General features: G+C 41.4%; 1 protein-coding gene across 1 annotated transcript; it reads left to right on the top strand.

Moving 5' to 3' along the window:
- The first annotated feature begins 33,566 nt into the window (after window positions 1-33,566).
- Window positions 33,567-57,710, top strand: PI15 (peptidase inhibitor 15). The gene is made up of 6 exons (XM_056113228.1): window positions 33,567-33,584; window positions 37,575-37,859; window positions 51,490-51,608; window positions 54,018-54,150; window positions 54,406-54,521; window positions 57,575-57,710. The coding sequence occupies exons 1-6, from the start codon at window positions 33,567-33,569 to the stop codon at window positions 57,708-57,710; spliced, it is 807 nt and encodes a 268-aa protein (XP_055969203.1).
- The last annotated feature ends 14,379 nt before the right edge of the window (window positions 57,711-72,089 follow it).

The raw sequence follows: 72,089 nt of genomic DNA, 5'->3' as shown, positions 1-72,089 counted from the left end.
AGCCCTCTGAGCTATCTTTCTGATTCCGTTCCCTCCTCACATTTTTTTTTGAAAAACAATTTAAATTGCTTTTGCTACATAAGACCCACCTTTTTTTTTGCTTTTTGTGGGGAGGGGGCCTCACACGCAGCGTTGCACAGAGGTTACTACTGGCTCATGCACTCAGAAACTATTCCTGGCAGTGCTTGGGGGACCATATGGGATTCTGGGAAAGGAACCCAGGTTGGCTACATGCAAAGCAAACACCCTACCAGCTGTGCTATCACTCCAGCCCCAAGACCCACTTTTTAAAAGTGCAATGTTTCTCTGTCTCCATAAAAACTTCTTTGACCAGAGTTCGATTCCTCCGCCCCTCTCGAAGAGCCCGGCAAGCTACCTAGAGTATCTCGCCTGCACGGCAGAGCCTGGCAAGCGCCCCATGACATATTTGATATGCCAAACACAGTAACAACAGTCTCACGATGGAGACATTACTGGGCCAGCTAGAGAAAATCAATGAAAAACGGGAGGACAGTGACAGTGACTACTTAGATTCTCAATCATTCTTGAACTTCATTGCATTTAAATGTCTCACATAGAAGTTGACGTATTGTTTATATAGTTCTCCCTTTGTTTGTTAGCATCAGTTCTCTTAAAGGTGTGTATTGTTCTTAATAATACATGTAAACCTCTTGTTGAAGTCTTGATTAGCTGCTAAATATATTCTCCCTAGTTTTAAATATAAAATATCATGGACTTTTCCAAGGATAATTTTTAGAGTTTTTGGACTGCAGTTCTCATGTTGTTTTAAGCTTTTTACTATTCTACTCCCCAAATATAATACTTTAGCAGGAAATGATCTGCAAATTCTATGTATATAGCTCATGAGCCAGGGGAGGTGTGAGGTAATTTCCCAGTGAAAGGAGAACAAGACTTAATATCCACACCTAGATTTCAGTAAGTAAATAAAAAAGAGGAGAAAATCAGTAAACAATTGCCCACTCTTAATTTGCTTTCCCTTGGTCATCCAAAAGAAATGGCGTGGTACGTGAGATACATTCTCTTAATCAGAGAGAAATACTAACCCCATATTTTTTCTAATAATTTCTAAATAAAGTTTTTGAGAGGTATCTGAAGTATAATTAATGCATATAAAGATGATCATGAAAGTCTGATATTGGTTAGGAATTTCCCAAGCATTTATACTAAGTAGCTTGGCTGAGGGTAAATCTATTTCAAAAAGATATTTGCACTTTTATGCTCATTGCAGCACTTTTCACAGGATCAAAGACCTGGGAGTAAAGTGTGTAAGAATAGATGACTGGATAAAGAAACTGTTGTATATATACAGTGGCTATAGGAAATACTACTTGGCTATAAGAAAACAGGGCTGGAGTGATAGCACAGCAAGTTAGGACGTTTGCTTTGCAAACCTGGGTTTTATCCCCAGCATCATTACTCCTGAGCACTACCAGGAGTAATCCCCAAGTTCAGAGCCAGGAGTAACTACTGTGCATTGCAGGATGTGACCAAAAAAGCTAAAAAGAAAAAAAAAGAAAAATAAAACACAAAATCTTGCAATTTCTACTGCACAGATGGAACTGAAGGGTAATGCGCTGAGTGAAATCAGGAGAGGGTCAGTTACAGTATAATTTCTCTCCTATGCGGGATATAAAGAAACACTGCGAGGGATGGGCAAATGCCAAAGAAAACAGAATATGAGAACTGATTTATTAAGGGAGGGGGCAAGAATGGTTGGGAGAGGCCCCTAGACAGTGGTGAAGGGAAGCAGATACTCTGATGGAAGGTGTGAAGTTGTAACAATGCATGCACAAGCCCTGTACTGTAAATCATGGTGCTTCAAATTAAAAAACAACAACATTATTTTAAAAAATTTATTAAAGAAACTAGTGATATGTTAGTTACTCTGGCAAATGCTGCATTACAAAAACTGCCTGCCCTCATGAGCTTGCTAAATTCTTTTTTTTTAATATTTATTAATGAAACACCATGAGGTACAGTTGTACACTTACAAATTTTTGTGCTTGGGCTTCGATTATACAATGATCAAATGCCCATTCCTCCACCAGTGCCCATTTTCCACCACCATGGATCCCAGTATCCCTCCCACGCCCATCCTCCCCATCCCACCCTGCCTCTGTGGCAGGGCATTCCCTTTTGTGCTCTCTCTCTCTCTCCTTTTGGGTGTTGTGGTCTGCAAAAGAGGCATTGAGTGGCAAACATGTTAAGTCCATAGTCTACTTTCAACATGAGCTTGCTAAATTCTAATGTGAACTTTTGTCTTCCACTTCAACCCCAAGTGCTCCTGTGAATATTCTTTTGTTTAAATTTCACTCTTTCAGAATTTAGTTCTAAATTCAACCTTTCTGTTTGTGCATTTTTAGTTTGTCCCACTGAATTTCATACTGTCGCTTCCTGATGATTTGATGATTTATGATGTTACCAGGACTACTGTAATCATCCTTCCTAATGATTTCTTGCTTTTCTCTTTCTCTGGCCCTTTTGTTGTCAATGAGTTATCTTCTCTGTGTGTTTACTGGTATAAATCTTTTGATAATTCCATTTTAGTTTCTGTGGCTCTCGATAACACTGCTAATGATAGGATTTTGTGTGACCCACCTGCCCTGATAAGCTCATTAACCTGCCCTGACATTACACCAGCACATCCTCCCCCAGAATATCTGCTCCCCTCCACCATTGTCTCAGGACTCCCCTCTCCTCTGACACCTTTCCCTTCCCCTGCTCCACCCCTTTCCCACAGCCTATCTGTCTTGGTAAACTTGGTTCATGGACCAATTTTCAGATTATGTGGTCTTTGGACATTTGATATTCTCATATTGTGCTTCTTTATATCCCACATGTGAAAGAGACCATTTTGTATCTCTTTCTTTTTGGTTGACTTCACTCACAATGATAATCTCTAGTTCAATCCCCGTAGGAACAAATAGCATGATTTCATATTTCTTATAGCTGAGAAGTATGTCATTATGTATATGTACCATCGTTTCTTTATCTTGTCATCTGCTCTTGAACTCTTGGGTTGCTTCCAGATTTTGGCTATTGTGAATAGCGCTGCAACACAACATCAGAGTACAAAGACTGGTGTTTTTTTTTTTGTTTTTTTTTTTGTTTTTTTTTTTTTTGCTTTTTGGGTCACACCTGGTGATGCTCAGGGGTTACTCCTGGCTCGTGCACTCAGGAATTACTCCTGGTGGTGCTCAGTGGACCGTATGTGATACTGGGAATCGAACCTGTGTCAGTCATGTTGGCTGCATGCAAGGCAAACTCCTTACCCACTGTGCTATCACTCCAGCCCCACAAATACCTTTTTTGAGTAGTTTTCTGGCCCTTGGAATAGATTTCCAGAAATTAAATTGCTAGGTCATTTGGAGATACAATATAGTTTTTAAAGGAGAGTCCATGTTGTTTTTAAAAAGGGTTGAAACAGTTGACATTCCCACCGGCAGGGAATGTCTTTTACTCCACTTCCCTGACAATACTACTGTTTTTTTTTTTATCATTTTTTTTATTAGTGAAACACCATGAAGTACACTTATAGACTTATAAATTTTTGTGCTTGGGTTTCAGTTATACAATGATCAAGTACCCATCCCTCCACCAGTGCCCATCCTCCCCCACCACGGGTCCTAGCATCCCTCCCACCCCCCATTCCCCCCCCCCCCCCGTCCCACCCTGCCGCTGTGGCAGGGCATTCCTCCCTGTTCTCTCTCTCTTCTTTTGGGTACTGTGTTTTGCCAGAGACTGCTGGTTTTTTTCTTCTTTTTTTGATGTCAGTACCACTGGCATGAGGTGGTTTCTCATTTTTATTTTGACTTGCATTTCTCTCACGGTTAGTGATGCAGAGCATTTTTTCATATGCTTATTGACTATGTTATATCTTCTGTGAGGAAGTTTCTGTTTATTTCTTCTCATCTTTTGTAAGGGTTTTTGTTTATTCTTGTAAAGTCCTGTCACAAAGCTTTGTATTAATGCTTTGTTAGATGAGTGATGGGGAAATATTTTCTCCAAGTCTGTGATGTGTCTTTTTTATTCTGGTCATCATTTATTTTGTAGCACAGCAAGTTCGAAATTTGATGTAGCACCATACTTTATCTTTGCTTTCATTTGCTTGGCCTATAGCATTGAATTACTGAAAATATCTCTAGATCCAGTGTCATGAAGGGTTCTGCCTATGTTTTCCTTCATATAATTTATGCATTCAGATCTGTCATTAAGGATACTAATTCATTTTGAATTTTCTTTCTTTCTTTCTTTCTTTCTTTCTTTCTTTCTTTCTTTCTTTCTTTCTTTCTTCTTTTTCTTTGTTTCTGAGACCAGCCTTCTCAGTAACAATTGTTGAAGAAGGTTTTTTTTTCCAGTTCCTTTGTTTAAGATTTTTCCGACTATATGCCTGAGGGTCTATTTCTGGGCTCTTAATTTTATTCCATTATTCTGAGAGTATCTTCATTGCACTACCACACTGCCTTGGTACTCTAGTTCTACAATAAAACTTAAAGCTAGTAAAAAAATAAATAAATTCTCCCATATTCCTTTGCTCCTAGAATTTATTTGACTATTCAGGGAAACTTTATTATTCCCTTTAAGTTTCAACAAAATTTAGTCTATTTCCTTGAAAAATGTTACGAGCATTTTTATGGGAACTGCATTGAATCTGTATATTGCTTTGGGAAAGCTTTTCGTTTTGACAATATCATTCCTCCAAATCCATGAAGAGGGGGGTGATTTTCCATTTTCTTATGTCTTCTTTTATTTATTTTAGCAGTTAATTATAGTTTTCCTTATGGAAATGTTTGATCTCTCTTCTTAAGCTGATTCCTGGGTACTTGATCATTTGAGGCACAACTGTAAATGGCTTTTTCCCCCTTTTACTTCTCTTTCCTCTATATTATTGTGTGCATATAGGAATGCTGTGAATTTCTGCGTGTTGCTTATTGGGGTGGGGGTACATACCGACAATGCTAAGGACTTGCTCCTGGTTCTGTGCTCAGGAATCACTCCTACTAGGCGGTGGGGCACCATATGGTGTGTCAGAGAACAATTCGGGGTCAGTTGACTACAAGGCAGTTGCCCTAGCTGCATATTATCTCTCCATCTCCTTCTGTGTGTTGCTTTTGTGTCTGCCAATTACTGCCACTTAAGCCATCTTCTCTTAACAAGATGACCTTTATGCCATGTACTGACCCAATATCTTCAGATTCCCCATGTGGTAGAGAATAAAGGTCAAATTATTTTGCATAAATCTCTACAAAGAGATCTTATATAATTTTCCCATCTACACCCTCTCTTCTGTATTACTCTCATTTTATTTTTTAAATTTTTTTTAAATTTATTGAATCGCTGTGGGAAAAGTTACAAAGCTTTCAGGTTTAAGTCTCGGTTATGCAAATATAAAACACATTTCCCTTTACCAATACTTATTTTTCACCACGAAGAACCCCAATAACCCCCCTCCCCAACCCTCCCAATGCCTGTGAGGCAGATGAATTCTAGTTAACACTCTATCTACTTTGACTAGATTCATTGTTTCAACAAGAGATGCACCATTATTATTTAGAGTTTACACCCCCCAATCAGACATGCTGAAAAGTCATTGTGGAACAATTTGTTTTCTACAGCTGGTCACAAGAATCAAGAATCAAATGACATCAAAAGAATCAAACGATTTTGGTTTTCTGGTATTTTATTTATTAACCCTGGAAGTATTTCTGCTGAGAGTCAGATAGTTATCAGATTGGTTTCTGGAGCCATGGCCGTGCTGGAGAGCCGCTCGTGGGGGGCAACTCGTGACCTCGGTAGGGCGTGAAGGACGAGCCGGGAATGCCATCCTTCCCATGAGGTTTTAGTCGCCCCACCACGACCAGCTCATACCTGGCTTTCCACAAAGCTCCCAAGCGGCTGCCATCTTTCTTTCCAGAGGGAAAAAGGCAGAAGGGACTAACACCCTTTCCCCTCCGGGCAGTCATGGTGGCGTGGATTAACGTATAGTCCATTCACTTTTCTGCTGCAAGCTGCTGACCTCTGCATTAAGTCCTTGTGCTTTTGGAGCCATGGCTGTGTCAGAGAGACTTTTTAAAAAATTTTTATTAGTGAAACACCATGAGGTACAGTTAGTAGACTTACAAATTTTTGTGCTTGGATTTCAATTATACAACAAATAAATACTCATCCCTCCACCAGTGCCCATTTTCTACCACCACGGGTCCCAGTATCTCTTCCACCCCCATCCACCACAGCCCACCCTGCCTCTGTGGCAGAGCATTCCCTCTTGTTCTCTCTCTCCTTTTGGGTGTTGTGGTTTGCAAGAGAGGCATTGAGTGACAATCATGTTCAGTCCATAGTCTACTTTCAACATGCATCTCCCCTCCTGGGAGGATCCTCCAAACACCCTTTATTTGGTGCTCCCTTCTCTATCTGAGCTCCCTTTTCCCCTAGCATGTGTGGCTGGCTTTCAAGCCATGGAGCAATCCTCTTGGTACTAATCTCAGCCACTCTTGGGTGTTAGTCTCCTATTTTGTTTTTAGTCTCATCTTTCCACTTTCTTTGCCTGGAGCACTTCAGCTCTGTTAGGGTCTCTTGTCATTTTTTCTGCTATTGATCTGTACCTCATATATGGTAAAGTTGTACTTTCCCACCCAATATGTATAGGAAATTCTTAATTCTTATGAAACTGAGTCAAAAATTATATTTCAAATACTTAAATATGTTGTGCTTGTATTTTTATAATTTCAGTAATTGGCTTCAGCTTGATGTGTAAGTATGGCAATTACATATTTTTTGTTACTGGAGTATAAGTGATTTGAAAAAAGGACTTGAGTCTATCCATGCTATAGGGATTGCCAGTGGCCAGCACATCGAATTCACAGAAGAATATTTGTTAAAGGTTTCCAACGCCGGTTTAAATGATACTTCTCAATAGGTATTAAGACTGTTGGTTAGTGATATATTAAAGAATAGCTTATCCATTGAAAGATACTCACAATAATCTTGACCTACTTTCCATGGAAGAATCTATGAGTAGAAAACTATTCCAGTCTGTTGCATTACTCATAATGTTCACTTTACTGTATATAAGTCAGTGTCTGACCCTACAACAGATTTGAACTAATTCCAGAAGTATATATTAGTCTTGTGTAAATATGCATTTTATTTTATTTTTTATTTTATTTTATTTTTTTATTAGTGAAACACCATGAGGTACAGTTATAGACTTACAAATTTTTATGCTTGGGTTTCAGTTATACAATGATCAAGTCAAACTGTAGAATATACAATAAAAAATCTGACATCCTGAAAATAGACACAACCATTGGCAGTAAAACTTCTGCATTAGTGGAATGGTTAAAGACCTTTATTTTTCTGCATTGAAAAGAAAATCATCATATATCAAATGTATCAAAAGTTATCATATATCGAAAGGACATATCAAAAGAAAACTATATTAAAAAGAAATACATCAAATGAAAGTAAAATGACACTTTATATTCCCTTTCTCATTTTCTATTTTTGTTATCTCTTTGCTTAGAAAATGATCCTGGAGGCCACAGTGGGTGTGGCATTTGCCTTGTGCACAGCCTCCTATGTTCTATCTGTGGCACCTCCGTGGTCCTCAGAGCCTGCCAGGACTAATCCTTGAACGCAGAGCCAGGAAGAAGCCCTGAGCACTGCTGACTATGGCTTAAAAACAAAACAAAGCGGGGCTGGAGTGATAGCACAGCGGGTAGGGCATTTGTCTTGCATGCGGCCAACCTGGGTTCAATTTCCAGCATCTCATATGATCCACTGAGCACCACCAGAGATAATTCCTGAGTGCGGAGGCAGGAGTGACCCCTGTGCATTGCCAGGTGCGCCCCAAAAAGAAAAAAAATAAATAAATAAAAACAAAGCAAAACAGGGCTGGAGCAATAGCACAGCAGGTAGGGCATTTGCCTGGCATGTGGCTGACCTGGTTTCGATTCCCAACATCCCATATGGTTCCCTGAGCACCGCCAGGGGTGATTCCTGAGTGCAGAACCAGGAGTAACCCCTGTGCATTGCCAGGTGTGACCCAAAAAGAAAAAAAAGCAAAACAAACAATAAAGAAAAGGACCCTGATCAATTCCTTCTACCAATAGCATTATAGCAGAACAATACACATAACCAAAAAAGGAAAAGTTCACTATATTTTATAGTTATCACTGCTGACAAATTTCTTCTTGCTATGTTTCCAGATGTGCATAACTATCAACACAACTCCATTTGGCTCAAGTCTTATTAGAGATCACTCCTGACACGAGAGCTGAACATAGCCAGAAGGACTCATCTGGGACACTTCCAGGGATTATCTTGTCATTTGAATATTGAGGCATGAGAGTCTGGGAGACCCAAGACTCTGGAACTCTTTACCATCCTAGAGCTCACAATCTCACAGATTTTGGCTCAGAACCTTTGCCAGAGTGTAGCTGTGCTTCTCCAAGCGATGGGGTCATTGTTATTATTCTTGCAGTCTCCAAGGCAAAATTCGTCGTGTGACCAGCCATGTGGGGAGTGCCAAAAACCACCTGGAAAAGACCCATAGCTGTCACAGGGCCACAGTGAAATGTGAATCGTTGAAACTGCTGACCGCTACAAAACCATGACAATTGTGTTTTTCACCCTTTGCCAGACGATGGTTAAATAAAAGCACTAAAGTGTAGGCATTTAGAGGAAGAATTCAACTTGCTAAAAGTGACATTTATTTTCTTCAGACTTACTATGATCCACATAATGTTATTCTAACTGACCTATTTAGAAACATTTAAGAGTAATATAACAAGCAGTTGGTGGGGGGTTGGCAAATTTTTTAAGTTGGTTCATGCGTCACTCTGCTTTTGTTTGTCCAGCTGCCAGTATAAATTATGATCTGTTGAAGTAGATCTTGCTTGGCATCGTTTATACTTGGCCTGAATATTTGGACAGTCATATGTATCTCTTTCTGAACAAGTGCATCATTCAGCGGACTCATGTTGCTGAGATGATGCACAGATATCCTGCAACACCGAGGTAATTTGTAGGAAAATAGAACAAGGACAAAGACATTTGAGTCTGTCTAGCTCTAAATGTTACTCAGTGTGCTAGGACAGTGTGACATCAAGACATCGGTGGTATGCTCAGTCATCTGGGATTTCCCAGACCTTCCGACCTAGTTTCATACATTTCTGATTTGTTTTTTTTCCCTATTAACTCCTTTCTTCAGTTTTATTCTTTGAATGTTCTGGATTTGTTATCCACCATTGAGGTAGCTCATCTGGGAACTTTAAACTGAGACTGGGGTAGAACTAAGGGAATTCACCCTTTTAATTGCAACTACTTCTTTTTTAATCTATTTCTTCTTTCATTTAATCAAGTCAATACCTTGTTTTTATTACAGCTGGGAGGAGAGGTTGGATAACACCTGGCAGTGCTCAGAAGTCAATCTTGGCTCTGTACTCAGGGTCATGTCAGTCAGTGATCAGAGGACTAAATGTGGTGCCAGGGATTGAACTGGGGTGATAGGGTGATAGCATACAAGACAAGTACCTTAAACCTGTACTGTCTCTTAGGCCCCAAAGTACATAGACATTACATTAAAATTTAATTACACAATTTATTGCTAACAATATGTGCCATTAGGGTAATTTAAAAATTATCAGAATATGTTTAATTTTATAAATAATTCGTACTTTTTCCTTCCCTCTTACTTGTGCTCTCCACCACACCACTACTTCCTTCACCTTCTTCCTTCCATTCAGGATTTTGGCAGAATGTCCGAAATGTGCTATTCAACAGTGTTTCTTAATTTTTTTCCTACTCATCACCCCTTTTCACCTGAAAATGTTTTATGTGATCATGGACATAAAGGCACATTAAATGGGTGTACAAATAAGATATTATAACAAATTTTTTAAAACTTTTTGTGACACTCACACTCAGTTATATGACCATAGGGGGTACAACCCACAATTTTATAAAGCGAGGCTGTAGAATATATGTGTGTAGAAAATTGGTATTAAATGCTCCTCATATGTTAAGTCTTTTAATTCTCACAACAACCCTGTGAGATAGATTATTGGTTCTCACTTAAAGAAGAAAACATTTAGGCTTTAAGCAAGGTTAAGTAAATTGCTTAGAGTTGGGAAGTATTAGAGAGGCAGTTTTCAGAATCTGTGTTCTCCAGTGCTCTGCTAGATGGTCTTTCACCACTACCCATATACTGTGTGTGTGTGTTTGTGCGTGCACGTGCGTGTGTGTGTGTGTGTGTTTGTGTGTAGAAAATTTGTGGTAAATGTGAAATTGATACTTGTACAGGCTTGAGTTTTGGTTGATTGTTTTAGGACTAGACAAAGATAAGAAAGAAGACTTATCACACTTTTATGATTTAATTGCCATCACTTTCTGGAAAAGAAAACATAGCTTCCTATGATAAAGAGGTTTTCAGTATTTGGAATCTTTTGGTTATGTTTTAGATCGTTAACAATCTGGCTTCAAGTTGTGGCCCAGTGCCTAGAACAAACTCGGAGGAGTTAAGAAATTAAACTACTGATGTTGCACAGAAGCATGAGTATGTCCACGCACACAAATTTTCTTTTTCATAAACAACTGGAAATTGCGAGAAAAGTGGGTATTAAGGAGTGATTTTACCATCAGATTATCGGGAAATTGTTCTCTTTGCTTTATTTACTGTTACTCGGAGGTAGAATTTACATAGAATTTTGGGTAATATAATTTCACTGGGATATAAAAGGGTAGTAGGGTAGTGACTTAAAGAACGTACCTTTCACTTAAGTTTTAAAAGTTTCTATTACTTGAAAATGGAGACTTTTTTTTTTTCTTTTTGGGTCCCACCCGGCGATGCTCAGGGCTGACTCCTGCCTCTGCACTCAGGAATCATTTCTGGCGGTGCTCAGGGGACCATATGGGATGTTGGGATTCTAACCTGGGTTGGCTACATGCAAGGCAAACACCCTACCCACTGTGCTATCACTCCAGCCCCTACTTTTTTTCAATATAGCCTTTCCCAGTCATAATCTGTGTAGTTTTCTTTAAGCTAAAATAGGCTGTGATTATTTTCTTTTTAATATATAAGCAAATCGATAACCAAAAGTTATTGACCTTATTGCACAAACTGATTTTCTAGGTACTAAAAGGGAAACAAGGGTTATAGTTTTTAATCCACAAAGAATTTATAGTTGGTGCTGGAGCAGTAGTACAGTGAGTAAGGCATTTATCTTGTACAGGTTTAATCCCTGGCATTCCATATAGTCCCTCAAGCACTGCCAGGAATAATTCCTAAGTGTAAAGTCAGCAGTAACCTCTGAGCACCACCAGGGTCAACCCCCCCCCCCCGCAAAAAGAAAACCAAATAATTTATGGTTATATAGTAGTTAGGTCCATCTACATTAAGAAGAAACCACAAAACACATAATGAAATGCAGAATACAATGATATCAGCTATAGGTGAGTGAAATTTTGTTTGTACATAATTTTTCCCCCAAAATATTTGAAATTGAGAGAATTGGTGCGATGAAATAGTCTGAGAAGAAGCTAGTATAAAAGTTGGCAGAGGTGTGAGGCATAAGTTTATTTCTGGGTACACGTTCTGAGCAAAATCACAGATATGGATGAGTGTCATTTCTTAGGAGACAGCAACTGATTCTTCTGGTACTACTAGGAAATAGGAGTGGATGGTATGAGAGAGGAGGAAGGATGTATATTGGTGGAGCAAGAGTCTACTGGAACTTTTGAGAAAGAAAATGATAAATATATTTATGATATTCTTATTATGAAGTTACTAAAATAACTATATAATCAGGTTAGTAGTTTCTTAGAATACTTTCTATTAAGATTTTTTCATTAAAATGTAGCAATAGAAATATACATGAAGCCATTTCATGAGAAACTAAGTATGTAAAAATATTTTGTGAAACATATAATAACTAATCTAACTTGGAATTGTTGAGTTTGGTGTTATCGAACTGGTAGTAGTGTGGGGTGGGAGGTTGGAATGTACAAGATTTAGTTCAAGCATGAAGACTGTGGACATTTTTCTTATTGCTTGTAGTTGGTGCTTAATTTATTAGGATAGCTAATCCTGGTGGTATTCAGAGGCTTGCAAGTTCAGAGTCCCTTTTGATCCTCATCTGTTGGTACTCAGGTGAGGACTGTGCAGTGTCTGTGGCAGGGATGCCACTCAGAGCCTTGTATATTTATCAAATGCTCTACTACTCAAGGCATATCTCAGTCCCAAACCCACTCCTTCAAACATTGTCTTAAAGAGACAACAGGAAAAAATAAAGAGACAACAGGAAAAAATAAAGGACTCAGAACCAGGACTTCAGATATAAAAGATAAAGTCAGACCCTGGTGGTGCTCAGGAGGAAGGTTAAAGTGGTTGGAAGTATAATTAATAGCTACTATAAAATACAAAAGGTATTTAATCCTAAAGTAATATGTTATATTCATTGATACATAAATATAAGAAGTATTTTTCCAATTTACTCTTTGGTGGTGTTGTTTTGCAATAGTTAATATTATTTTTGCAGAGGAGTACTTATATAAAGTTTCCTGCTTATTTTTCTTAGTTACTGGTTCTTTACAAAATAAGAAAATAACTGAAAGGAAAACACTAGTTTGATATGTATTTATATTTATTTGTAGTTTTCTAGCATTTTGCATGCCACTTTAAAAATCAGACATAACTTTTAGATCTAATGATTCAGAAATATGTGCATAAACTCATGGTGATTGCTTGACATATTAAAATGGAAATCTTAAATGCAACGTAGACAACATCTATTGAAGATGGACAACATTCAACTCATCCCCTGATTGCTTTAGTCTAATTGCAAGTGTAGCTGTACCATATTATAGAAATTAAAACAATTCTTATTTTCATTGTTCCTAATGCAGTAAGTTTTAAAATAATGTTTCATAGATTCATTCTTCTTTTGACTGAATGAAAAGTGAGGCATATGAAACCAGTAAGAAATAGTAAGCAATTAGTCAGAGAGTGATTTCACAACAAAAGATTAAGACTAAGCAGCTTGGACTTTCTTCAAAGCACACATTATAGTTAGTCAGAGTACGTCATGGAATTCTGACTGTACACAGTATCACTATATTAGTAAAATCTTTTGTTTTATATCATGTTAAATTGTTAAAGTCCATATTATATTGTTAAAATCCATGTTATTATGGACTTTAATTGTTAAAGTATTATATTATTAAATTGTTAAAGTCAATATTATATTTACTTTTTATGTGTTCATATAGGTCAATGTGAAATATATTGTGCATGATTATAGTTAAAGGAATGTCCACAAAACTCCATTTCCTTCTTGCATGTATCATGTCATCTTTCCTTTTATTTTATTCCTTTTATTTCCTAAAATATCTCATTTTCCATGGGTCAGTCTCTCTGATACTTATTTTTCTCTTCTCACTTTCTTTAACAGTTATTTCACCTTGAGAGATTTAACTTCTATCTCCATTTCAAATACTATATTCATTTATAATCATTTAATAGCTTTAATTTTTTTAAAGGAGCCACAGTGATAGTATAGGAGGAAGGGTGTTTGTCATGTATGTGGCCAAGTGTGTTCATTTTCTGGCACCCCATATGGTCCTCCCAGGACCTCTTGGAATGATCCCCAAGAGCAAAATCACAAGTAAACCCTGAGCATCATTAGATTTGGCCCCAAAATAACAAAAACAAATTTTCAGGAGTCTAGTAAAGATTTGTGTGTCATCTTAACTTACCAAATCCCCAGGATTCCATGTATAGCTAGTTTGGTCTAACTAGAGTCTCAGTCAGAGTTTGACTTTGCTTTATCTCCCTTTAGTTAGATTTTCTGCTTCTTCCTCTCACCTATATAACTTCTTACATTTGATATCATTTCCTTGCCTAAGAAGTTGGAATAAGTTACTTACCTTCATACATTATTAGATATCATTTCAAATCTAGCACATACAACTGAGTCAAATAATTAGGGAATAGTTATTTTCTAAGCATTAAGGCACATATAGAATTTTGGAATGTTTAATAATTATTATCTATCTATGTATTATATCCTATTCTTTCATTACATCTACTCACTTTGTGCTATAAAACAAAATTTTTATTTCTATAACTCTACCTAATTGTAACTTGTACTATTTCACTTATGTGGAAAGCTTATTCTTTATCTATGTTTATTTTATTATTAGTCATTCATTAATTAGTCAGTCGATTAATTTTCCTTTCTTAATGAAAAATACCAATTCATTTAAAAGTTGCAGATTTCTCTCCATTTTATTCTCTTCTAGATTACTCTCTCTACTTAGTAAATATATTTAATTATATTTTTTACTACACCACATCTGATAGGGTTCAGACAGTAGGCAACACATCATAGAGAAAAATATATAAATATATATGGCTCTCGGAGAGCCTAGCATGCTACCGAGAGTATTCCACCCACACAGGCAGAACCTGACAAGCTCTCTGTGGTATATTTGATATGCCAAATACAATAATGACAAACAGGTATAATTTTCTTGACCCTGAAAGAGCCTCCTATTGTTAGGAAAAGACAAGTAAGAAGAGGCTGCTAAAATCTCAGAACTGGATGGGGGATGGGAGGAATACTGGGATAATTGGTGGTGGAGAATGGGCACTGGTGGAGGGATGGGTCATTGGATCACTGTGTCACTGTAATCATTGGATAACTGTAACCCAAGCACAAAAATCTGTAAGTCCACAACTGTACCTCGTGGTGTTTCACTAATAAAAATTAAAAACATAAAATAAAAAAAAATTTTAGAGCTGGGAGGAATAGAGACGTTACTGGCCCCCGATCGAGTAATTCGACCATCAACGAGATGACAATGATACAGTGAATTTTTTCTATAATTTTAAAACTTAGCATAAATAACTTATTTCCACAACTAATATATAACCTTTAAGAGCATAGACCTAAGCCGCTTGGAGCAGAAAAGCAAATGGACTTGTGTTGATCCGCGCCACCAAGCCTGCCCGGAGGGGGAAGGGCGTTGACCAGCCCGCCCGCTCCTCTCTGGAAAGAAAGATGGCGGCCGCACGGGAGCCTTGTGGAAAGCGGGTTTGAGCCGGGCTCGGGGGGGGAGCAGCGGGGACCTCATGGGAAGGGGGGCTTTGTGGGCCGTCCCCCACGCCCCACCGGGGTCGCCAGCTGCCCCCCACGAGCGGCTCTCCGGCACGGCCACGGCCCCGGAGGCACAAGGACTTAGCACAGAGAACCAGCCGCTTGGAGCAGAAAAGCAAATGGACTTGTGTTGATCCGCGCCACCAAGCCTGCCCGGAGGGGGAAGGGCGTTGACCAGCCCGCCCGTTCCTCTCTGGAAAGAAAGATGGCGGCCGCACGGGAGCCTTGTGGAAAGCGGGTTTGAGCCGGGCTCGGGGGGGGGAGCAGCGGGGACCTCATGGGAAGGGGGGCTTTGTGGGCCGTCCCCCACGCCCCACCGGGGTCGCCAGCTGCCCCCCACGAGCGGCTCTCCGGCACGGCCACGGCCCCGGAGGCACAAGGACTTAGCACAGAGAACCAGCCGCTTGGAGCAGAAAAGCAAATGGACTTGTGTTGATCCGCGCCACCAAGCCTGCCCGGAGGGGGAAGGGCGTTGACCAGCCCGCCCGCTCCTCTCTGGAAAGAAAGATGGCGGCCGCACGGGAGCCTTGTGGAAAGCGGGTTTGAGCCGGGCTCGGGGGGGGGAGCAGCGGGGACCTCATGGGAAGGGGGGCTTTGTGGGCCGTCCCCCACGCCCCACCGGGGTCGCCAGCTGCCCCCCACGAGCGGCTCTCCGGCACGGCCACGGCCCCGGAGGCACAAGGACTTAGCACAGAGAACCAGCCGCTTGGAGCAGAAAAGCAAATGGACTTGTGTTGATCCGCGCCACCAAGCCTGCCCGGAGGGGGAAGGGCGTTGACCAGCCCGCCCGCTCCTCTCTGGAAAGAAAGATGGCGGCCGCACGGGAGCCTTGTGGAAAGCGGGTTTGAGCCGGGCTCGGGGGGGGGAGCAGCGGGGACCTCATGGGAAGGGGGGCTTTGTGGGCCGTCCCCCACGCCCCACCGGGGTCGCCAGCTGCCCCCCACGAGCGGCTCTCCGGCACGGCCACGGCCCCGGAGGCACAAGGACTTAGCACAGAGAACCAGCCGCTTGGAGCAGAAAAGCAAATGGACTTGTGTTGATCCGCGCCACCAAGCCTGCCCGGAGGGGGAAGGGCGTTGACCGGCCCGCCCGCTCCTCTCTGGAAAGAAAGATGGCGGCCGCACGGGAGCCTTGTGGAAAGCGGGTTTGAGCCGGGCTCGGGGGGGGAGCAGCGGGGACCTCATGGGAAGGGGGGCTTTGTGGGCCGTCCCCCACGCCCCACCGGGGTCGCCAGCTGCCCCCCACGAGCGGCTCTCCGGCACGGCCACGGCCCCGGAGGCACAAGGACTTAGCACAGAGAACCAGCCGCTTGGAGCAGAAAAGCAAATGGACTTGTGTTGATCCGCGCCACCAAGCCTGCCCGGAGGGGGAAGGGCGTTGACCAGCCCGCCCGTTCCTCTCTGGAAAGAAAGATGGCGGCCGCACGGGAGCCTTGTGGAAAGCGGGTTTGAGCCGGGCTCGGGGGGGGGAGCAGCGGGGACCTCATGGGAAGGGGGGCTTTGTGGGCCGTCCCCCACGCCCCACCGGGGTCGCCAGCTGCCCCCCACGAGCGGCTCTCCGGCACGGCCACGGCCCCGGAGGCACAAGGACTTAGCACAGAGAACCAGCCGCTTGGAGCAGAAAAGCAAATGGACTTGTGTTGATCCGCGCCACCAAGCCTGCCCGGAGGGGGAAGGGCGTTGACCAGCCCGCCCGTTCCTCTCTGGAAAGAAAGATGGCGGCCGCACGGGAGCCTTGTGGAAAGCGGGTTTGAGCCGGGCTCGGGGGGGGGAGCAGCGGGGACCTCATGGGAAGGGGGGCTTTGTGGGCCGTCCCCCACGCCCCACCGGGGTCGCCAGCTGCCCCCCACGAGCGGCTCTCCGGCACGGCCACGGCCCCGGAGGCACAAGGACTTAGCACAGAGAACCAGCCGCTTGGAGCAGAAAAGCAAATGGACTCGTGTTGATCCGCGCCACCAAGCCTGCCCGGAGGGGGAAGGGCGTTGACCAGCCCGCCCGTTCCTCTCTGGAAAGAAAGATGGCGGCCGCACGGGAGCCTTGTGGAAAGCGGGTTTGAGCCGGGCTCGGGGGGGGGAGCAGCGGGGACCTCATGGGAAGGGGGGCTTTGTGGGCCGTCCCCCACGCCCCACCGGGGTCGCCAGCTGCCCCCCACGAGCGGCTCTCCGGCACGGCCACGGCCCCGGAGGCACAAGGACTTAGCACAGAGAACCAGCCGCTTGGAGCAGAAAAGCAAATGGACTTGTGTTGATCCGCGCCACCAAGCCTGCCCGGAGGGGGAAGGGCGTTGACCAGCCCGCCCGTTCCTCTCTGGAAAGAAAGATGGCGGCCGCACGGGAGCCTTGTGGAAAGCGGGTTTGAGCCGGGCTCGGGGGGGGGAGCAGCGGGGACCTCATGGGAAGGGGGGCTTTGTGGGCCGTCCCCCACGCCCCACCGGGGTCGCCAGCTGCCCCCCACGAGCGGCTCTCCGGCACGGCCACGGCCCCGGAGGCACAAGGACTTAGCACAGAGAACCAGCCGCTTGGAGCAGAAAAGCAAATGGACTCGTGTTGATCCGCGCCACCAAGCCTGCCCGGAGGGGGAAGGGCGTTGACCAGCCCGCCCGTTCCTCTCTGGAAAGAAAGATGGCGGCCGCACGGGAGCCTTGTGGAAAGCGGGTTTGAGCCGGGCTCGGGGGGGGGAGCAGCGGGGACCTCATGGGAAGGGGGGCTTTGTGGGCCGTCCCCCACGCCCCACCGGGGTCGCCAGCTGCCCCCCACGAGCGGCTCTCCGGCACGGCCACGGCCCCGGAGGCACAAGGACTTAGCACAGAGAACCAGCCGCTTGGAGCAGAAAAGCAAATGGACTTGTGTTGATCCGCGCCACCAAGCCTGCCCGGAGGGGGAAGGGCGTTGACCAGCCCGCCCGTTCCTCTCTGGAAAGAAAGATGGCGGCCGCACGGGAGCCTTGTGGAAAGCGGGTTTGAGCCGGGCTCGGGGGGGGGAGCAGCGGGGACCTCATGGGAAGGGGGGCTTTGTGGGCCGTCCCCCACGCCCCACCGGGGTCGCCAGCTGCCCCCCACGAGCGGCTCTCCGGCACGGCCACGGCCCCGGAGGCACAAGGACTTAGCACAGAGAACCAGCCGCTTGGAGCAGAAAAGCAAATGGACTTGTGTTGATCCGCGCCACCAAGCCTGCCCGGAGGGGGAAGGGCGTTGACCAGCCCGCCCGTTCCTCTCTGGAAAGAAAGATGGCGGCCGCACGGGAGCCTTGTGGAAAGCGGGTTTGAGCCGGGCTCGGGGGGGGGAGCAGCGGGGACCTCATGGGAAGGGGGGCTTTGTGGGCCGTCCCCCACGCCCCACCGGGGTCGCCAGCTGCCCCCCACGAGCGGCTCTCCGGCACGGCCACGGCCCCGGAGGCACAAGGACTTAGCACAGAGAACCAGCCGCTTGGAGCAGAAAAGCAAATGGACTCGTGTTGATCCGCGCCACCAAGCCTGCCCGGAGGGGGAAGGGCGTTGACCAGCCCGCCCGTTCCTCTCTGGAAAGAAAGATGGCGGCCGCACGGGAGCCTTGTGGAAAGCGGGTTTGAGCCGGGCTCGGGGGGGGGAGCAGCGGGGACCTCATGGGAAGGGGGGCTTTGTGGGCCGTCCCCCACGCCCCACCGGGGTCGCCAGCTGCCCCCCACGAGCGGCTCTCCGGCACGGCCACGGCCCCGGAGGCACAAGGACTTAGCACAGAGAACCAGCCGCTTGGAGCAGAAAAGCAAATGGACTTGTGTTGATCCGCGCCACCAAGCCTGCCCGGAGGGGGAAGGGCGTTGACCAGCCCGCCCGTTCCTCTCTGGAAAGAAAGATGGCGGCCGCACGGGAGCCTTGTGGAAAGCGGGTTTGAGCCGGGCTCGGGGGGGGGAGCAGCGGGGACCTCATGGGAAGGGGGGCTTTGTGGGCCGTCCCCCACGCCCCACCGGGGTCGCCAGCTGCCCCCCACGAGCGGCTCTCCGGCACGGCCACGGCCCCGGAGGCACAAGGACTTAGCACAGAGAACCAGCCGCTTGGAGCAGAAAAGCAAATGGACTTGTGTTGATCCGCGCCACCAAGCCTGCCCGGAGGGGGAAGGGCGTTGACCAGCCCGCCCGTTCCTCTCTGGAAAGAAAGATGGCGGCCGCACGGGAGCCTTGTGGAAAGCGGGTTTGAGCCGGGCTCGGGGGGGGGAGCAGCGGGGACCTCATGGGAAGGGGGGCTTTGTGGGCCGTCCCCCACGCCCCACCGGGGTCGCCAGCTGCCCCCCACGAGCGGCTCTCCGGCACGGCCACGGCCCCGGAGGCACAAGGACTTAGCACAGAGAACCAGCCGCTTGGAGCAGAAAAGCAAATGGACTCGTGTTGATCCGCGCCACCAAGCCTGCCCGGAGGGGGAAGGGCGTTGACCAGCCCGCCCGTTCCTCTCTGGAAAGAAAGATGGCGGCCGCACGGGAGCCTTGTGGAAAGCGGGTTTGAGCCGGGCTCGGGGGGGGGAGCAGCGGGGACCTCATGGGAAGGGGGGCTTTGTGGGCCGTCCCCCACGCCCCACCGGGGTCGCCAGCTGCCCCCCACGAGCGGCTCTCCGGCACGGCCACGGCCCCGGAGGCACAAGGACTTAGCACAGAGAACCAGCCGCTTGGAGCAGAAAAGCAAATGGACTCGTGTTGATCCGCGCCACCAAGCCTGCCCGGAGGGGGAAGGGCGTTGACCAGCCCGCCCGTTCCTCTCTGGAAAGAAAGATGGCGGCCGCACGGGAGCCTTGTGGAAAGCGGGTTTGAGCCGGGCTCGGGGGGGGGAGCAGCGGGGACCTCATGGGAAGGGGGGCTTTGTGGGCCGTCCCCCACGCCCCACCGGGGTCGCCAGCTGCCCCCCACGAGCGGCTCTCCGGCACGGCCACGGCCCCGGAGGCACAAGGACTTAGCACAGAGAACCAGCCGCTTGGAGCAGAAAAGCAAATGGACTCGTGTTGATCCGCGCCACCAAGCCTGCCCGGAGGGGGAAGGGCGTTGACCAGCCCGCCCGTTCCTCTCTGGAAAGAAAGATGGCGGCCGCACGGGAGCCTTGTGGAAAGCGGGTTTGAGCCGGGCTCGGGGGGGGGAGCAGCGGGGACCTCATGGGAAGGGGGGCTTTGTGGGCCGTCCCCCACGCCCCACCGGGGTCGCCAGCTGCCCCCCACGAGCGGCTCTCCGGCACGGCCACGGCCCCGGAGGCACAAGGACTTAGCACAGAGAACCAGCCGCTTGGAGCAGAAAAGCAAATGGACTCGTGTTGATCCGCGCCACCAAGCCTGCCCGGAGGGGGAAGGGCGTTGACCAGCCCGCCCGTTCCTCTCTGGAAAGAAAGATGGCGGCCGCACGGGAGCCTTGTGGAAAGCGGGTTTGAGCCGGGCTCGGGGGGGGGAGCAGCGGGGACCTCATGGGAAGGGGGGCTTTGTGGGCCGTCCCCCACGCCCCACCGGGGTCGCCAGCTGCCCCCCACGAGCGGCTCTCCGGCACGGCCACGGCCCCGGAGGCACAAGGACTTAGCACAGAGAACCAGCCGCTTGGAGCAGAAAAGCAAATGGACTTGTGTTGATCCGCGCCACCAAGCCTGCCCGGAGGGGGAAGGGCGTTGACCAGCCCGCCCGCTCCTCTCTGGAAAGAAAGATGGCGGCCGCACGGGAGCCTTGTGGAAAGCGGGTTTGAGCCGGGCTCGGGGGGGGGAGCAGCGGGGACCTCATGGGAAGGGGGGCTTTGTGGGCCGTCCCCCACGCCCCACCGGGGTCGCCAGCTGCCCCCCACGAGCGGCTCTCCGGCACGGCCACGGCCCCGGAGGCACAAGGACTTAGCACAGAGAACCAGCCGCTTGGAGCAGAAAAGCAAATGGACTTGTGTTGATCCGCGCCACCAAGCCTGCCCGGAGGGGGAAGGGCGTTGACCGGCCCGCCCGCTCCTCTCTGGAAAGAAAGATGGCGGCCGCACGGGAGCCTTGTGGAAAGCGGGTTTGAGCCGGGCTCGGGGGGGGGAGCAGCGGGGACCTCATGGGAAGGGGGGCTTTGTGGGCCGTCCCCCACGCCCCACCGGGGTCGCCAGCTGCCCCCCACGAGCGGCTCTCCGGCACGGCCACGGCCCCGGAGGCACAAGGACTTAGCACAGAGAACCAGCCGCTTGGAGCAGAAAAGCAAATGGACTTGTGTTGATCCGCGCCACCAAGCCTGCCCGGAGGGGGAAGGGCGTTGACCAGCCCGCCCGTTCCTCTCTGGAAAGAAAGATGGCGGCCGCACGGGAGCCTTGTGGAAAGCGGGTTTGAGCCGGGCTCGGGGGGGGGAGCAGCGGGGACCTCATGGGAAGGGGGGCTTTGTGGGCCGTCCCCCACGCCCCACCGGGGTCGCCAGCTGCCCCCCACGAGCGGCTCTCCGGCACGGCCACGGCCCCGGAGGCACAAGGACTTAGCACAGAGAACCAGCCGCTTGGAGCAGAAAAGCAAATGGACTTGTGTTGATCCGCGCCACCAAGCCTGCCCGGAGGGGGAAGGGCGTTGACCAGCCCGCCCGTTCCTCTCTGGAAAGAAAGATGGCGGCCGCACGGGAGCCTTGTGGAAAGCGGGTTTGAGCCGGGCTCGGGGGGGGGAGCAGCGGGGACCTCATGGGAAGGGGGGCTTTGTGGGCCGTCCCCCACGCCCCACCGGGGTCGCCAGCTGCCCCCCACGAGCGGCTCTCCGGCACGGCCACGGCCCCGGAGGCACAAGGACTTAGCACAGAGAACCAGCCGCTTGGAGCAGAAAAGCAAATGGACTCGTGTTGATCCGCGCCACCAAGCCTGCCCGGAGGGGGAAGGGCGTTGACCAGCCCGCCCGTTCCTCTCTGGAAAGAAAGATGGCGGCCGCACGGGAGCCTTGTGGAAAGCGGGTTTGAGCCGGGCTCGGGGGGGGGAGCAGCGGGGACCTCATGGGAAGGGGGGCTTTGTGGGCCGTCCCCCACGCCCCACCGGGGTCGCCAGCTGCCCCCCACGAGCGGCTCTCCGGCACGGCCACGGCCCCGGAGGCACAAGGACTTAGCACAGAGAACCAGCCGCTTGGAGCAGAAAAGCAAATGGACTTGTGTTGATCCGCGCCACCAAGCCTGCCCGGAGGGGGAAGGGCGTTGACCAGCCCGCCCGTTCCTCTCTGGAAAGAAAGATGGCGGCCGCACGGGAGCCTTGTGGAAAGCGGGTTTGAGCCGGGCTCGGGGGGGGGAGCAGCGGGGACCTCATGGGAAGGGGGGCTTTGTGGGCCGTCCCCCACGCCCCACCGGGGTCGCCAGCTGCCCCCCACGAGCGGCTCTCCGGCACGGCCACGGCCCCGGAGGCACAAGGACTTAGCACAGAGAACCAGCCGCTTGGAGCAGAAAAGCAAATGGACTCGTGTTGATCCGCGCCACCAAGCCTGCCCGGAGGGGGAAGGGCGTTGACCAGCCCGCCCGTTCCTCTCTGGAAAGAAAGATGGCGGCCGCACGGGAGCCTTGTGGAAAGCGGGTTTGAGCCGGGCTCGGGGGGGGGAGCAGCGGGGACCTCATGGGAAGGGGGGCTTTGTGGGCCGTCCCCCACGCCCCACCGGGGTCGCCAGCTGCCCCCCACGAGCGGCTCTCCGGCACGGCCACGGCCCCGGAGGCACAAGGACTTAGCACAGAGAACCAGCCGCTTGGAGCAGAAAAGCAAATGGACTCGTGTTGATCCGCGCCACCAAGCCTGCCCGGAGGGGGAAGGGCGTTGACCGGCCCGCCCGTTCCTCTCTGGAAAGAAAGATGGCGGCCGCACGGGAGCCTTGTGGAAAGCGGGTTTGAGCCGGGCTCGGGGGGGGGAGCAGCGGGGACCTCATGGGAAGGGGGGCTTTGTGGGCCGTCCCCCACGCCCCACCGGGGTCGCCAGCTGCCCCCCACGAGCGGCTCTCCGGCACGGCCACGGCCCCGGAGGCACAAGGACTTAGCACAGAGAACCAGCCGCTTGGAGCAGAAAAGCAAATGGACTCGTGTTGATCCGCGCCACCAAGCCTGCCCGGAGGGGGAAGGGCGTTGACCAGCCCGCCCGTTCCTCTCTGGAAAGAAAGATGGCGGCCGCACGGGAGCCTTGTGGAAAGCGGGTTTGAGCCGGGCTCGGGGGGGGGAGCAGCGGGGACCTCATGGGAAGGGGGGCTTTGTGGGCCGTCCCCCACGCCCCACCGGGGTCGCCAGCTGCCCCCCACGAGCGGCTCTCCGGCACGGCCACGGCCCCGGAGGCACAAGGACTTAGCACAGAGAACCAGCCGCTTGGAGCAGAAAAGCAAATGGACTTGTGTTGATCCGCGCCACCAAGCCTGCCCGGAGGGGGAAGGGCGTTGACCAGCCCGCCCGTTCCTCTCTGGAAAGAAAGATGGCGGCCGCACGGGAGCCTTGTGGAAAGCGGGTTTGAGCCGGGCTCGGGGGGGGGAGCAGCGGGGACCTCATGGGAAGGGGGGCTTTGTGGGCCGTCCCCCACGCCCCACCGGGGTCGCCAGCTGCCCCCCACGAGCGGCTCTCCGGCACGGCCACGGCCCCGGAGGCACAAGGACTTAGCACAGAGAACCAGCCGCTTGGAGCAGAAAAGCAAATGGACTCGTGTTGATCCGCGCCACCAAGCCTGCCCGGAGGGGGAAGGGCGTTGACCAGCCCGCCCGTTCCTCTCTGGAAAGAAAGATGGCGGCCGCACGGGAGCCTTGTGGAAAGCGGGTTTGAGCCGGGCTCGGGGGGGGGAGCAGCGGGGACCTCATGGGAAGGGGGGCTTTGTGGGCCGTCCCCCACGCCCCACCGGGGTCGCCAGCTGCCCCCCACGAGCGGCTCTCCGGCACGGCCACGGCCCCGGAGGCACAAGGACTTAGCACAGAGAACCAGCCGCTTGGAGCAGAAAAGCAAATGGACTCGTGTTGATCCGCGCCACCAAGCCTGCCCGGAGGGGGAAGGGCGTTGACCAGCCCGCCCGTTCCTCTCTGGAAAGAAAGATGGCGGCCGCACGGGAGCCTTGTGGAAAGCGGGTTTGAGCCGGGCTCGGGGGGGGGAGCAGCGGGGACCTCATGGGAAGGGGGGCTTTGTGGGCCGTCCCCCACGCCCCACCGGGGTCGCCAGCTGCCCCCCACGAGCGGCTCTCCGGCACGGCCACGGCCCCGGAGGCACAAGGACTTAGCACAGAGAACCAGCCGCTTGGAGCAGAAAAGCAAATGGACTTGTGTTGATCCGCGCCACCAAGCCTGCCCGGAGGGGGAAGGGCGTTGACCAGCCCGCCCGTTCCTCTCTGGAAAGAAAGATGGCGGCCGCACGGGAGCCTTGTGGAAAGCGGGTTTGAGCCGGGCTCGGGGGGGGGAGCAGCGGGGACCTCATGGGAAGGGGGGCTTTGTGGGCCGTCCCCCACGCCCCACCGGGGTCGCCAGCTGCCCCCCACGAGCGGCTCTCCGGCACGGCCACGGCCCCGGAGGCACAAGGACTTAGCACAGAGAACCAGCCGCTTGGAGCAGAAAAGCAAATGGACTTGTGTTGATCCGCGCCACCAAGCCTGCCCGGAGGGGGAAGGGCGTTGACCAGCCCGCCCGTTCCTCTCTGGAAAGAAAGATGGCGGCCGCACGGGAGCCTTGTGGAAAGCGGGTTTGAGCCGGGCTCGGGGGGGGGAGCAGCGGGGACCTCATGGGAAGGGGGGCTTTGTGGGCCGTCCCCCACGCCCCACCGGGGTCGCCAGCTGCCCCCCACGAGCGGCTCTCCGGCACGGCCACGGCCCCGGAGGCACAAGGACTTAGCACAGAGAACCAGCCGCTTGGAGCAGAAAAGCAAATGGACTTGTGTTGATCCGCGCCACCAAGCCTGCCCGGAGGGGGAAGGGCGTTGACCAGCCCGCCCGTTCCTCTCTGGAAAGAAAGATGGCGGCCGCACGGGAGCCTTGTGGAAAGCGGGTTTGAGCCGGGCTCGGGGGGGGGAGCAGCGGGGACCTCATGGGAAGGGGGGCTTTGTGGGCCGTCCCCCACGCCCCACCGGGGTCGCCAGCTGCCCCCCACGAGCGGCTCTCCGGCACGGCCACGGCCCCGGAGGCACAAGGACTTAGCACAGAGAACCAGCCGCTTGGAGCAGAAAAGCAAATGGACTTGTGTTGATCCGCGCCACCAAGCCTGCCCGGAGGGGGAAGGGCGTTGACCAGCCCGCCCGTTCCTCTCTGGAAAGAAAGATGGCGGCCGCACGGGAGCCTTGTGGAAAGCGGGTTTGAGCCGGGCTCGGGGGGGGGAGCAGCGGGGACCTCATGGGAAGGGGGGCTTTGTGGGCCGTCCCCCACGCCCCACCGGGGTCGCCAGCTGCCCCCCACGAGCGGCTCTCCGGCACGGCCACGGCCCCGGAGGCACAAGGACTTAGCACAGAGAACCAGCCGCTTGGAGCAGAAAAGCAAATGGACTTGTGTTGATCCGCGCCACCAAGCCTGCCCGGAGGGGGAAGGGCGTTGACCAGCCCGCCCGTTCCTCTCTGGAAAGAAAGATGGCGGCCGCACGGGAGCCTTGTGGAAAGCGGGTTTGAGCCGGGCTCGGGGGGGGGAGCAGCGGGGACCTCATGGGAAGGGGGGCTTTGTGGGCCGTCCCCCACGCCCCACCGGGGTCGCCAGCTGCCCCCCACGAGCGGCTCTCCGGCACGGCCACGGCCCCGGAGGCACAAGGACTTAGCACAGAGAACCAGCCGCTTGGAGCAGAAAAGCAAATGGACTTGTGTTGATCCGCGCCACCAAGCCTGCCCGGAGGGGGAAGGGCGTTGACCAGCCCGCCCGTTCCTCTCTGGAAAGAAAGATGGCGGCCGCACGGGAGCCTTGTGGAAAGCGGGTTTGAGCCGGGCTCGGGGGGGGGAGCAGCGGGGACCTCATGGGAAGGGGGGCTTTGTGGGCCGTCCCCCACGCCCCACCGGGGTCGCCAGCTGCCCCCCACGAGCGGCTCTCCGGCACGGCCACGACTCCAGGACACAGAAACCAATCTCTTAACTAGCTAACTTTTAATAGAAATTCTTCCAGGGTCAATAAGTAAAATAGCAGAAATTCAAAACCGCGCGGCCGCTATCGCGGCCGCGCGACATCATTTTATTCTTAAACCAAGTTGTAGAAAGCAAATCATTTCACAACGCTGTTTCAGCATGTCTGATTGGGGGGGGGTGGGTCGTAAACTCTTAACAATAATTGTGCATCTTCTATCGAAATAATCTATCTAGTCAAAGTAGATAGAGTATTAACTAGAACTCATCTACCTCACAAGAATTGGGAGGGGTGGGAGGTGGGGGTCTATTGGGGTTCGGGGTTAAAAATGAGTATTGGTAAAGGGAAATGTGTTCGGTATCTACATGACTGAGACCTAAACCCGAAAGCTCTGTAACTTTTCCCACAGTGATTCAATAAATAAATAAATTATTAAAAAAAAAAAAAAAAAAAAAAAAAAAAAAGATTTGTGAAGAAAGTGAAGATCCTAGAACTCGAATTGATTTTGCAGGACCAAAGAAGTGGATAATCTCAGCGAGAACCAATAAACATATTGATCCTTAAAAAAAAAAAAAAAAAAAAAAAAAGAGCATAGACCTAAAACTGTAAGATAATAATTTACAACAAATGAAAGCATAGGTTGAATTTTTAAAAATTATTATTCCTTTTGCTAATATTAGTGTTCAACAGAGGACTGAAAATCAAGTGAACTTCTAGCAAGTATTTTATAATTGATGATTTATTCAAATAATTCTTACTCCACAATGGTGGTATATAACAGCAACTAAGAGAGTGCTCGCTTTGTTAACTTAAGTCTTAGTTTATTAAGCAGTAATACACTTGCATGGAAATTTTATGATGGATTATTTTAGGATTAAAAGTGTCTTCAAAGAGAGACCCTGAGTTGCTGCCCACGAACAGTTCCTCCTCTCCCGAATGGCCATGATCCCAGAGGCACACAAACCAATTTCAGAATACAGTGACTTCTGGCAGAAATCCCTCTGGACTTAATTACTAAAATACCAGAAATCCAAAATCGTGTGACATCATATGATCTTCATTATCAGCAATAGAAAACAAATTATCTAATGATGCCTTTTCGGCAGGTCTGATTGTTGGGGGAAAATTCTGAATAATAATAGTGAGTCTTCTGTAGAAAAATTGAATGTAATCAAAGTAAAGAGATGGTAAAGTGAAAATCATCTGTCACACAGGCAGGGGAAGGGTGGGATGGGGTGTCTACTGGGGTTCTTGGTGGTGGAACATGTGCACGGGTGAAGAGATGGGTGTTTGATCATTGTATGACCTAGACTTAAACCTGAAACTTTGTAACTGTTCTCATGGTGATTCAATTAAAAAACAAAACAAAACAACAACAACAAAACTGTCTTCAAAGAGTTCCTATAAAAAGGACTATCATAATACCATCATAATCATTATTTCTCCCATTTTAGTTTTATAGGTAAAGGTAAAGGTAAAGGCCCTCCCGTTGATCGTCGATTTGCTCGAGCGGGCCCAGTAACGTCTCCATTGGAGACTTTGTTGTTACTGTGTTTGGCATATCGAATACTCTCAGTAGCTTGCCGGGCTCTCCGAGAGGGGCGGAGGAATCGAACTTGGGTCGGCCATGTTGACCGCTTGTAAGGCGAACGCCCTACCACTGTGCTATATGATTTACAATATTATCAAAAGTGTCATGAATACATCATTGAAATATTGTTCCCACCACCAGAAAGCTCACTTTCCTCCACCAAAGTCCTAAGGACTCTTCTCACCCTCACCACACAAATTATTATTTTTAAAAAATCTTTGCAATCATTAAAGAATTTTGTGTGATATTTTAATGAGAGTAAGGACAATTTTAAGAGAAATGCAATGAATTCAAATAATGGGCACTCTGCGATAGGTTATCTGCCTAAAAGCCAAAATTATATGCAAACTGAAGCCCTTCAATTTTAAGCTGCATGCTTCCTATACACGAAGCATCTCGCACATGCTTTCTACTCTTATTGTTCCAGGAATGCAAGCAAATAAATGAAGAATTATGACAGCTGCGTCTATCTGTCTCTTACTGAGTTTTATGTTCTAGACTGGGACAGGGACAAGGAAAGTTTTCTCTTTCTTCTTCCTCTGTCCAGAAGGGGATTCATTTATGAGATAGCTGTCTTGTCTCTGCAATGCAGTAACTTTTTCCCTTTGTGGGGCCCTTGTGTTACATACATGCACATAAAGGTAAAGGTAAAGGCCCTCCCGTTGATCGTCGATTTGCTCGAGCGGGCCCAGTAACGTCTCCATTGGAGACTTTGTTGTTACTGTGTCTGGCATATCGAATACTCTCGGTAGCTTGCCGGGCTCTCCGAGAGGGGCGGAGGAATCGAACTCGGGTCGGCCATGTTGGCCGCTTGTAAGGCGAACGCCCTACCCGCTGTGCTATCGCTACATGCACATGCCCAACAGAAATAATACTTATTTTAGTTTCTGATATTTATCAATATTTAAGCACTTAAGTATAATTTTGCTCAGCAAACTTTTAGTAATTGTTAATGATTAGACCATTTAAAGATTGGAGTGATAGCACAATAGGTAGGGCATTTGCCTTGCACATGGCCAACCTGGCCGACCCAGGTTCTATTCCTCCGCCCCTCTCAGAGAGCCCGGCAAGCTACCAAGAGTACCTCACCCACACAGCAAAGCCTGGCAAGCTACCTGTGATGTATTCGATATGCCAAATGCAGTAACAAGTGTCACAATGAGACGTTACTGGGTCCACTTGTGCGAATTGATGAACAACGGGAGGACAGTGACAGTGAGAGACCATTTAAGACTACTACCAAATCTCTGGATTGGCACATTTTCAACAGATTTTTAATGCTTTTTCATCACTCTTCAGAAAGGCTGCCTGCTAGACACCTCTAGTCATTATCTTTGTGAAGGAAGAATGATAAAAAATATGCTTAATGGTTTGAGTAGTCCTAGTATTAGAACCATTCATATATTCATTCCTAATTTTTTATTGAGCATTAAATGAGACTTTCCCACAAAATTTTTCCAAACTTTCTTCATAGTAAAATGATCAAAAAGAAATGATGACTTTGGTTTGAGTGCCAGAAGTGAAGATTACTTTTGGAGAGTCCAAGATTTTTCAGAGTGCATGCTGTAGTCTTGGTTTAGGAAAAAGCCATCCTGGTGTAATACTTGTTTATCAACTTTAACAAATATATCTTAGATACCTATAACCAAACTATATGTAAGGTTTGAAATTTTACTATAAATAGGGACATTGAAATCTCCAGACCTACTAGATCACAACATAAAATAAGAGCTTTGACATCAAAAATAAGTATCCTACTCTTGGAGTGATAGCATAGCGGATAGGACGTTCACTTGGCAGACCCTGCCGACCGGAGTTCGATTCCTCCACCCTCGATTCCTCCACCACTCTCAGAGAGCCCAGCAAGCTACAGAGAATATCTTGCCCACATGGCCCAGCAAGCTACCCTTGATTTATTTGATATGACAAACACAGTAACAATAAGTCTCACAATGTTACTGGACCTGCTTGAGCAAATCAATGAACAACGATGAGTACAGTGACAGCGATGGTGACTCTTGGATCATTGTGCTATTCTAACTTCAATTTTATCCTGCATGTTAGTTTCCACTTGATTATAGAACTATTTACCTCTGTACTACAAATATGCAATTTGTAAATAGTACTAATATAACTTCTTTCTCCTTTTACTAAATAACCAACTTTAATTCCCAAATTCTAACCATCTGTCCTTAAATTCCTTTAGGTTCTCAATGTATTTTATTCACTATGACCAATATTTCATATCGGAAATTACCACTGTAATGTTATCTTTTATTTCTTCACCCTGGACGTGTTTTATGTGTGTTTTCAGGCTATAAGATTATAAATTAAATTATATTTAAATCCTAATGATCTATAATCCTTTTAAAGGAAAACAGCATAATTGGAAAATAGCATGATTCTCCAACTGGATGTTCTGTTGACACTAATATAAACATTGTAGCTGTTTGAACAATTTCTTTATGCGTTTTCTCCTTTAAGGCCAGCAAAGGTCACAAATGGAAGAGGTCAAGCTTAACTATAATATTTTTCTAGAGCCACAACCACTTTGGTCTGAAGAGTTTTGAGATTATTACCCAGGATTTGTGAAAGATGTCTGGAGGAGATAAAGAGAAGTATGTAACCATTATAATGACAGACTGAAAAAACAAAAGGGCACCTTTGTCTTCCACTGAATTTCAAAGAAGATGGGAACTATCATGTTGGTGCACTTGCTTAAAATATAAGCTCTATCCCTTTGTGTAGATTTTTCATTGATGCCATGAAATATCCAGAGTAGCAATTATTCTTAAAAGCTCTTTGACATGTATTTAATTATAGGAAGATGAAAGCATAAGCAAAAATTCTATAAGACAAAGAATTTAGGTACATACGATTTAAAATAGCAAAGTTATTCTAGTAATATTTCTACTGAATTAAAGTAAAAGAATCTAATAAGAAACTCCTGTATGTAACAAACCAGAGGACACATATACTAAACAAACAAGGATGAAGTTTTGATACATTTTATCTAATCCCAAGTTTTAAATAAAAATATTTGATCAGTTTGCATATTTAGCACTGTTTATCAAATTAATTTTAAAAGAAGAATTATTTTACCTTTAGTGTGGTTGTAAATACATATTTTTTTTCATTTTTGTTAGTGAAACACCATGAGGTACAGTTGTGGACTTACAAGTTTTTGTGCTTGGGTTTCAGTTATACAATGATTGAGTACCCATCCCTCCACAAGTGCCCATTCTACATCACCAATGATCCCAGTATCCATAGCATCCCCTGTCCCCCCAACCCATCCGGTCTCTGTAGCAGGGCATTCCCTTTTGTTCTCTCTCTACCTTTGGGTGCTGAGGTTTGCAAAAGAGGCACTGAGTGGCAATCATGTTCGGTCTATAGTCTACTTTCAGCATGCATTTCCCATCCTGAGAGGATCCTCCCAACACCTTTTACTTGGTGCTCCCTTCTCTATCTGAGCTGCCTTTTCTCCTAGCATGTGTGGCTAGCCTCCACGCCATGAAGTGAAACTCCTGGTACTTATCTCGACTATTCTTGGATGTTAGTCTCCTATTTTAATACTTTATATTCCCCAGATGAATGCAATCTTTCTATGTCTGTCCCTCTCTTTCTAACTCATTTTACTTAGCATGTAGTACCACTTGTATGCAAATTTCATGACTTCACCTTTTCTTACAGCTGCATATTACTCCACTGTGTAGATGTACCAAAGTTTCTTTAACAAGTCTTAGGCACTCAGGTTTTTTCCAAATTTCAGCTATTGTGAACAATGCAGCAATGAACATACAAGTGCAGAAGACATTTTGACTATACTTTTTTCCTCTCTGGGTTATATTCCCAAGAGTGGTATTGCTGGGTCAAATGGGAGCTCAATTTCTAATTTTTTGAGCATCGTCCATACTGTTTTCCAAAAGGCTGAATCAATCGACATTCCCACAAAGTGAAGGAGGGTCCCTTTCTCGCCACATCTGCACCAACACTAGTTGCTTTTGTTCTTTTGGCTGTGGGCCAGTCTCTGTGGTGTGAGCTGATATCTCATTGTTGTGTTGATCTGCATCTCCTTGATGATTAGTTATGTAGAGCATTTTATCATGTGCCTTTTAGCCATTTGTATTTCTTCTTTGAGAAAGTTTTTGTTCATTTCATCACACCATTTTTGATGGGGTTGGATGTTTTCTTCTTGTAGAGTTCAACCATTGCTTTGTATATCCTTTATATCAACCCCTTATCAGATGAGTATTGGGTGAATAGCCATTCCAATTTTGTAGATTGTATTTGCATTCTTGTCACTGTATCTTTTGAGGTGCAGAAGCTTCTTAATTTAAGATAGTCTCATTTATTTATTCTGTTTCTACTCGGTTGGACAGTGGAGTGTCAGCTTTAAAGATACTGTTAGCCTCAATATCAGGAGGCTTTTACAAAGAAACTGCTAGAAACAATAGACTTGTAAAGTCGCAGGCTATAAAATTAATGCCCAAAAATCCATGGCCTTCCTATATGCAAATAATGAGACAGAGGAAAGTGACATGAAAAAAAAAAATTCCTTTCACAATTGTGCCCAGAATATCAAATACCTCTGGATAAGCCTAACTAAAGAGGTAAAGGACCTCTACAATGGAAATTACAAAATGCTACTCCATGAAACAAAAGTGGACACGAGGAAATGAAAACATATCCCCTTCTCATTGGTAGGAAGAATTTACATGGTCAAAATGGCAATACTCCCCAAAGCATTATACAGATTCAATGTGATCTCTATAAGGATACCCACGAAATTCTTCAAAGAAATAGATCAAGCACTCCTGAAATTCATATGGAACATCAAATTCCCACGAATAGCTAAACAACTATTGGGAAACAGACGTAGGGAGGCATTACCCTCCCCAACCTCAAAATCTACTACAAAGCAGCAATAATTAAAACAGCATGGTACTGGAACAAAGGCTGAGCCACAGACCTATGGAACAAGGTGGAATCTCCATAAACACAACCCCAAAAATATAAACATCTAATCTTTGATAAGAGAGAGAGAGAAATGTGAAGTGGAGCAAGGAAAGTCTCTTCAACAAATAGTGCTGGCATAACTGGACAAGCACATGCAAAAAAATGGGCTTAGACCTTGACACAACACCATGCACAAAAATCAGATCAAAATCGATTAAAGATCTCCACCACATCAAATCCAAATCCAAATCCATATGGTACATCAATGTTGAACAATGAGTGGGTCAGGAAAAAAGTCAAGGATGAAACCAAAAACATACGGTAAACCTTTATTAAATCAAATATTAAATAAAAAATATAGCCAAAAGGAGAAACAGAAAGGAGTAGAAAGCTATAGCAATGCACTTTAAGAGTTAAAAGGATTTAGATTCATAAGGTTCTGGTCAAGGCATCTGAACTTGACCCTAAGGGCAATGAACAACTAAGAGTTATATATGGAACTGGGAAAGGATTCACTTCCTCTTTTCGGAAGGCAACCAAAAGCAACACAGTTGATGAGTGAAAGGGGAGAGACTAAAGAACCATTAGAGAATGATGATAGGATTAAATTGAAGCACTCCTGATAGTGAAAAAAAAAAAGGATTGCTACATTTCACGGTTAAAATTCATCTGCTTTGCTGAATTAGTGGTGATGTGGTAAAAAGGGGATGAAGAACAAACGTGTGGTTTGGCTTTCTTTCCTGAGGATGACATTAAAACTGTATTTTCTATTTATTTGACATATCGCACGGGAGAGCCTGGCAAGCTCCCCGTGGCATATTAGATATGCCAAAAATAGTAACAAGAAGTCTCACAATGGAGACGTTACTGGTGTCCGCTCGAGCAAATCAATGAACAACTGGAGGACAATGCTACAATTACAATTCATAAAACTCACTCATACATACTGTATCTGTTCTTTAAAGGATCTTGTAATAAATGAATAGTAATTAAATAACAAGTAAGATTAATGAAGTAATCTTTAAAAGGCACTGAACACTGTAAAATTTCTCTGTTAGATACTACCTATAATTACTTTTCCCAGTTCACTTTCCTCTTTATAAAGTAGAGGCTTACATATGTTCCCATTTTTAAAGATCCTTGTTTATATACTTGCATATTGTCTTTAACTGTCCTTATGTTACTACTAAGTGAACCTTTTCAGCAACTTATTAAACGGGAATGTGTATACAGGCTGGTGTCTCGTCTCTGAAGAAAAAGATTAAGGTAATGTTTCTCAGATTGTGATGAGGATATTCCTTATCTGAGGATTTGTATTAAATACAGATTCTGAGTCAGCGGATCTACTGTGCCTTGAGAATCTACATTCTAATGGTCTCTAGATGATGCCAATTTTACTAGTTCATTGAACACATTTGGAGTAAAAAAGATTTAGACCAATCCAGCAGCACATTTGTACACAACTCTTCCCTACTTCTTCCTCCTTATACACACCATAAAACAGTTTATAATGTACCTGATTTCAATTCTAAAATCATAGTATTTTTCTGACAGGTTTCAAGGTGGGCGACCGTTGCCTCCTACTGTCTGTATGTTTCCTTTAAGTAATAAAACTGCATTCCATTTCTGTCTCTGTTGGCAAACATTGTCCTAAATGTTTCTAAACATGATGATGGTCTTTTTCCAGAAGAGATCTCATAAAGAACCACTTTATTGTTAATTGTTCATTAATAGTTTTTCTGACAACTTGAATGTATGCCTCTTAACTTTGCAAGTTCTTCAAAAAATTAAAGTTACTTCCAAAGCATTTCAAATACTTCTCTGGCAATAACATTGCTTGGAAGCAGAATTTTTAAGCTCTCCTCCCACAGGTCTTTTCTTTTATGATTCCATAGCCTTGTGGGTTTCCTTAATAGCCCGACATTCCACAACCTAATCCATGTGTGTTGAAAGACATCTGAAATCATTGACATGCCTCAGGTCTCAGGATTAAGCAACTATTGGCTTGGTCTTCATATAATTGAACTCAAAGAGGTTATCTATTTAGGCCCACCACAGAAATTCCTTCTTTCTTTTTCTCTTTTTCTTTCCCTTCCTACTTTCTTAGAAAAAAAAATCCACAGAAGGTACAGACAAGTTTCTCAAGGAACACAATTTTTATCTTCCTGGAAGTCCCTTAAGTCAAAACTCAAACTATTTTATCTTTGTGTGTATGATAGAGAATAACCTTGGAAGCAAAGGTCAAATTTCATAACACTGAGCAAGAACACCGGCACTCCGGTGAAGGAAAGTTGCATATCGTCTACTTAGACATTAAAAGCTTTCTGCTTTTATATATGCTGGACCTCTATCAGACATGATGAAAAGCATAGGGTAATCAAGGCTGGAACTAATTTTTGAAAATTATTTAAGCTGGACAGCCATAGAGTCTGTGTTCCCTAACCTCCTGTTCAGTTCAGGAATGTCTAGCACATCCTTGAGATTCATTCAAGGCACCCTGAGTACTTTCTAAGGGGTGAGACCCCAGCTGGACAGCTCCAGCTGTTAAACATGTGCAGCTGGGAGCAGCCTCAAACATGCTACAAAGTTGCTCTGTTGTTTTATACCATCTTCTGTGCTCATATGCCCTTGTTTTCCCAGTTCTATTTCGCTTATTCCTGTTACCAGCTTTCAATTTTTCTCCTGAAGCTTTCCGAAAGCGATCTCATTTAAACTGGGAGCTTCATCCCATCAAAGCACAAGGAAATCTGAATTTTGACTTACGCTATCCACATTTAAGCTTGCGTCTCATCCTTGAACTTTGAAGTTCCATGACACTTCTGTTGGAATTACTATCTTCAAAGAATTTGATGATTCCCCCTGGAATATGCACTTCTTCCCCTTATAATTTTTGATAGATTTATGAAGAATTAAACTAAATGTATTGGGTATTCCTACTGCTGGAAATCCAGTGAGAATAAAATCTATGAACCTTGGCTCTCCACTCACAGAAAGTTTACCCACACCACCAAAACTCTGATGACTATAAACATGAAGGGGACAATCACATCAGCAAACTGGACAAGTCAGTGTATGTAAAAGAAACAGTTTTTAAACTACATAATGTGTGCTTCTTGGAATTCTTATTGCCACTGATTATGAATGGTCCATATTTTATTAATGTTACCATGACACATAGCATTTTTAGGGTACTTTTGTTACAAATTATCCTAATATTCACATTCTTGGCTCTTGCCTTACCAGACACGAAATTTGCTTCAATGGCATCTTTCTATGAAAGTGCTTCTGACTGTTGGCAGCTGTTAAAATTATTCCTAGCCCTTGTGCTGTGCCCTCCAACATGCTTTCTGAGTGTTTGAGCCATTCTAGCTTAAAATTTCAACTATATGCTTCTAAACCTGAAACAGATGTTTTCTTGGCTGTTGTCATCTTGTCATGAGCTCCTCTATTTGCATTTTTTAAAGGCAGGTAATTTGCTACCTTTCTTCGCAAAGAACAGACGGTAGGAGAAAGGACAAAACCAGAAAAAATATAGGTGAATTAATTTTAAAGTAGAAGAATAGAATCATAGGGAGACAAACAGTACCCCACTTGAACATCTACAATCCTAATATCACATGCTATAGTTTGACTACTACCAATTTGTCTGGCATTCTTCCTGAATCATATTTGTGGCCACCCAGATTAACTATGTGAGCTGACCTCTTGATTTAATATCAGCCTGCTCTTTTCTTTTCAGCTCCTGTGTCATTTACTGTCTTAAAAAAATGTATTGCGTGTTACTTATTCAGCTCTCTGTTTTCAAGAACTTAGTTCTCTCTGTGTGTGTTTCTCTTTCTCTCTGCTTTTCTGTTTTTCTCTCTCTCCACTTATTTTTTCTTTTGTTTGAAAACCAAGAACTAGAAAGCATCAAGAAGGAATAACTACTCACTGTGAAGGTAGAAGCCCAAAGAAAAAGAGGTTTGTCTTTTATGGTTTATACTTTGTAAGCTGTGGGTGTGACTCAATTTCCTCACCACCCACATAAAAAAGTTGCCACCCAATCACTGTTTTTTTTTTCTCTCTATCCCAAATCCCTCCCCTTTTATTTTGGCTAGGAGAGACCCTAAGAGAGACTGCCCTTTCTGGACGTTGCAAACTGTGACATATAAAGGCTGTTAGCTGCTTCTGTAGCCAGCAGCACATTCAAACCTTGCAGAGTTTTGCTCTGTGAGAGTTTGTAATAAGGCACATTCCTCTTACAAGAGTTCATGCTACAACCTAGCAAAGAACTTTACATTTTTGGAAGAACAGTAAATTCATTTTGGCAGTGGGCAGAGGTAAGCTATTTAGCTCAACAAGTTTATCTTGCATGCAATGATTTTAAAGTAGCTCACATTTTTGTTAGAAAATTTTTGAAGTGAGATGGGTTATGCCTTTTGGTATGTGTTCTATCACTGGGTACATAAATGCCTGGGAGACCTTATCAGTACATTCTCTATTGTTACCTGTGATACATTTTTCCTCTTCACTCTCAAGAGGAACTTCAATTCTGAGATTTACTTGTGAAAGTACTGATGCAGTAATGCATTCTGTGGTTCAGGCATCTGAAACTAAATGGCTTGTATTCATGTTAGGGTTAGAGGTAATACTGTTTATTCAATTTTTAGATATAGGAGGTTCCTCTTAGGGATCTCATAACAGTCAGTAAAATCTGTAAAAACAGTTAGAGGTTGTCTCCTAGGCTTGAGTTCAACATTTCTTGGGATATTTTTTTTTTTAAGATAAAGTCGAATCAAACATTGCTCCTGGATGATGACCTTATAAATACATCACCTTTGCTCCTCTCACCTTTTTTCCCCTTTTCTTAGACCCTACCTCTACTTTCTGCTTTAAAGCCAAGTACACTTGCTGGCCACTCTTCACCACTCAAAATGATAGCCAATTGTGCCTTTAGTGCGCTCCTGCTCTCCCTCCTCTGTGAGGCAAGTGCCTTCGCCTTACTCAATTCCACTGACTCATCTCCGCCAACCAATAATCTCACTGGGATTGAAGCAGCTCTAACAGCACCACTAGTTTCTGCGGATATCCCCAAAGCAAGGCGGAAGCGCTACATTTCGCAGAATGACATGATCGCGATTCTTGATTATCATAATCAAGTTCGGGGCAAAGTGTTCCCACCGGCTGCAAATATGGAATATATGGTAAGTGGAATTCTTTTTCTCCGAGTTGTGAGTGTTGAAGCTCAAATTGAACTTCTAATCGCATTGAGTACAATGCGATTAGAAGAATTTATGTTCAGGTTACGAGATCTGGGGCTTTTGTGACAAATTTTCGTTGGGGATGGTTCCTTCATAGCTCCTTAGGTACGGTTGCATCCTAGTAATCAAGGGGAAACTGTTCTTCCTTGGTAGCTCGTAATATCGACATATAACCGTTGATGAATACTGTTTTATAAAAGAAAATGGAGCTAAAGTGTGTGGTATGCACTTAGAAGACAGATTTTAAAATTTATTTTTTACTTGCAACTTTTCCTGTGCCTTATCTAATAGACATACTTATTAGTTAAAAAATTTCTTTCAAATAAGGTGGTTTTTTTTGGTGGGGGCCGGGAGGTTATTTGTTTTGTTTTGATTTACAATTAAAGGTTCCACGTGCATGCCTGTTCATCTAGATAGGTGTCTTATCCTTTTCTTGGACAAAGTTTTTTCTCACTGGACTCTATTTGTAGTCTCAGAGAACATTCTGACTTTTTCCTTCCTGTGATTTAATGCTTTGTCCTTTAGATAACAGTGAAGCCAGAATGCTTCAACAATGTTCCAACTCACCATGAACACATTCCTTACTCTCTCCTAAAATAGACACTCTATGTTTAAGTCATTTTATTTAGAAAGTAAAACAAAAAGCATGCTAAGTTGGTATCAAATAGGAAAATGTCATCTAAAAGGTTTTTTACATTTAGTTTAGAATGTATTCAATAGTTTGATTTGAAGTCCAACATCCTGTAACAGTACAGCTTGAGTCTTTTTAAGACTCTGGAGACCACCATTATGGTATTTCAAATTTGGGGTTGGTGGTAGTAATACAATTAATAACTTTTTCTAAGTCTTGACCTAATATTTAGAGGACCTCTCAGATTTAAAATTCATCCCTTTTATTTGGATAGATTTTTTAAGTTTACCAAATTGCCAGTATCGGAGTCACAGGAAAAATAAAGGCTTGCAAAATATAAGAGCATTGTAATTTATAGAAGTATTATTTAGGCTCTATAAAAACGCATTTCCCAGGAAAATAAGAGGGACTCAGTTCTTGATATGTGAGTGGCAATGGCAATTTAGTCTCCTAATTAAGGAAGTAAGCTCTAAAATCTAAATACCTAGGTTCAAATTCCAATCTTGAATGAATTCCAATCTGCATAAATTCTTTACTTCATCAGAGCTAAGAGGAAGGGAATAGAGTATTTACTAGAAATATCTGAGTCGAGGGTTAAGGCAGTGAATCCCCAACTGATAGAGATGTTCAGTAACCATAAGTTTGAATGAGTTTCTGTGAACTTCTTGATCCTAGCATCATGTGAAAACCCATTCTAATCTAAAATAATCTGAAATCAAAAACAGTTATACACATCATTTTCCTATGAGATGACTATGAGAGAAATGTGCAAGATATACTATGTGTTATCAGAAAGGGATAATCTCCTGATTCTGAGTTTAAGAAATACTTCCTGGTGGTGGTTCTATTGCATTGCTAAGTAAAGGTCCAGGCACTGAGGCTGGAGGTGAGTTTATTCATTTGGGCTTAAATCTTCTCTTCAGTTTATTTTGTTTCCTAGTCACTTACTTCATCTAAGATTCAATTTCCTAACCAAAACGACAAAGGTAATCACACTACATTCAATCAATATATAATGCCATCTACTATTTATTATATAGAGAAGGTGAAGGATCACCATTAGTAAATGCAGAGGTGTGAGCAACACAGTAGAAAATAGGTGTATAAAAGCCTTGTATTTCTAGCTATATTTCCCCCATGAAGCAGGAATTAATTCTACATGCATTTATTTAATTGCTCCTATGTGCCAAGGACTTAGCTAATTGTTTCCAAAGGTGATCTCATTTGATAGCTCACATTCTTTCTAAGAGTTTCAGATTTTGATCTGCATTTTACAAATGAAATCACTTAGGCCCTAAGAAGTTAATAGCAAAGCCAAGGTGGTATGTATGGCGAATGGTATCACTGGAATTTTAAAGCTCATGCTTTTATTGTGGGAGCAGGTTTTCATTTGCAAGATTATATAAAATTCTCCACAGGGGGGACCCCCTGAGATAGTGAGATTATTTTCTCCTCCTTTGTATAACTGACTGAAATACTGTAATTTTATTTTTCATTTGTCATTCTAACCTTATTAGTTTCTACTTATATGTCAAAATTATTATATATGATTGATTTTGTTTTTGCTAATTTTTTTGAGGTTACACCTCAGGTGGTGCTAAGAAGCTACTCTTGGCTTACTGCTTAAGGGGTGGTCACTTCACTGTGTCTGGGACCAGGTGGTACCTGGGTATCAGACCCAGGTCTCTGGCTTGCAAAGCATTGTACTAGCCCTCTGTACTATCTCTCAGACCCCATATGTGATTTATTTTATAAGAAACCAGAGACAGTGATAGTGACATAGCACATCCCTTATGAATCTCTCTACTCTGTAAATTTATTAAGAAATATTAGAATAGTAAGCTTCTGTAGAGTAAAATAGGATTTTCAAATTTATTCTGTGAACATTGCATGTAGTTCATTCATACTTGTATTCTTTTAATCTTTATTGAAAACCTGGGGATAAACTTATAAATAAAACACAATCCTTTTTATCAAAAGATCATATGAGTTGAAAGGATGGATGGGTTTAGTGAACAGTTGTGAAGAGATATTGGTACATTACTGGTGGGTATTGTGTGATAATATACATTTTGAAGGAGTGTTAAATTGTATCCCTAAAAACTTATATAGTCTTGTAAGACAATGTCACTGCAATAGAAATCATTTTCTTATCAATAGTCAAATAGTCAATAAAATGACTCTTGAACTGGAGATTTTGTCCACATAACTGAGCTTACAGGGGAGAGAAGGGGATAGTGAGGAGAGTTATTAAATGGGAGGGACATTTGGGACCTTAGCGTAAGGAAGTGGATACTCTAGTAACAACAGGTGTGGTGTTGGAACCATGTATGCACTAAACTGTCATTAACAATATTGTAAATCATGATACATCAATAAAGATATCTTTAAATGAGATTTAAAGATTTGGATAAGTTAAAAGGTCATATTAGAGAAATTACAATCATTATATGGTACATGAAGTATGTGACGTACATCAGTGTTTATTTTCTTGACTATATAGCTTTCCTCTTGAATAATGTCTACTATTGGAATAAATGGACTGTTTTGCATAAAATTAAATGAAATAGAAATGACTCTTCAGGGAAAGCCTTATTATGTATTATTATTAAGTTTATCCTTTACAGAGAACCCAAAAAGTGATAACGTTGTGAAGAGAAACAGACAGTAGTGAAGTTGTAAAATTTAGTAGAGTAGTCAGAGAAGAGCACAAGAGTGTCTTGGAGGGAGATAGGGGAAAGAAGTAGTCTGGAAGATAAAGTAAATTCTTCACAGGCAAAGGGAAGAGTAAAGGCAAAAGTGCTGAGGGAGGAGAAAAATGGTTTAATCAGTTACAAAAATGTTCTCAGTTGACAGAAGGACTCAGTACATTAACCATTTGAAAATATTCATCTAGGTCTGTCATGAAGACACAGAGAAACTTTGAGGGAAGTGTAATAGGTCACTTGAAGTTCAGGGATAAAAACTTTTCTAATTTAGTTTTCTTGGCAAGGTAAGAAATACAGATCTCCACTGAAGTGCGTTTTTGTTTTGACTTGTTCAAAATGATCCATCTGAAAGTGATCTCAGTTCCTACTTTGACTATGTTCCTCAAAGACATAAGACACTTAGCTCATTGCAACTGGCGATCATTTTTTTGTTGAAATGGTCTTTGTCAGTGAGTGATGTCACATAGCAGGTATCTCACAAAAGATGAATTTTTCTTATTGCTTCTATGTGATTTGTGGTCTCTTTTATTCATGAGTTTCTGTCATGAACTTTTTTTCCCCATGTGATTGCCTCTTTTTAATTTCTACTTCTTAATTTTTTTCATAAACATGGTGCTACCATTCTATTAAAAGATGTATTTAGGCACCATGATTTACAAAGCTGTGAATAATATATTTTTTGAGGAGGTCACACCTGGCAATGCTCAGGGGTTACTCCTGGCTCATGCACTCAGGAATCACTCCTGGCAGTGCTCAGGGGACCATATGGGATGCTGGGAATAGAACCTGTGTCAGCCATGTTGGCTGCGTACAAGGCAAATGCTCTACCCACTGTGCTATCGCTCCAGCCCCCAGCTGTCAATAATATTTACAGGCATACACTATACCAATTCTAATCTTACCACTGATGTCAACATCTCTCTACCATTATTCGATTTTCCACCCATCCTCCCAGCCCATCTCCTCAAAAAGCACCTTTGTAAGTTTAATTATTGAAATTTGTGTCCTATGTTGCTGTAGCATTGGCTCTTGTGGTTTAGAAATCTCACCTTGCCTCACTGGTATGTCCAAGGACCCTGGCCCTTGTCACTGTGTGGTTTCCAGGCCACACTGTGTCATTTCATTCATTTCCTTCCCTTTTCTTTTTATTTCTATAATCTAGGTTTTATATAAGACTATTTTATTCTCTCTCTATGTATCTTTTATACCAACAACCATATTTGCATTACCCTTCTAATGAACCACTGTAATCCTTCTTATCTATTACATTAATCTCATGAAAATCAAACTAGTTATGGTTGTTGGTATGTTTAAAGCAAATCTCCAATTATAATCCAAATTTGAGTTAATTTATCTTCGTGTCTCTGATTTCTCATGTAATTCCTTTGCTGTATGAACAGTGATCATTCATATTTGATTATTTGATTTTTATTTTGGTTTGGTTTGGTTTTGGGGAAAGAAATGGAGACACTCAGACCATACTTCTGTCTTAGCGCTCAGGGATCACTCCTGTGAGTGCTTATTGAACTATATATACTGCAGGAGATCAAAATTGGTTGGACAATGTGCAAAGCAAGCACATTACCCACTATGCTCTCTCTCTGGCCTCAAACTTATTTAACTAATTTTCTTATGAAATGATATCTCTTTTAAGTATCCTCAATCTAGATATTAGTAATTATGTTTTAATAGTTTTATAATTTATAAATTTTTAGCCCACCACTCTTTTAAAAGTTTCTTTTAAATGCTGAAAAATTCCTTTAAAGTAAAATTTTATCTGTTTCAAGATAGGTCATGTTAGTACATGCTTAACTAAGTAAATTAAAAGTAATTTGTCCATGAGAGTGTTGACATTAATAATATAGTTATATAATATTTTCTTTGGATATATTGTTCATAATTTTAGTAAAAAAATTGGAATATTTAATTTTCTAAACACAGTATGTTTTCAAAAATTTTAATAAAGATGAAGCTTCAGAGATTCAAGTGAAACTTCTTCACTCTTGGCCTCTGCTCTACAATTAGTTTATTGAATAATTTCCAGAGCTCCTTGGATACCAGCTGTTTTTCATTCTTCTTAAGGGCAGCTTAAAGCATAATTCTAAACCACAAACCACATTAGTTTCTCAGAAGAGGAATTATTCCCCAAAGAATGAAATTTTAAGAGTCATACATGAAGAAAAATTTGTAGGTTATTCTGTGAATTCAAATTAACTGAACATATGAATCAAAAAATTTCTGGACTCCATCTATGAGTGGCTAAGAACCAAAGGTAACAGAAATCTTTAAAAGTAAAAATAAAATAGTAAAAATCAAAACAAACAGGGAAACACTAAACATATAGTTCATTCTAAAGCATTGATCCATTGGGTTAGAGAGATAGTACAGGGGTTAAGGCTCTTGTCTTGATATCCTAGCTTCCCTGATTTGCATGCCTAGCACTTTATATTACCCACTGCCCCCAAACACTTCCAGAAGTCACTTCCTAGAGTACAATCAGAAACAGCCCCTGAGCACTGATGAATGTGACTCCAAAACCAAAAATAAATATATGATTAAATGAAGCACTGCTACTTAAGAGATAACATAAGATTGATGAAATTAGAAAGCAAGTGTTATGGAGAAATCAAGAGAAAACTAATCCTCTCCTGTTGACAAAGTTATAGAAGGCGATATGGAGCTGGGGCATTTGAAATAAATACTAAGTTTGATGTTTTAGGTAAAGCGATGAATTAATAAAATTTTCCAGAGAGAAAACCATAATGTTGGCTATATTTTTGAAGAGTTTGAAGAATATTAATGGTCATTTACCACAAAAGCAACTAGGAAGACTCCGGAGGTACTATAGCAGGGTCAGAGGTACATCTGTGCAAGATGACCCTGGAAATTGATGGAGTTTCTGTTAGGATTCGAAATTACTGGAAATGTGACAGTAGCTGCCTCAGCAGTGTCTTTCCCTTGGCAAAAATAAGCAGAGTCAAACATTTATATCTATACATGTTGACACATATAAAAAGTAACTGAAATATAGTGTAAGACATAGAAGTCTTCACACATGGTGTTGGATGGTGGAAAGACAGGGAACACACAGCATGAAGATTAAGACTCAAATATAGAAAATTAAGGTTAAAACTATATATAATAAGGCCAAAACAGTCATATAGTCTTAGTATATTTTATTCTTCTTGTGTATGAAAATATTATTTTCAGAGATAAAGTCTTCCTATGCTTTTCTGGAAAAGAGAAAAATATTGATGACCATGTCACAGCAGATATTAACATTTAAAAAAGAGCATGGAGAATGGGCATGTGTGGAGGGATAGGTACTTGATCATTGTATGACTGAAATGTAAACACAAAAGTTTGTAAGTCTATAACTGTACCTCACAGTGATTCACTAATTTAAAAAAATTTTAAAAATTTAAAAAAAGAAAAACAACAACAACAACAACAACAAAAGCATTACTTGAATGATGGAGAACAGATTAATCCATCCTTAGAAATAGCCTATGAATAATTTACCACCCATAACTCATGACTTGGAAATTACAATTGTCAAGTTTTGTTCATTTTGAGTTCAGGAAAAAAGAAAGTATGGATAATTTAATTTTTTTCTTATTCAATAGTTGAGTCAAACTTGTAATATCTATTGTTCTCATTTTTTTAATGAATCCACGTATTGTTACAGATAGCATATTTCTTCGTATTCAGAAAGGATGACTCAATTTTCTTGTTATAAACATGAAAAGTATGATGTGTCTAACCTAAGCCTTTTCAATGAGTGTTTTTATAACCACTGTGAACAGCCTCCTGAAAACTGTTGCCAGCAGGCAGTGAATTGAGAAAGATTGCTGACAGGAAAGTATTTTTCCAGCACACGCGGAACTCGGCATTCTTGTTCTTCCTAGACACAGAAACTTGTAGTTTTGGCTTCACGTGGGGGCCAAAAACATTTTGTAGGAATCCTCTCCCGAGGTACACATAGTTTAGTATTACTGTTACATGTATGAGTGATCAACTGTTCTTATATGGGGCAGCTGAAGATAAGAACATTTTGTTTGCATTCAATATAAGTGCTAAGAAAATGCAGATGTGATGACATTAGCATACAATGATTGATTCAGAGGCTCACATTAAGGTAAGGTAAAGGTAAAGGCCCTCCCATTGATGTCAATTTGCTCGAGCGGGCCCAGTAACGTCTCCATTGGAGACTTCGTTGTTACTGTGTTTGGCATATCAAATATGTCACGGGGAGCTTGCCAGGCTCTGCCGTGCGGGCGAGATACTCTCGGTAGCTTGCCGGGCTCTCCGAGAGGGGCGGAGGAATCGAACTCAGGTCGGCCACGTTGGCTGCGTGCAAGGCAAATGCCCTACCGCTGTGCTATCGCTCCAGCCCATGTATAGTGACTGTACATGGCAAGGCAAACGCCCTACCGCTGTGCTATCGCTCCAGTCACATGTATAGTGACTATATTTTCTGCTACTTAGCATTTCTTTTTTGATGCCAAATAGTGTAGAAGAATAATTTCACTGTATTTCTATGAGTGTTTATAGACCCTAGCGTTACATTCATCCTACAGACAATGTTCAGTAAGCATTTGTTGACATAACAAATGACTCTTTGGGTGTCTCATGTAAATAACATGTGACCATGGTACTCTGGTATTGGAAGCTCATTCAGTATTCAGTTCCCCACTTTACAGTAATGTATCCATGTACCTGACACACGTGCTGGGGGCATCCACTATGGGAATTAAGCACCACTGCAGATAGAAAAACTCATGAATAAGTAGGTGGGAAAAGCAGTGAATTGAATATTGAAGTGGAAGAGAGTATGCACTGAGAGCAGTTGGGGATACAACTAATACAGACTCAACCTCAGCATAAGAAAGCAGGGAGTGCTTACAGAAGGAAATATGTATTCAAATATAGAACATAAAAAATAAAGAAAAATGGTCTAGGAACAGGAAGTATAGGAAAAAGAGAACATAAACTGGGTGTGGGAAGGTATCCTAAGAAGGTCCACAGGAAGTTGAAATCATGTATGAAAATTCAACATGGCTTGAATTTAGCATTATTAAAGAATGACAATGTTTGATAAGGCCAGCATAGGCATGCATCAATTTATTTGCATTTTATTCTCAGATCAAAGGCCATTACTAATTGAATCAAGTGTGGGTGTCAGATAAATTGACTTGCATTTAAGAAGGGTTGGTTCAGCTATAGGGTGAACAGGAATAGGTGAGGTACAGCAGTGGAGGTACACAGGAGGCTGTAATGATGGTGTGAATGGGGATAATTAAAGTTTCAATTAAGCATAAAGTTATGGGGGATCACTTGACTCACTTTACTTCCCATTAATCGTTGATTTGCTCGAGCAGGTGCTAGTAACGTCTCCATTTGTCCCTGTCGCGTGCCAGTGTAGCCCAATGGCGCCTGTTCTCTCTAGGAACACCATGAGCCTCAAACCTATGGTTCTTGATCTTGATGAAGAAGTCTGACCATCTGGTAGGTGGGCAACCATGCAGTCTTTTGACATCCTGTGGAATCCAGTCCGTAACAGCTCTAGTCCAGCGATCGTCTCTAAATCTCATTACATGACCAGCCCATCTGATTTTTGACACCTTGGCAAACGAGACAGCGTCCCTGATTCTTGATTGTCGACGGAGGTCGGAACTCCTGATTCTTTCTCTCTTTTGAGAGAAACGTGATACTCCAAGCATAGCTCTTTCAATTCCTCTTTGGGAGACCCGAATAGCATTCTCATCCTGTTTGTGTAGGGCCCAGGTCTCTGAGACATATGTTAATGCAGGAACAACAGTGGAATCAAAGAGATGTGCCAGGAGCCAGAGGTTCTTTGTCCTCTTAACTATTTCTTTGACGCTCTTGAAGGCGTTCCAAGCTGCTCTCTTCCTCCTGCGCAACTCGGGTGCCAGGTCATTTGTCATGTTGACTTCTCGACCTAGGTACACATAGCTGTTTCATTCGGAGATGGTCGTTCCGTTGAGAGTGAATGGGGCGTCAGGAACGAGGCTGTTTCTCATAAACATTGTCTTCGTAAGATTCAGCTGTAGTCCAACCTTTCCACATTCACGGTCAAAGTCGACCAGCATTGTGCCGCTTGGCTAATGTTTGGTGTTATTAGAACAATGTCATCAGCAAAAGAGAGATGGTGTAGTTGCCGACCATCTATCTTCACTCCCATTCCTTCCCATTTCAGTCATCGCATGATGTTCTCGAGGGTGGCACTGAAGAGTTTTGGTGAAATGGTATCACCCTGCCAAACCCCTCTCTTGACATCAATGATTACTTCTTTGTAGAATGGTGAGATCCTGGTAGTGAATCTGTAATACAGCTCCCAGAGGATCCTGATGTATTGAGTTTGAATGCCGTGATTGGCTAGGGCTTCAATGATCGCTTCCGTCTCAACAGAATCAAAGGCCTTCTTTAAATACTTCCACTACCTCCACTACCCAGCCGCCGCCACATTCCAGGATGCTTTCCGGACACATTATAAGGCACTAAATACCCATCTTCCAGAATTGCCATACCATATTTGATAGGGTTCAAATATGGTAACACCTACAAGGGCGATTAGAGGTCATCCCAAAAGCCTCTATCCCTCTCAGAAAGCCTGGCAAGCTACTGAGAGTATTCCGCCTGCACGGCAGAGCCTCGTAAGCTATCCGTTGTGTATTTGATATGCCAAAACCAGTAATTACAATTATGGGGGATATGACCAAATAAATTCAGAAATCAAATCAATAGGAGTAAGTGACTTATTTAGTGAAGAAGAATGAGTGCTTATTTCAAGAAACAGACTAGGAGGATGCTATCATTCTGCTGAGGATAATCAGGTTTCTCTGGGGAGATTTTAGTGAGTTCGTTGTTAAGTGGCTACAGTTCTATCACTCAGGCTACACATCCATAGTGGCCTAAAAAAATGTCGCTATCATGAAGTAGGGCACAGCATCCTACTACAAAGAATTTTACATAGGCATATGTTTTCATAATAAAAGAGGATGGCTTTGCATACATAACAAGGAGTATTGTAGTATCACAGAGACAGATAGATGGTTTTGTGTCTGGGAATCAAGTCAAAATTTTTGCAAGAAAATGTCTTGCATTTGTTTGTTTGTTTTGAGAAAGTGTTAAGACTTAAGTCAACACAAATCCAAACCAAATCTGTTACAAGGGCCTAAATAACGCCAGGTCTAGTTCGTGTTTTGACACACTGACAATAGGTTTTACGAGAACTAAACAAAGGCCTTTAGAAAAACATATGTTGACTCATTTGGCTGGTCTGGCATCATGAATTTATTATATCTGAAAACCATTTATTGTTCAGTCAATGGTTGAAATCTTATAAACTTGAGATGTTTATTTATGAGAATTTTTGAAGAATGGTAGGGCACAAGATAGCAAAGGCAAAAAATGATCAAGAGAAATGTTTGGAATAAAGTACATAAAGCCTGAATCATCTGAAATTTGCAAGGATGGAAGTGGAATATTTTTAGTCTATGTTACCATTGTTACCTACAAACAGGTATCAGCTTTTTTCCTCCAAATTCTCTATGTGGAAGAGTGCTCAATAAGTAGTGTTTACAAACTAAACTTTTTATGATATCTCTTAAAATTTCATGCCACATAGCCCAAACTAGATCTGTGTAGAAATGTTACTTAAGGACACAGTTTTTTCTACTAAAAACGTGCATCAAGTTTGCATCCCGTAATTTTGTTAAATATGAGTATTTGACCAAAGCTGTTTCTTCCTTCCATTAAGATCAAAGATGAGGAGGAGAAGGAAAAGGAGGAAGATGAGGAGGAGGAGGAGAAGAAGGAGGAAAAGGAGGAGAAAATTTTTGCAGCAGGCACTAGACAGGCAGAAGATATTTGAACTCTTCTGACCAAGTGGCATGCAAGATACGGGGTTTGCTTCTGCATCACAGGATAGATTAACAATCATGATATGCATTTTGGATGTATTGTAACACTGATTTTATAAAAAAAAATATTAACCATGAGTAAAAATGTCTTCCTGGCTCTTCACTTCAGGATTAAAGGATGACTAATGGGTATAGTATTTCCCTGGAAAGTAGAACAAATGGTAGATGCCATCAACAAGTGGTCTTAACATCTAAAGATAAAACATATATTAAAGCAGAATTTAAGAGAGGGAGTAATAAGTTTGAAACCTCCTAAAATGTTTTCTATTTGTTATCTTTCATTGGAAGCTATTTCCCCTCATGAGCAAGTTCCTTATTATCTCTACACAATTCTGTTTCTGATTACTTAGTTGCTTCAGGGTTTATCTGTTTTCACTTTATCTGATTGCTTGCCTAGTTTAGATTAAATTTTGATTTCTCTAATACTTCAGAATGCCAGATAACTTGATCCAACGTGTACCTCACACTGTTTCCCACTGTAGACAGCTCTCCTGGTTTATTGATTCCTCTGCCATAACAATGCACAAATCTCTTGTAATTAGAGAATACTTGCACTAAGTACATCTTTGCCTTGCTTGAACTGCACTAAATATTCAACTCATTCTCACCTAATCTTTGCAAGAGATTTGTGAGATAGGGACACGTTCTCATTTAGAAACCCAAAGCTTGGAGAGAAAGGGAACTTTCTTGAGTTTGTGGAGTAAATAAAAACAATGATGATGTAGCTCTATAAGATAGTAAAATACAATGCTTTGATAGACCATAAAACGCATCCCAGTCATGTGCTTATCTTCTAATCTTTTTATGAATTATTAATTTTATTCTCTCCTCTTCCTCCTCTTTCTCCTCTTTCTTCCCTCCTCCTTCTTCTCCTCCTCTTTCTCCTTTTCTTCGTCCTTCTTTTCCTTATGTTGCACAGGGCTTCCTTTAGTCATGGCTCTGTGTTCAATGATCATTCCTGGGAGTGCTAAAAAGGGACATTTGTAGTGCTTAGGATTGAACTAACATCAACCACATGCAAGGCAAGTGGATTAAACCATGTAGTATCTATCTGGACCAAGCCAGTAATCTCTTTAAAACTAATATTTAAAAAGTATTTTATTGAGATAAGGATGTTTAACAAAAATGCATGTTTCCAAATGGCAGATTAAGACCTCGTTAAGTATATGTTACCACACCGTGCCCATCACCATCATTGAATCCATTTTACCATTCACATTAATCCATTTTCCCTCAGGTAACATTAGTTTTTTCATCAGAATCCAACAGGTTTTTTGGTTTAATTTTTTCTGTACACATGCTTTGTTTTCTCTGTACTATGGTCTTCTTTTGTCCTGATTTACTCTCCACTCTCTCTTTCTCTTGCTATTATTACAATTATGAAATTAACTCTATTTAGTTCATCTTCATTAATTATAGGTGTTTGTCTTTACCTGGCTTATTTCACTAAAACTAATACTCTCTAGGTCTTTCCATATTGTCACAAATCCTGGGATTTCATCTATTTATTTTATATTTGAGCAGTTTTCTACTAAGTAGATCTATCACATCTTCTTTATTTCTTAATTGACATTCATCTGTGGTTTATAGCTCTTGATATTGTTCTGTACTGCAATGATCATAGGAATTCATATATCTGTAGATGGAGAGCTCAGTTTCCTCTCAGCTGTTTTACAAACAGTTCTACCTAACAGGAATGAACACACCAACTTCAAAATGGAACCAGCATTTTGCATCATGTTTATCATTGTTTCCAGTTCATATCAATTATTATAATAATGTGATAAAAACCAAAATGATATGATGTATAAAGGCTACATAGGATTCATTATACTGGACTATATCTTGACCTTTAAAAAGTTGAAGTATAATATTACATTGTAAATTTTGTCATATCATTTTTAATCAGCCTGGTCATGTTGGTCTTGTTACTATGTAGATGATTTTTGCTGGGAAACCAGTGAACTTTATTGGATTTAAAATTTTAAAATTTCAGTAGTCAGAATGAAATATCCTCAAGTTACACTCAGATTTGGTATTTTTGTTAGCATACCCCTCATTAAAATTGATGTCTGGACTCTGGGTCTAGATGGAAATGTCAAGACAAAGCTTTACATGTGCATCTGTATTGCATTATGACTTTGCATGACGATGGTCTGAATTTTATTTTTTAGTTACAATAGTCTCAGGAGGTAGAATTGAGATGATATTAGGAAATGGACCATCATTTTCTTCTTGTCTCTTACTTGAAAACCTGACAACACTGACAATTTACTTTCTGTTTTCAGATTTGGGATGCAAATCTTGCAAAATCTGCAGAGGCTTGGGCAGCTACTTGTATTTGGGAACATGGACCTTCTTATTTACTGCGATTTTTTGGACAAAATCTGTCTGTAAGAACTGGAAGGTAGGAAAAAGTTTCTCTGATCTCATGTATCTGTAAAACTTTGTCAATCTAAACTTGAAGAGGAGAATGAGAAGAATTTCAAGGAGTAACAGCAAATATTGAATGGAACACTATACATCAGTCAAGGATTCTTGGCCTCTGACTATTGTTGATGTCTTTAAGGATTATTTAATGGTTAGAAAGACCTAAACATACTATTTCTGACCCTTCACCCTTGGAGCACCCTTTCTTGGTGTGTATTCCTCACTCGCTTCTCAGCTTTGAAAAGATCAGGTGCATATGTGCTAAATTCTATCTCTCATGATTACCACCTCAAGAAAGTCCCTTCTATGTTAAATATTGTGCCTGTGCATGCATGAAGCTCCCACAGTTGCACACACCTGTATAAACACATTCTTTACACAAACACAAACATATATATCTATTCACATGCTATAGGAAGTATATTTATATTGATATTTCTGTGTATATGTACACATTTATACATATATATGAATTATAATCAACTATGGAAAATTTGTTAGCATTTACAAAATAATTTTCTACCAACTGTGGAATATCATTATCCAACTCTACAAAGACCCATTCTATTTTTTTAAATTTTATTTTATTCTTATAAAGTTGTTCACAATAATTTATTACCAATTTCTATGTATTACCATTCTATTTCCAATGTCAATCCTGCCACCATTACACCTCCCCGCCACTGTTATTTTGAATTTTCATACCACCACCAAATCCTGCCCCAAAAGCCAGTTGTAACTAATTTATTTTGTATTGCTTGTTATGAATAATTCGCTAAAAATGATTAAAAATTTTTTTCCTTAGAGGAAAGTGTGTAAAGATTTTTGTATCTGACCCTGGAGCCATTAAGCTCTTGTATAAGAGATTACTAACGTGTTGTTACAAGTTGAGCCTTGTTTGCTAACATATATAAACATACATATATGTATAGATATATTTTTTATCAAGATGAGCCTGGTTGCCTTCTACTTTACATTCCAAATGAGGTTTGCTACTCTTGGTACATCAGTGGTATAGAGTATGAAACCCACTCTATTTTTAAATTTTATTTCTTTAATTTAATTGTTTTATTAATTGAGATTCTGTGGTTTACAGTACTATTAATATTATTGGTTTCCCATGCACACAATTCCAATACCACACTCTTAACCAGTGTAACTGTGTCCCTTCCCCAAAGACCCCAACACCTCTCCTACTCAATGGCGTCTCAATTGTGTGGATCAGGTTTCCCATTGTGTTGCCTTTGAACCTCCATTACTACCTTACTATATATCTTTAAGTCTCACATATGAGAGAGATCATTGTGTTTCTGTCACTTTCCTCTGACTGACTTCACTCAGCCTGATATCCTCTAGTTCTTTCCATGTTGCTGTAAATAGTATAATTTTGTTATTTCTTGAGCTGCACAATATTTCATTACAGTGAAATATGGCCATTTGGATCAAGAGGTCATATGTATATACCCCATGGCCTTTTGATCCAAATGGATCAAAGATCAATTGTTTTCTATGTGGAGAGAAAAATAAGACATACTATTATTAAAATTAAAGTGACTCAAGTTTGGGAATAAATTGGATCAAACAATAACAAACCCTTAGCATGGAATGAAAATTTTTTAATTTTTTTCTCAATATTACACAGATGACTGAAGTCATATGGTTTTCTTCTTTCTCTGTGTTATTATTCTTAATGTGATCATTTTAGACAGGAACTGAGTGCTGGAAGTAGGTAAAGGAATATTAACCTTTCAGTATCTATATTGCAAACCCTAAGGCCCAAAAGGAAAGTGTGAGTCAGAAAGAGAGAGAGAAAAATAAACCTATTATCATGACTAGTATTATATGTATAATCCCTTTTTTCTTTTTTTTTTGGGGGGGGGGGTCACATCCAGCAGTGTTCAGGGGTTACTCCTAGCTTTGCACTCAGGAATTACTCCTGATGGTACTCAGGGGATCATATGGGATGCTGGGAATCGAACCTGTGTCGACCACATGCAAGGCAAACATCCTACCCACTGTGCTATCACTCCAGCCCCTATGTCTAATTCTTGATTGTGCATAAAATCATCATTGAAGAAACATTTGACATAAATTAAACAAGATCAAGATGATAATTTCTAAAGTATTTTTAGTTCTCTTTTAAAATTCCTAGGTTCATATTTTAAAACCAGTTTACTTGTTCCAGTTCAGGTCATTTTTATGCTTAGCGTTACTTAGAGACATGAAATTCTACTAGATAACTATGGTAATAGTGAAGAATGGAAATATAACTGGGTCATCACGGATAATTCCCAAAAAAAGAACAACTAATTTAAAGATTAATGTGGGTTCACTATGTATTGCCACTGCTACACTCTGAGTTCTCATTATTTGTCTTGATATCTAGATATCGCTCTATTCTCCAATTGGTCAAGCCATGGTATGATGAAGTGAAAGACTATGCTTTTCCATATCCCCGGGATTGCAACCCTAGATGTCCTATGAGATGCTTTGGACCCATGTGTACACATTACACACAGGTTATTATGATTGTCTCGTTAACTTATATTAATAATTTTTGGCCACACCCTTGGCAGTGGTCAAGGCAAACTCCTGACTGGTGCTCAAGGAGAGCTCCTGGCTGGGCTCTGGGAACCGTCTGAGGTGCCTGGGATAGAAATCGGGAGGTCTACATGCAAGGCAAGCACCCTGCCTGCTGTACTATCACTCTAGCCCTAAACATGGCTTTTTAAAAACTCTGACTTCAGTAATGGTATGTTGGTTTATTTTCACAGATGGTTTGGGCCACTTCCAGTCGAATAGGATGTGCAATTCAGACTTGTCAAAATATGAATGTCTGGGGAACTATATGGCGGCAAGCAGTTTACTTGGTATGCAACTATTCTCCAAAGTAAGTACCAGGTTGATTTCTACTTCCTGAACACTTTAAGGACATCAAATAATTAAAGGCATTATGTCTGATAGATATTTTTAACAGATAAATAAATGAGTAGAGCAAAGTCCCAATTCCCTAATTTTACATCACTCAAATACAGGAAATGGGCATTTTTAAACATTTGATAAAATGTTTTCCTGATGACAATATTGTAACAATAACTACTTCAGATTATAAACTGTTCCAGTATTTATACATGAATCCAATTCTACGTTGAATAAATACCAAAATGTAAAAAGGATTTATGACATTTTTGGTGTCTTCCAATTTAAGTCCCAAAGAGTTTCTCCAGTTTTGCCAACATGCAGAGGGAATGAAAAAATGTTTCACAAATAACTGCATTACTCATTTATATGGTCATGTGCCAGTGGCAGTGCTTTTACAAATATAGATAAACAGCATTTTTTCCAATGGTCTTGTCCTCATTATAATTTGAACTGTAATATTTGGAAAGTAGAGTGTATATATAGTATTGAAAGCATTAAAAGAGTATTTAGTGGATGATTTTAGTTTGGTGACTTATATTTTTCCATCAATTCATTTTTTTTTTGTTTCTGATGTAAATAGGTTAAGCCATCCCCAGTAGGTTAGAGAGATTTTTATTCAACCATATAACTATTCTGTTTTAGGGAAATGGTTAGAATTTTATAATATTATGAATGAGATGGCTGTTTTATAGAATGATAAAACTGAATTGTTAAATTAATGTGCTATATTTCTTAGATGTTAAAGCCATTATACTGAAATCTAGGCAATGCAGGAGGTTTTCACACTGACTGGTAGCTGAAGATGATCCCTCTAGCACTAAAATGAAGCTATCTCAAAACTAAGTTTTTCAGGAGGAAACTGTGTAAGGAAGAGAGAAAAAAATGGAGGAGGATTTAAGTTGATGTAAACTACAAAAAATGAAAGTGATTAATATCATGTATCAATTGACTAAGATTTACTAACAAACATAATTCTAATCAATGAAATCATTGATTTATGTAAAAGTCTAGTATTTAACACTTTTCCCTGTAGTAAAATTATATTATCGAGCTTGCAGCAAATGTATGCTACAAATATTTTTTGAAGTTACATAGAAAAAATATATAAAATTAAATAATATAGACTAGATCCATTTAATTTTATAGCTTTGGATAAAGTCACAGAAAAAATATGAGTTTATGAGTACAAAATGGGAGAGATTAGAATAAATGTGTTATCTATATTCAAGAGTATTTGTGCATCTTTTTATGTTTCTGAATAAGTTTGTGACATCATTCATGTTATAATTTAGGATGTTTATCCAGAGAGCTGAATAAAGTGGACCGTCTTAAATCTCATTTCAGTTTGTAATAAAAATAAGTATCAGCTTATTTTAATCTTACAGAAATATTTTCATTAAGAGATATTTCAGTTTTGACTGAATTTAGCAGATATTTTCATGTGCTAAGGTAGACTTTTAAGTCTCTGTTTGGTCTTATTTAGGCGTTAAAGAACATGAGGACCCTGTTTTATACTTAGTCTTTAACATACTATGGTTTTATTTTCAACCCTGAAATTACATTTTATTTTATTTTATCTTTTGCTTCTTGAGCCCCACCAGGCAGTGCTCAAGGTTCCAGTCTAGGCTCAGGGATCACTACTAGGGCTCAGGGGGTCATTTGAGTTACTGAGGATAGAACTTAGGTCAGCAAACAAACACTATGTCTGGTTTTCTCCAGTCCCTGAATTACATTTTAGACAACCAATTTTTCTGTGATAATTTCATTTCCTTCATATAATAATTTTTACTTGTTGTGATCATTGTTGAGAGAGGAGAGAGGCCCTCCCGTTGATCGTCGATTTGCTCGAGCGGGCCCAGTAACGTCTCCATTGGAGACTTTGTTGTTACTGTGTTTGGCATATCGAATACTCTCGGTAGCTTGCCGGGCTCTCCGAGAGGGGTGGAGGAATCGAACTCGGGTTGGCCATGTTGGCCGCTTGTAAGGCGAACGCCCTACCCGCTGTGCTATCGCTCCAGCTATCGGAGAGCCTGGCAAGCTACCGAGAGTATTCGATATGCCAGACACAGTAACAACAAAGTCTCCAATGGAGACATTACTGGGCCCACTCGAGCAAATCGACGATCAACGGGAGGGCCTTTACCTTTACCTTTATGATCATTGTTATGATTATGTTATGATTATTGTATACTTGATATGAAATCATTGTTGTCTCTCCTATATTGCTACTTTTCAGTGCATCAATTAATGATAACTATGACCTATTAATACACCTGTTATATTCTTCTTTAGAATTTAAAGAACTAAATAATATTGCCATTGTATCTTTGAATTATCTTCAATGGTGAATTTGGTGTAGTATTGTGATTAAACTCATAAATGCAGTTAAGAAAAAATGATTCAAGCACAGAGGAATTTGTCTTTAGGATATTATCAAGTTGAGTTATTATAAAAGTGAGTTATTAATATAGTAACTTGCTTTGGATACAAAAACACTTTATTTACTTTTGGTTTAAGGGCATACCGCATTGTCATCACGGGGTACTCCCTACTGGGTTTTCAGGAGTTACTTCTGGCTGTACTTAGGTACTATGCAGTGCTGGGTATAGAAGTCCATTCAGCTATCTTCCTGGCCTTAAAAAAACAAATTCGTGTAAGACATATGAAATAAGTTATTATTATTATTATTTTGCTTTTTGGGTCACACCCGGCTATGCACAGGGGTTACTCCTGGCTCTGTACTCAGGAGTTATTCCTGGCGGTGCTCAGGGAACCATATGGGATTGCTGAGAATCAAACCTGGGTTGGCTCCACGCAAGGCAAACACTATACTCGCTGTGCCATCTCTCCAGCCCAGTAAGTTGCTTTCAAAATAAGAAATAAGGATCACTTTAAGTTCTTTTCTACGATTATGTCCAAAAGGTCATGTTAGGACATGATCGTGCATGTAAGTACAATTAAAAAAAATTTAATGTGACAGTTTCACGAATGCTGTCTTCTCTCCTTTACTTTCTTTTCTAGGGGCAATTGGATTGGAGAAGCACCATATAAAGTAGGGGTACCATGTTCAGCCTGCCCTCCAACTTACGGTGGATCTTGTACCAATAATCTTTGTTTTCCTGGAGTAACTTCAAACTACCTATATGGATTTAAGTAAACCTATCTTTTCTGCCAAGAACTAAATTTCTGGGAATCATTGGCATATATATATGTACATATATATATATTGGGCATATATATCAATCATAGGCATATATACACACAAATATATATATATATTTGCACATATTATACATATTCTATGACAATCTTGTTTCTTGTTATTTGTGTTACTGGGCCCGCTCAAGCAAATCGATGAACAATGGGAAGACCATGGTTGACCGTCGTGTTGTATAAATTAATGTTTTCCAGTAAGTTTGTTCGATTCTTTAAGGTAATCTAAACATTTATTTCTATTTTCTTACCTTTAAGTCTAGATTAAAATATAGCATAAGTAGCATAGGCATAATTGATGAATGCAATTCCAGAAAAGTTTTCCAAAGGAATTCCAGTATGTTCTCAAGGAGAAAAATATGTTTTTGACATGTAATATATGTGTATGTATATATGCATGTGTGTGTATATATATTTATATATGTACATGCACAAACAAAAGATGTGAGGTAGCAGGACGTAATCAGGATTCATTCTTGTAATACTTGTAAAATTATAATCTGCTGAAATGTATTCATAATATCTGGATATACTAATTTAATTAAGTAATCATAGATTTCACCCTTATTTGTACTACCAGAGGATATTTGCAATTTGAATAGTTTCTATGGAATACCTTCTACTTATTATTTTTTAATTGAATCTGTAATCATGTGTTATTTGACTATGTGCAAAACATTCTACCAGTTATGTTCAGATAGTGCAAGGATCATGAGGTATAGTTTCTGCCTTCAAGAAGCTCTCAAAAATATTCAAGACAAGAATGCAACCTAACCCAATGATTTTCTGTAAAATTATTTTTAATAAATTAATTTTTACATGGTTTAAGGAAGTGAGGACAGTGGTGTAGAATTGGTGGCAAGTCACCTTGAAGCAAGGCTTCTGATTACTACAAAGATGTAGCTACAGCATTCAGAAAAGGAAGAAGAGAGTAATTAACAGTTACCTGGAGCTTGGTGGATTAAAGTAGTTGTGATCTTGAAATGCAAAAGCAAGACACTCAGACAACTCATGAGACCCATGAGAAGTAAGATTTAAAAGAGACGTATGAAAATCCGCTTAAGTGAGACTATATATATGCCCCTAAATAATGGAGAGCTTCAGAAGGTAATATCCCGAGCTTCTAGTATATCTTACATTTTATCAACAGTAAGTGAAAGATGCCAGAAAGAAATATGGGACTTGCCTTGGGTGCCTCTAGATCTTCATTGCTTTGTTGTCATTGGTTAAGAGTGATGAGAATCAATCTAAGTATCTTGCATTTTTAATCACCACATTGGAGATTTTGTATTCACACCAATTATGATTTTGTTAAAGTAGTACTCTTCAAGTGGGTTTCTTCTAAGAACTGATTACCAATTTTTACTTCTACATCTATGAAGACAAATAATTTTCTGTTCCTTGTCAATTTTGATGTAGAACGGAAATCAAAATGACTGAAAAAGTTGACTCATGAGGTTTCATAAATGCAATGTTTCCTCATTCAGGAAGTCACAGAAAGAATCTAATATCTGGGTAGACACATTAATTTAATGTGTGTGTGTGTGTGTGTGTGTGTGTGTGTGTGTGTGTGTGTATTATCGGGGAGTGAAAAGAGAGAGAGATTTTGAAATAGGGGAGGAGAAGAGAGATTAAGAGTATGTAATGTCTCCAGAGGACTATATAACAAATAAATGTGGTTAATTCTCAAATGCAAATGGTGGAAGAGGAAGTTACCTATGTAAAATTTCTTCCACATTTGCAATTTCTTAGGGTGGATTCATTCACAGACAATAGTGAGTTAATGAAATCCTTTCAGTCAGGGCAAATCTAAATTCATCTTCTGGTGCTTAAGTCTACACAATGACAAAAATTTGCCCTAATTTCTTTTACATATTGACCATGGAAATTGAATTTTTTAATATCATACCACTCTCCTATTGTGAGCATATATATGAGGTATATTAGAAATAAATGTTTTGGAGAAATAAAAAGACTAACCAAAATAATTAAACAACACAAGGTTACTCTAACTTTTATCTGACAGATCTGAAAAATTGGAGAGAAAGCTCATGAGTAAAATGCTGTCTTGATTTACCTACAAAGTATTTCCATCCTCAGTTTTGCTTTTTCTAATAGTACAGAAGCTGAGAAAATACTAGTAAAACAAATGTGATTAGTCTCAGTTCAAATTCTGTGGTTACATTCTGTGAATTACTTTCTATTTCTAAAAAAATGATATTATCTTTTCCATTTATATAGATTTTTATCAAGAGAAATTATATTAATATAACATGAATATTAAAATTATCATTAATATAAAACTTTGATTTGAGAAAATTTTCTCATGAGCTACTCTTCAGAAATTATATCAGATTTTTGCATTTATCTCAGCTTCTTATTCAATAGACATAATAATGTTACCATGAATTTATTTTTTGTATAATTAAATGTCTAGAATTACAATAGTTTAGAGGCATTCTACTTTTCCAGACTTTATTATAACAAAAATGTCAGAAACATAGAACTATGAGTTTATCAAAAATTCATGTTAATCATCAAACATATTAGGCTAGGGTCTAATCATTTATTATTTACATTTATATGAGTAATTTCCAAACTACATGTGGAACTATAAATCTAATTAAAATTTACAATTCAGATAAGAATATAACAGGTATATTTGTTATGATTTCTCTACTTTATGAAGTTAATAATAGAAAACAGTCATGTGGAATTTTATATTTTCAAGGTAAAAGCAAGAAGTTTACCAATTGTAATATTTTTCACAGAATATAACAGTGGTACTAGGACAACTGTTTCTTACTATAGTTCCCAGAGACAGAAAGGGTATGGACATTTATCATTGTATAATAGCAGCTTTAAATAACATTAGGTCTTCAGCTCAACAGATTTTGTTTATTTGTTTAGAGGCCACACCTGACAATGCTCAGGTGTTACTTCTGGCTCTGAACTCAGGAATCACTCCTAGTGGTGCTTGGGGAAATATAAGGGATGATGGGGATCAAACCCAGTTCAACCACACTAAAGGTAAATGCCCTGCCCTCTGTCCTATCGCTCTGTACTATCAAAGATGTTATTACAAAGAAATAATTATCGGCATATGTATTTGAAAGAACTGATATTCTTTACGAGGCAGCGCTTTTAAAGAATATCACCTTTATTCGGTGGAAATATAAAATAATTACGAATCAATATAGTTTGGGTTTTGTTTGAGAGTTGTTTCTTTCTTTCTTTTTTGCTTCTGTATCATTAAAAGACTGGGGATTTAAAAAATGTCGCTGTTGGATTGATGCATTTCTTTTAAAAAATGGATTCAAGCAATGTAAGCACAGTCTTAATGTTCCTAGCTATGATCATTAATCTTGCTTGTAAATTTTGGCAGTCTATTGTTATTATCAATTTTGCTTCTGTTCATTAGTCTCAGCATCATCGGTCTGTAGCCTAAGCTGCTCTACCAACTTTATTTGGCAGAGCTATCTTGTTCATTAGAAACTTTTATGGAAATATCAATTTGAAAGCTTTAAGTTGCTTTAGCACAGAGTTGCTCAAATCCTAGGACAAGATCACCAATACAATTTTATTCAGAAGACTTAAATTGAAACTATGTATATTATTCTTAGCAACACATGCTTGTGTTAAATCAATCTAGAGCATCTACATAAATAAATGTACCTATGTATGTATGTATCTATTTATCTATCTATATACATACCGTTAGTATGTATGTATGTATCTATTTATCTAGCTATATGCATACGTTAGGCCAGTTTGATTATTTTACATTTTTGTCCTGCTCATTAGATAAATGTGTAAGTTAAACAAATACTTTGAATATGTCCATGAAAGAAAAGAAATAGTTTACTTTTGGCCTGTGTTCTCCCCCTATATAATAATGTTTCCCAGATTTCTCAGTATTGTAGTAGGCAAATCTTAACATGCTTAATATGCAGGAAAGTCTTTAGTTCCCTAAATATTTAGGGAGATTAAAGAAAAAGTCTATAAATGTTTCATATTATCATTGCTTTTATGTTGTTTTCGTGTGTGTTTTCTTGTCATTAAACGTGCATGGGAAGACATCTTAAATAAACATGAGATCAATTTTTAAAATTATATTATGGTCTGACTTTGACTTACAAAATATCAGTCAAAAACGGAACATTGAACAGTTCCAGTTCACTCGTTAATGATGCTGAACATGTATAACAACAGCATCCACAACTTCGCAATTACAGTTTGCATGCAATTTTTAGTTTAAGTGTGAATCGCTAATAAATATTATGGTGCTAAATATAAGGTGGTAAACAACTTCGTGTTGGTGCCTTTAGTAATGATCTTTTGTTCATTGTTAAAAGTGTTAAAAGTGTTATCCATTCAACTCCTAATTCAGAAATATTATTAAGATCGTGTTAAATTAATTTTAACCTGAAATAGATCAATGCATTCTATTTTTATACAATAGCCTAAATTATTTAGATGTTATTGATTATGAATATATTTCTTTATGAGTTAACAATGTATTTTCTAAGACATTTTTAGAACTTGGAAATATTCAAATTTAAGCGTCTTCTAAAGTTTTCTGTTACCAACCATGCTTCAGACACTGGTGCCCTCTGGTGGCTTGAAAAACAGATTTTTGACATTTGTTTTTGGTAAAGTCGATAAAAATTTAAACTGTGCAACTTTAGGATACTCTCAAACCTAGCAGGATTAAACTTTTGATAAACTTTTCTAAGAAGAAGAGAGAGATAGCCACTTTTCTAAATATTAATATTGTTCGTGATTTTCAAGTTCCAAAGTGCTTACTTTTTAGACTTCTCGTCAACAAAATATTACAAAGATTAATTTTTCTTATTTGTATCATATAGTTATACTTAAAATTGTCAAAAAAATTGCTCATATCTCACTTTTGGAAGATAACATTTTTATTTAGCATAGACATGATGAAAGGAGATATAATAAAATAATCACATTTCCAAAAGGATTATCTTTCCGAATTATGCATTAGTTTGTAATTTGATTTTACTCTTAAATGATACTATTGACCAAGTTTTATTACTTTATTAGAAGTACAAGAAACTTAAAATTATATTATCTGAAATAATGAAGACAATGTTTTAGCTCAATTCACTCTGGAGAGATATAACTGAAGAGTGATCATCTCTTTTGGCAACAATGTTCCTATATTACTATGTTGACAAAACCAAATAAAACCCTTAAGCATATTTCCCAGTTAGGATTTTTAAGCTTATTTTGAATTAATAATCCCTTTTATGATATCAACAATTTTATGTGAAAAATTGTGAAAGGATACACATGAAATGGACCTACTTTTCGTGTCAATCTTTTTTCAATGCCAGGGAAATCTTCTGAGGCTCCTAGTAGTCCAACAAACAAACAAAAATGACCAAATCATCCAACTTCTCTCTTTTTCTTAAAATAATCATCTAATATTTTTTGGCTTATAGAAAAAAATTTGAGGGCCTGGATTACTTCAGAGAGTAATGTTTTAATATGCCACATGACTTTGTGAGACGCTCTTGGCTTAAAGGAAAGTTAATTGTTGGACTTAGTTTGATTACAGATTATATATTGCATTACTTAACAAGCAGAATCCTAGTCCCTTACATTGGAAGAATTATAGCTTATTGTGATAGACATATACGCATTGCATTTTCAGAATTTTAAGGAGTATCAAAATATGCTTCGAGTATGCACATAGTCCTAAAATGTACTGTATCATTTCATATATATGTATATTAAAAACACTGATTTGGAAGTTTATTCATATCCTAACACTGTGCAATTTGAAAGGTATATTTGATGATGTGTAATAAAGTCATGTCTGTACAAAAATAAAAACTGTGTTAACCACTATCCTAATAAAACCTATAAAGTGTACTTTTTTAGTTTTTGCATATTATTTCTTATTTCAGTAAAACATTATACTTAATTACCTTGTGTTCAAAATAAATCCTATTGTTTTCTTTTTTCAAAAGGGTTTTTAAGTGAGTTTAAAACTAGTTGGTGTAATTTTGATGAGAAATTAGCTACTTTTCTAAGACAATAACAATTATAGCTTTAATGCATCACCAAATACACCAAAATTTTTGTTTATCCTTTCTTTCCTTTCCAGAGTCCACTTCCCTTTCCCTTTCTTTTCCTATTTAATTCCAAAATATATTCTGAATACCCAATAAAAATGGAGGGAAAAGAGAAAAGTATATAAAAAAAAAAGTTCTGGCTAAAGAACCTTGCTGAACCCAAACATTAATACTTATTATGTTTCTCACATTGAGGGCCTGCGGAGACAAAAGGAGCAATATTGTTGGAGAGGTGTCATTCTTGCCAGAGTTTGCCCAAAGATGCTGCTTCTCTTGTGGAGTTGCCTTTCTGTGTGAGATGGTGCTAGGGACTGACCCAGGTGAACATGCCTGAAATAGGGACACCACAAGGATTAAGAAATGCTGCAGAAAAATTATCTATACTCATATATTCATTGCAGCACTATTTACAATTACCCAGAATATGAAACAACCCAAGTACTTGATAACAGATGAGTGGATAAAGAAACTATGGTGTATCTACACAATGGAATACTACACAGCCATAAAGAAAAAGGAAGTCAAGAAATTTGCTTATACATAAATGGACATGGAGATTAGCATGCTGAAAGAAATGAGTCAGAGGGAGAAGAACAGACACAATTGCGGAATATTCACACTCAATTGTGGATTACAAGAAAACGTAGTCTGAAAATAATACCCAGAGACAACAGAAATGAGGGCTAAGAGGACTGGTCCATGGTAGGAAGCTTGCCACAAGGGGTGTATGTGTGGGAATGAGGTTGGGGCAGGGAGTGGGTGTGACAGAGAAGGAACCAGTATGACAATGATAGTTGGAAATGATCCCTCTGCAAAACTGGATGTTGATAGAAGGCAAAGTGATGTGCGTGATATCCTTTCAGTAACAGTATTGAAAACCACCATGCATAAAAAGAGAGAAAAAAATAAAAGTGTCTTCCATAGAGGCAGCCTGAGAGGTGTGTGTGTGTGTGTGTGTGTGTGTGTGTGTGTGTGTGTGTGTGTGTATGAGGAGGGAAGGAAGCGAGGGGGTAACTGGGGACACTAGTGGTGGGAAATGTACAGTGGTAAAGGGATGGTGTTGGAATATTCTATGACTGAAATCCAATCATGAACACTTTGGTAACTATCTCAAGATGACTCAATTTAAAAAAAAATTTTTTTTAAAGTAGTGAGACAGAGCAGCTGACACAGTACAATACTACTATGGATTGGGAGCTTGCCCTGCACTTGTCAAATCTGGTTCTATCCCTGAATTTCCCCCCAAGCTAGCTAAGAGTGATTCCTGAGTGCTGAGCCAGGCACAACCCCTGAGCATTGCCAGGTGTGGCCCTCAATGAACAGCAAACAAACAAAAGAACAAAACAAAAGAGATAAAAGATGAAAAGCATCAGATCAGGGGACTAACAGCCTCATAAACTGAGAACCTCATCTGTCCTCCATGTATAATAGTTATTGCTTGGAACCAGTAATCATCAGAAAGAGACGAATAACATTCTTTAGACCGCCTTCATCTATCTTGGCTAGACTTTTATACGTAAGAGGGCTTTAGTTTATGAGACAAGCATCTTTGTAATGGTCTTTCTCAAGAGGAGATTCTTCCGGAAGAGGGAGCAGAGATAACGCAGTTACAGGCACCCAGTGAGGTAGCACTTTGCCCTCTAGCGCCGGTATTCTGGGTTGAAAGGCCTCACAAACTTCCCATCCTGTCCGTCTCCTTTATCAATCTGGTCCCCAATGAGATGGTAGTTTTCAAAGTCCTGTACTCTGAGAAAGACCAGAATCTGAGACTTTACGTTTCTCCTTACCTAATTTCATGCAAGATGGCAACGTGCTTGTGGCAGATTTGCTCCCTCGGACCAGACCCAGTGGATGCTCAAGAAGTGACATCAATTCACTTGCATAGCAATGTAAGGGCAGGGAGAGGGGGACATCATGGAGGCCTGGGCCCGCTCACTTTCCTCACAGGTGTGAACTGTTAGTCTGACTTCTTGAGAAGTGAAAACTCTTCCATAAGACAAACATCAGTTTCCCCATTTAAAGCAGAAGGGGTACTTTGCCACACCCTCAGTGAACTCCTACGACCCTTAACAGTAAGTACATAAGCCTTAGACTAGCAGATATTTGAATAGCATGATAGCATCATTTCCTCCAAAATCATTTTGTTTTAAGGTTGATGAGTAAAAACAACCCCTGACTGGTGTTGAATGGCATTATTCAAGGATCTGTCCTTTTGTTTAGAATGATAAATTCTAAGACTCTCAATAATGTCAAGTGAGGACTTACTATATATACTGGGATTTTTGTTCTTATACTTAGACACCCGTAATAAAGCTTAATTTGTAAATTAGGTAACTTAAAGGCTAAAAACTAATTATGAAATAGGATAACTATAGCAGCATACTATTAATGAAAGTTTATGTAAACATGAGATCCCTTTCATTTATTTATTTATTTATTTATCTATTTGGGGCTGGAGCACAGCAGGTAGGACATTTGCCTTGCACAAGGACAACCCAGTCAACCCAGGTTCGATTCCTCTGCCCCTCTCAGAGAGCCCAGCAAGCTACTGAGAGTATCTTGTCCACATGGCAAAGGCTGGCAAGCTACCCGTGATGTATTCAATATGCCAAACACAGTAACAAAAAGTCTCACTATGGAGATGTTACTGGGCCCACTAGAGCAAATGGATGAACAGTGGGAGGACAGTGCTACCGTGCAGTGCTATTTATTTATTTATTTTATTGAATCACCAAGAGATTGTTATAAGCTTTCATGTTTGAGTCACAGTCACACAATAATCAAACACCCATCCCTCTACCAATGTATATTCCCCACCACCAATATTTTCAGTATACCCCCCCTTCTCACCCTCCCCCTGCATCCATGACAGACAATATTCCCCATACTCTCCTTCTCTACTTTAAGGCATTATGGCTTGCAATACAGACACTGAGGGGTTATCATGTTTGGTCCTTTATCTACTTCCAGCAAAAATCTCCCATCCTGATGATTCCTCCAGCCATCATTTTCTTAGTGAGCCCTTCTCTATTCCAGCTGCCTTCTCCCCTTTGCCCATGAGGCAGGTTTCCAGCTATGGAGGAATCTTCCTGTCCCATGTATCTACTATCCTTAGGTATCAGCCTCATGTTACATTGTTTTATAATTCACAGATGAGTACAGTCCTTCTATGTCTGTCCCTCTGTTTCTGACTCATTTCACTTAGCATGATACTCTCCTTGTCTATCTATTTATAAGCAAAGTTCATGATTTCATCTCTCGTAACAGCTACATAGTATTCCATTGTGTAGATGTACCAAATCTTCTTTAACCAGTCAACATAATCTCTTTTAATATATATAAAAATATTTTATTGACTGTGGTTCTGTGGTTTAAAATACAGTTAATAATGATTTCTCCCTCACATAATTGCAGCACTATACCTATAATCAGTATAGCCACTGCCCCTCTCCCAAGGACCCCAACACCTATCCCTCTCAAAGCCCTCCCCATCCAACTCAATTCTCAGCATCAGTTCTTCCATTCCTTTGCCTTTGGACCTTTGTTGCCACAAAGGCCAATATACCTGATTGTACTTATCATTTCTAATGTGGTCCACAGGGAAAGTGACACAATGAATTAGCGTGAGAGCTGTATGCACTTGACAGCAAAGCCTGTCACTCTCAGTGACTCTGGCCCAGCTCTCTCTGAGACAGTCAGTTTGGCAATGTGATGTCACGGCACCAATACTTCTTGAGCTGTGGTTCTGCTGTGTAGCCCCCTGAAGAGTGATTGGGTCTGCATTAAGGAGCTGGAGAGGCAGCATCTAGTTGAATTTCTTTGCTGAAACAGGAGTGAGATCCTGGCATGCTGCTTTCATTGACAGCCTGCAAGGGAACATTCCAGGTTAACAATGACCATTATAGTTTGATTAAATTTAATTGTATATATTAAACTTGATATGGACTGAATAATGTACTTAGAAAATGAACTTATTTAAAAGTAAGAGGCATTTAAAAGGGAATTCCCTGCCACAAAGGCAGGGTGGGGTGTTGGGAGGATGGGATAGGGGAGTGGGAGGGCTATTGGGATCATTGGTGGTGGAGAATGGACACTGGTGGAGGGATGGGTACTTGATTATTGTATAACTGAAATCCAAGCACGAAAGTTTGCAAATCTACAATAAAATAAAATAAGATGTGAAAAAGTAAGAGACATTTTTCAATGATATAAACTCATTTTATTATTAAAATTAAATGTGTATGGAAGTTTATGATCTACTGTACCTATCCACATCTGGAAATTTGACCTATCAATTTTCCCTTTTATTCGGTAATTCCTCTTTTACAAATTCATTTGAAAGATACATGGGGAAAATAAAAAATAAGAGTCCTATAATATTGATAATTATACAAATATTTGTATGAGGAGAAAGTGAGAAACAATTTAAAAATGTATAAGTAGAAATTGGGTGAGTAGTACATCCTTCTGAGTATCTATAATCAGATTCATTACTACAAACTTTCTCATTCTTTGAAAAACAAAATGAGAAAACTATTCTGGAATCTTATTTGTACCAGACTCCATCTTGTCTCTAAAGAACATGGTGCATTGGTGGAGGGATGTGTGCTCGAGCACTGTTTGACTGAAACACAATCATGCAAGCTTGTAACTATATTTCACAGTGATCCAATAAAACTTCTTTAAAAAAACATGGAGAGAACTTTATTTTTTTAGAAGTTTTATTGGATCACTGTGAGATACAGTTTCAAACTTGAATGATTACGTTTCAGCCAAACAATGCTTGGGCACCCATGGCTCCAACCAGTGCACATTTCCCACCACCATTGTTCCCAGTGCCCCACCTGCCACCCCACCCTACTCTACTCCCTAACTCTTTGGCAAGTACATTATCTCTTTCTCTCTAATTTTGGGTATTATGATTTGCTGTAAAGATACGTATTTGGTCGTTGGTCTACTCTCAGTGCACATCTCCATCCCGGGCAATCCCTCCAATCATCATTTACTTAGGAGTTTCTTCTCCATCCCAATTGCCAAGTGTGGTTGACTTCCAAATCATGGTGTGATCCTCCTGGCCCTTATCTATACTGTCCTTAGGCATTAGTCTCATCTTATGCTACTTTATATTTCACCAGTGAGTGCAGTCATTCTATGTCTGTCCTTCTCTTTCTGACTAATTTCACTTAGCATGATACTCTCCATGTCCATCCATTTATATGTGAATTTCATGATTTCATCTCTCCTAACAGCTGCATAGTATTCCATTGTGTAAATGTAGGAGAGTTTCTTCAATCAGTCATCTGTTCTTGGGCACTTGGATTTTTTCTAAATTTTGGCTATTGTAAACTGTGCTGCAATAAATATACAAGTACAGATATCATTTCTACTGTATTTTTCTTTTTGCATCTCTGAGATATATTCCAAGGAGTAGTATTTCTGGGTCATATGGAAACTCAGCTTCTAGTTTTTGGAGGAATGTTCATATTGTTTTCCAAATAAGGCTGGACCAATAGACATTCCTATCAACAATGAATGAGAGTCTCTTTCTTCCTACATCTGAGCCAGCATTGGTTGTTCTTCTTATTAATGTGTGCTAGTTTCTGTTCTGTAATATATACCTCATTGTTTTGATTTGCATGTCCCTGATGGTTAGCAGTGTAGAACATTTTTTCATTTGTCTTTTGGCCATTTGAATTTCTTTTTTGTGGAAATTTCTGTTCATTTCTTCTCCCCATTTTTGATGGGTTAGAGTTATTTTTTCTTGTAAAGTTCTACCGGTGTCTTGCAATACTGGATATTAAGCCCCTATCTGATGGGTATTGGGTAGATATTTTTTCCCACTCTGTGGGTTCTTTCTGTATTTTAGTCACTGTTTCTTTTGATGTGCAGAAACTTCTTAGTTTAATGTAGTCCCATTTGTTTGTGTTTGTTTCCACTTGTTTGGCCAGTGGTGTATCATTCTTATAGATGCCTTTAACCTACATTTTCCTCCATGTACCTTATGGATTCAGGTCTGATATTGAGGTCTTTAATGCATTTTGATCTGACTTTTGTGCTTGGCGTTAGGCAGAGTTCTGAGTTCATTCTTTTGCATGTAGCTGTCCAGTTTTCCCAGCACATGCTGAGAACTTTAACTGAAAAGTAAAAGACTGACTCAGAAATCTAGCACATCTTTCTCTGTGATTACAAAAGTACAGCCACTCATTGGTATTTTTCTGGTGAATGACTATTAAAGAACAAAACTACGCATTGCAGCTACATCCTGTCCTGTTTTCTCCTCATAATTACAAGAACAAAACACAGGCCAGCCATCTCTGCTAATAGTTACATAGATCATTTATGTCTTATTGCAAAATGCTGTTTAGATTTCTTAAGAACTTCTCACAAAATTTCAAAAAAAAATCACCTAAGCTCACTTAGTCTGATCCATTGCTTAATTCTTTACAACTCTCCTAAACCCTGTCTCTGATGAAACATGGGTATGGAATTGCCCCGGTCACACAGCCAAATAATGATTCCTCTTCCTGGATGTTTCCTTGATAGTACTGTGTTCTCTTTTTACTAAGTCTGCATGACCAAGTCTTAGACAGGATACGATAGTAAGTGCAAAGACCTCAACCACAATAGGGTAGCAAGAGAGCTAGCCTTGTTAAAAGGTATTATAGTACATATTTATTTTCTGTTTGTAACAAGAAAAGGTGGAACATAAAGAAAGAAAAAAATAAAAATAATATAATTTCATCAATAGAAAATAAAGGGGAACAGGATAGATGGATTAAAAATGACTTTGAAAAAAATAAATAAAAATGACTTTGAAACAAAGAATTTTGAGTGTACATCTTAGTGGAATGCATTTAAATAAAAATCTGCAAATAAATATTTTTATTTTATTCATAGCCTAATGTTTGTATTATTTGTGATGAGGGAAGAACAAAGAATAAAGCAAATAAATATTCAGTCAATTTTTATTTTAAGGAAGCAAAGTTTTTTTTATTTTTTAATAAAATTGAGGTACAGTTGCAGACTTACACATTTTTGTGCTTGGGTTTCACTTACAATGATCAAACACCCATCCCTCCACCAGTGCCCATTCTCCACCACCACTGATCCCAGTATCCCTCCCATCCCCCATCCCCCCATCCCACCCTGTCTCTGTGGCAGGGCATTCCCCTCTGTTCTCTCTCTCCTTTTGGGTGCTGTGGTTGGAAGCAAAGTTTTTCAAGTGCATGTGCAAAAAATATCCTCCAAAGTATCACTAACATATCTTCTTTTAGAAAATAATTTTTAATGTTGACTGTGAAAAGTTCTAGGTGGTATGCCAGTCCAATAACAATAAGCAGTGCTCAAATTATTGCCTCTCATACCATCCATTACTAAAAGAGGAACCAATCTAATTCTAAGTCATCTTTGTTTTTCACTCAGATAGATGGTGTCCAGCCAGACATTTGTATATGCTTATGTGTACAAGAAGAACTACTGAGAGAAGTGCTTAAAAATGCAAGCAATTTCATTCATATTTCATTTCATCTAGAGAAAAAAATTTACAGTATAACAAATTGGGGATATTTCCCTTCCCTGGTGCATTTATATGAAAAGGTGAATATCCCTCAGAAGAGTGACGGATCCAGAGTCAGTAATGAGCACCAATATAGTACAAGTGCTGGCTGGAGCGATAGCACAGAGGGTAGGGCGTTTGCCTTGTATGCGGCTGATCCGGGTTCGATTTCACTGCCCCTCTCGGAGAGCCTGGCAAGCTACTGAGAGTATCTCGTCTGCGCGGCAAAGCCTGGAAGGCCACCCGTGACGTATTTGATATGCCAAAAACAGTAACAACAAGTCTCACAATTTGTTGTGAAACGTTACTGGTGCCCACTTGAGCAAATTGATGAACAACAGGACAGTGCTATAGTGCTAAGGGGGAAAAGACTCAGGTTTCAAACATGACAATTTTATGATTTTCAGATTGCTGTACTTGATTCACATGAAATTACCAAGAATGAAATAATCCTTGGTAATTCCATATTACAAGAATATGTCAAGAAGTTTTTGACATATTCTTCTTAGTTGTTCCTTCTTTCTTTTTCTCTTACTTCATTTTCAAGTGCAAATTATGCAGTAAAAGTTGAAGAACTTGGTGTTGTTTTCAGAATGTACATTATTTTTCTGATTCTTTTTGTATAATTTGTGAGCACAAATTATCTGAGACCATAGACTCCCCA

This window comes from Sorex fumeus, unplaced genomic scaffold (assembly GCF_029834395.1).
Source record: "Sorex fumeus unplaced genomic scaffold, SorFum_2.1 ptg000002l, whole genome shotgun sequence".
Lineage (NCBI taxonomy): Eukaryota > Metazoa > Chordata > Mammalia > Eulipotyphla > Soricidae > Sorex > Sorex fumeus.
The sequence above is the reverse complement of the archived record's forward strand: the minus strand, read 5'-3'. Positions and strand labels throughout refer to the sequence as shown.

Bases quoted from the DNA above. Each gene is read 5' to 3' on its own strand.
- PI15 (XM_056113228.1), top strand. The intron at 51,609-54,017 runs GTAGGAAAAAGT...CTTGATATCTAG, and splicing joins CTGTCTGTAAGAACTGGAAG to ATATCGCTCTATTCTCCAAT. The intron at 54,522-57,574 runs GTAAGTACCAGG...TTTCTTTTCTAG, and splicing joins GTATGCAACTATTCTCCAAA to GGGCAATTGGATTGGAGAAG.